The sequence below is a fragment of the Alosa pseudoharengus genome, unplaced genomic scaffold (assembly GCF_046254945.1).
Source record: "Alosa pseudoharengus isolate Yale_2024_CS ecotype anadromous, Long Island Sound unplaced genomic scaffold, YU_APseudo_1.1 YU_APseudo_1.1_scf_4, whole genome shotgun sequence".
Taxonomy (NCBI): domain Eukaryota; kingdom Metazoa; phylum Chordata; class Actinopteri; order Clupeiformes; family Clupeidae; genus Alosa; species Alosa pseudoharengus.
Window position 1 is genome coordinate 23,596,653 of NW_027468774.1, and position 72,089 is coordinate 23,668,741.

Below are 72,089 nucleotides of genomic sequence, written 5' to 3' on the forward strand. Positions count from 1 at the left end.
TAGGCAATGTGCTGCACCAGACTGGGAGCCATTTTAGAGGGCAGTTTTTATTGCGCTTACAGCTTACATGAAACCATCCATGCGCTTAAATTTCAGCCTTCTCATTAGCCATTTCATAGTGGAAGTCATGGTCATCCCAGAAATATGAGCCAAAATATGTATTTTAAATAACCCTGAAAGTACTGTTACCATGGAAACAAATGAAATCTGATAAATATATATATAGCAGTGGACATCATGGCAGGATTTGACAAAACTAAACTACTATTAGAAAAATAACTATAGTATAGTGCTTGTGTAACATTTAGAAACTTCAATAATTTTCTTGTTTGTACATTTAAGTCATCATGTGAATACACACTGTCCTGATGCAGGGGCGTGGCCCCAAAGTTAAAATATGTCATGTGTATAAGACTAAAGGCCAGAAATCTTCATGGAACCTTGCAGATTTGAGTTTTAGATCCTTGTCTTTGTTGAATAGGCTGCAGATGCTAAATCTAGGGAGCACTACTGCATTTCCGCATCAAGGATCCACAGAAATAAGTGGTAGAGCACCCATATGCTCTATCACATGACACCAACAGAAACAGAAGCTACTGTAACTGCAGATTTGAGATATAAGGGTTTCACATTGCATGCTGCCTCAAGTGCCCAACACTTTGGATGGGGTCTACTCAGCAGGTGAAGGGTTATTCTGAACAAGCTCTGATTTTTATACTGATTCTTACTCTACATGAACACAACTACACTACATCTAGCAAAAATGGATTTTGAGATGGTTCATTTCACCAGTGGGCCTCTCTTTTAAAAAAGCTGCTCTTAACATTGTCGAATTACTATTCTACTTAGGACTTTTGAGTGGTCATGAATCTAGGTGTCATTAATGATTTTTTTTTTTGACAAAATGTCTTATCACAAAACATATGATTTCTCAGTGGTAAAATAAAAACAGTGTCTGCAGCTGCTGCGGTGTGTTTTGGCTATTTTTGTGGAAAACCACTCCAACTGCCCTCTGGCTGCCCTGTGGTCGCGTTTTAAGGTAAGCACTTCTACCCTACACTTTCTCTCCTGGCGGAGTGTTGGGAAAACCCCACAGCACAGCCACAAAACAGAGTGAAAATACACAAAAACCTAATGCCAAAAGAGAAAATGAGTAGTTAAACAAATCTGACATCTGTATGAGAAATATTTATCTGTCTTGGCAAACAAAAGATGCAAATCTTTTAACGATTCAGACGTTTAAAGCCTCAGTTCGCATAATTATAATATTTGTACCTAAATGGCCACTGCCATTAGGTTGGCATTCCACAGCCCTGACTTAAGAAACAAAACTGCAGGATCAGTGTAGCAATGAAGAGTTTATGTCAGTATAAGGTAAACAAGTTGACACCAAAGAATTTCCTATATTTTCCCCCTGGAGTTTGATGACCTCATCACCTTTTGACACAATCTGTCTGAAATGTTTTTAGTCATTCATAAGCCCCTAAGCCCTTTCAAACGATTGTCCAAATGCCACACAAACAAATACAGTAAGTATAGTAGTGCATGTAAAAAGCAAACCATCTACACCTCCCTTTGATTCATGTTCTCCTTCTCCATTTACTTCTGATTGGACCACGCAGATATGATTGATGAGTTCATGAAGAATGTAGAGTAAGAGTCTTAACCTAGATCATGGAGGCATCAACTCAGTCAGTTAAGACCTTAAGTGACAGGTCAATCTTGGAGATTTAAAGGCTCCATGACTATGGATTAGCTGAAGCGGATTCTTGCAAAGCAATGTGTGCCATGCTGGGCCTTTCGAGTACTGCCGGATTGTACCAGCAATGAGACTAACCTGGAGACCCAGAAAGGGCTGGTCCGGGTTTAGGCCTAGTTGCTGAGATCGGCCCAAGAGCTGTGGCTTAGCTTGGCACTACAAACCCAGTTTTAAGATGAACAAGACATCATAAATCTCGCTCTAAATCCTTAAGTCAACATTCAGTGAACTGAATAGGCTCACCTCCCACTGCAGTGTATTTAGGTTGCTCAGTTATAGATCAGCTGGCACTAGGTGAGTCGCCGGAGGAGGATGTTTTATGTAGGTGACCGCAGCATGTACATGAAACAACACATATTATGCTCCGTTTGAAGTCATCCCATTTGTCTCTTATTTTCATTCCTTAAATGGAACGGTGACTTCACTTACAGTACTGAGCCTCTGCTTGTATTTCCGGAAACACTATTGCAACACAGCATTTTGAGGCAATTCAAGTAACATGGTATAGTAATTGGTATTTACCCCTTGCCATCTGTTTTCAAAGTTTAGGGTAGCCCATTAGCAACATTTCCATAGAAATGTAAAGCCAACTTGTAATCCTCCTTTTCCAGTGCCAGTAATTGTCATTTTTGGAGATCTATTAATATAAAGCTGCATCATATATTTTCTTTAATTCTTCTATGTAAATTGGATGATAGAGACGTTTGAGCAGTTAATCCATACTGCTCAACAGATCTAAGCAACTCAGCAGTTTCTTTCACTTTTTAAAACTGACGAGTGCGGCCTTCGGCAGATCTAATAAAACAACCATTTGATGCTGTCTGATGGTGGAAGCCATACCTAAAATTAACAGGGTGCTTCCTAACACAAGGAGTGTTTACATATCGTTGTAGACCCTGTCTAGACCAAATCACTGACAACTTTATGAATGCATCTCCTTCACATGCTTGTTGGCTTAGGAGTGCAACCACTGTCTCTTTGAGGTCTACATTTTAGGGGAAGAGAAACATATATGGAGCACATAAACATGTCTGAATGTATACATGCTTTATGTTCAGGCCAGGCATGGGCACAGGAGGTGCCATCCTCTCACTATATTGAGAAAGAAAAATACAGAGAAGTTCAGTGTAAACGTTCAAGCATCCTATTTCATGGTATAATTTAGATCAAAGTAAAGAGAGCAACTGCATGCTCTGTTACCAGCCATGGCTGTAAAATGGCTAGACCTGAGATTCACTGAATTCATGGTTACTAGCCAAACACTGTCGCATGCCCCCTTGCTTTCATCCATCACTACATAAACTGCAGGGTCAAAACAACTCATATTGAGAATAGGAAAGCAAATTAAAGACAACCCTTTTTAAACTGACATACAAATAAACACATTCTTTCTTTATTTTTTCTTTATTTCTTACAACACTATTTTGTAAAAACATGTATCTTACATTAAAACAGCTCTAATGTTCTAGAAAAATCTATTTGCAAGTCGTTCCAAAGTGGCCTGGCCTGACCTCACATGTCATTTGTGTATTTTGGAGCCACTGTACTGAATATCTTGCCAAACTTAAAAAAGACCTCCACCATATTGCAAAATAAGAAAAAAAAATGTCAGACAGTGGCCAGACGAATGTTTCTCAGACAAACCGGCAAGCTGTTGCTTCAGAGCGAGGACCTCATTCTTCACTCCATGTGTAATCCAATTTGGGACTTATGTCCACGAGCACGCAGACACAGAGGGGCAAGCAGAGCGGAGGAAGGGGAGGGGTCGGTGGTGTTCAGGTGCCTGACACGCTAACTCCACTCTGACCTCCTCATAGGTTTTGCTATGAGGTGACATCATTGGATGACAACATTTCCCCAGTACCTGCGGTAAACAGAAAGGCATTATTATGTAATCATCCCAGTCATGTACATTAAAGCAGCAAAATAAAGTGAGAACTTGCTTGGAGAGGAACATAATCATCATCATTATCTTTTTGTTTGCATTTTGAGTCTGGTAATGGTTTACTGCTTTATCCTCCTGAGACCCAACCCATAGACTTGTATCCTCTGTAGTGGACATAGGTTGTAGATGCATACCCCTTTACCCTTTTCAGTTATTCTTTTAATTATTGTGGTGTTTTAAAGAGGACATCCTTTCTAATGATATATCATGTGATTGGCTGGGTTGCTGGGAACCTCCTCTTTCTTTTTCTCAAAAATGTCTGACGTCAAAACAAGCACATTTTATGGAAGGAGGAGAGATAAGTCAAATATTGTCTATTTGTTATTCATTTATTATGATGGTGATATAAGTTCTTGTTAATGAAAATGTTAGGAATCATATTTAATTTCTTTGAAAGAAGTGAAGTTATTTACATTTTGAAATAATAGTGCCTTTAAGAATGTCCATTATAATAGGACCAAAATACTATGTTTTTTGGGGAAATTTAGGAGATAATTCTGTATGGGATGGATTGGGGGGGGGGCAGATTTGGAGCTCTCAGGTGATGAGTGACTACTGAAACAGAGATGAGGACTATGAACCTGTGCCTCAAGAAGATGGGGAAGAACAGTAGGACTAGGATGCGTAAACATTAGGACTCATTTTTAATAATGTCTTTCTATGGCATTCCTTATAGCATGCTTGCTGCCAAGTCTTTGAACCAGTTCAAGAAACAAAAACCAGGAGTCAGTGTTTTTCTAGGAACATGAAACAAGAGATTTACTAGAAAATGAAACCAGAAATGTTATGTTTTTTTTTTGTTCTGGAATAGACACATTGGTAATCAATTAATAGCCTTATTTTTCCATTGTTTGATTTATTACAACAAGTTAAAATGTATTCTGCTTGCAAGAAAGAAGCACTTTTTATGATTTATGGAAATCATAATTCTGTTTATCAGTTACATTTTCTAGTACTGGGCAGTAATTCACTTGAAATGCATTGCTGAACTGCATTAGAAATGCATTAGAATTCACTAGTGTAAAATGTCCTAAATACATCCTGGGTTCCTAATCCAGGCCAGCTCCCTTAATGTCCATTTCTGATCTGTTGATTTGGGTCACCTCATCCCTGCCTGGTCCGTGCTTAACGGGAACACACAATAATCAAATAATAGAATAGAATAGAATAGAAACACAAAGAATAGAATAGAATAGAATAGAATAGAATAGAATAGAATAGAATAGAATGGAATAGAATAGAATAGAATAGAATAGAATAGAAAACAGAACTATAAAGAGTTTGTGGCAAAACTAACATAAACCAACTATGTTCTTATCTGTACAACACTGTTCTTGATTTCATATTGACAAAGCAGCAAAAACCTAAAATAAAGTTTAAAAGTACTGAAATAGTGACTGTATAAGCACATACAAACACAATGTACAACCACAATGCAAATGTAGACAAACTGTTAAAATCTCTGTACACATTGGTAATTGAAAGATGTCTAAAGCAATAATAGGTCATTTTTATGGTTGGTATTTGACACTTTTGTCCAAAGCAGCTTACAGCATATGACCAATAGATTAGTTATAAATAATAGTTTCAAATAAAGTTGATAGGCCTACAATAAAGATAATAGTAATAATAATAATGACAATATCAGTAAGAATATCAAATATCAATAATGCAAACAAAATGTAAACCATAAACATACACACCACAACTCTGCAAGAGAATGAATTAATTAGGTGCAAAGTGAGTCTTTAAACACTTCTTAAAATCCTCAAAACTATCACAAGAATGCAGAACACTATAGGCAACTCATTCCACCAACGAGGAATGGATGGTCGACACATCAGACGCTCATCAGAAGACCGCAGTGGGCGAAACTCACTTGTTAGCCCTTTTTAAAGAGAACTGTTCCACCCAGGCTATTCACTTTAGCAAGCTAAGGAAAAGAAAAGCAGTTAACTAGTAGGCAAATAGACATTCATAAATCACAATTAATTTATAGAATAGAATAGGTGTTCTTGCACCATATGCCTTTATTAAAGTGTTCCTGCAGCAACCTCCCTCATACCTTAATCCTAAAAGAGACAGAGAAATTCAAGACAACATGCTGAACATGTTCTTTAACTCTGAGGAAGATGTCAAAACATTAGTCAAAACATTAGTCATTTGCACCTATCAAAGTCTCAAAAAGTTATTTGTGTGCGCCAGGACCTGCTGCTGATTCTGTGGACCTGTTCCATGAGCACTGAGGGGCTAGAGCGCAAGTGATACCCATTCCACAACATGTTCAAGGCCTGGTCCTTTTAAATTAGGCATTAACAATCAAGAACCTTCAACATGTAATGGCTCATTGGAAAATGCATCTAAAAAGTCACATACTGTATATCTGTCAGCAGAGAAAGTCGGGAAACAACAGGCAGAGGTGAAAACACGAGCACGTATACAGTGGAAAGGCAGACAGGGAGACAGCTCACATGGATGCGAAATTAGACCCTGCAGGCACACACGCGGCACCCCCATCAACCTCGGGCCAGCAACCTGCGGCTAACACAGCCTCACTAACAACTAAAGCAGCCTTAAGTTAATTAAAGACAGACTCCAGGGACATCTTCATGTGTCTGTACTTTTCTCTGCCTTCCAACCCCCCACCCCACCCCATCAATGGAGGATGCCAGGCAAGGCGTCCAGTTAGGGGATGGTGCTGACTTACCTTCAGCCGTCACATACTTAGAAAAGAGGAGATTGAGGGATTAGAAGGTTGAGTATAAAAGAGGAGGGCAGAGGATCCTTCAGCACTCGGATATCACCACAGCCACCAGCTCCCAAGAGACAGAGGGAGAGTGAGAGAGAGACACACACACAGAGAAGTCGCTGCTGACGCTAGCAGACACAGGTGAGCCCCAATTCTCTCCTTCATTTCTCTACAGTGATCACATAGAAATGGAATGTAGACAGAAGAGCTGTAGAATTAGAAAATGGTTTAATCTGAGTTTGTAAAACATTGCAATTGCACTTCACTTTTATGTGAGATTGAGAAAGACTTGTGCACCTGTGAACTGACTGTTAAGCTTGAGAACATTGCTAGTTGCATTGAATAGTGAAATAGTGAAATAAGTGATAGAAACTGGTGGAATAACAGGTAGGAGCAATGTAAACCTTTCAAACTGTGCAAGCATAGTCTATCAGCATCTGAGCTAAATGGCCTAGAAAGCACCTGAAAGTAATAGAAAATGCCAGTGTAGCCTGGCATAAAACAGACAGCAAACAGCAAACAGCAATGAGGTTCAGATCAATCAATCAAGCCAAACTACTGTGCAGGACAAACATTCACAGTGTGAGTAAGCCTCAAGTGGTCAGATGTCAAAGTGCAACCACGGCATATGTTCCAATCAGGTCACTTACAGGGCAGTACAGCGCTCTCCTCTAGGATCACTGCAAGCAACAGATGTCAAGCAGCCAAGCCGGCTTTAACCAGTCTAGCTTTATACTAGACAGATCACCCTGTTTATGCTGTTCATGCATGTCTCCAACAGCCAACTCTAATGTAGGCCCGATTAGGGAAGGGAGCAAAAACAAGTTTGAGTGTGAGGTTGCATAACAGGCCTGCTTTCTCTGATGCACCATTACTTTAATGAGATGACATATTCCAGGGAAGTGGGTGGGGGGAGAGGATTAGAAGACGTCAACATCTCAGGGAAATAGAGGAAGACAGAGACAGTGAGTACAGGCGCTTGTTTGGAAGTCTGGGAAGGGACTAATCGCATTAAGAGGCGTGCCCCTGCTGTTCTCAATACGCTAATTGACATCTGCCTCAATCCCTGAACTGTGCCAGAGGTCTTTGATTTGTGCTTGCCAACACTCGACAATGCCATGCTGTAAACAATCCTCTTACTGTACCCCTTTTTAGAACTTCGTGGAATAATCTAATAGGTATGAAGGGCTTGACGATTAAGGTGTGGTCAATTTGCTATTTCAGCCAAGGTCCAAGAGACTTATTAGGTGAATGGCAGTTTCTGAGAGAAATGATATGGAGGTGGATGGATGGAATAAGGGGAACATTTCTCTGAGGACTGTTTCTCCATTTGACATAAACCTGGAGAAAAAAACTCAAAGGAGAAAATACACAAGGACAACAGTGTCCCTCAGGAAGGACATAGAAGTGGTGCGCTGGCCAGTCCTGGCCGTGCAATCCCTGCTGACACACTGTCAATCTTTGGAATTCGAAAGGGCAATTAATCAAAGCGGCTACTGGATAAAATCAGCACTAATCTCTGTGATTAGCCAAAGCTGCCTTAATCCTGATTAGCGGAGAGGAAAGAAAGCCAACTGGCTTGGGATTAACACAAAGAGGACAACGCCGAGAGGACAGAGAGAAGGAGACACCGGATGGAAGGATCAAAGAAATAGGTAGACAGTGAGGGAATGATCAGAGGAGTGGCTATTCAGCTAAAAGGATAAGAGAGGGGGAGAGAGGAGAGGAGATCCCAATAAAGCACCAGAGACTGTAGCAGGAGTTTGTGTATCAGTGTATTCAGTGGTGTGCCTTTTGTCTGTCCCAGAAAACAACAGCAGAGATGAGTGCACCTGCAGGAAGCGCCCTGTCCACCCCTGCTGGAGCCAACGGCCCCACAACACCCAAGAAGGGACCACCCAAGTTCAAGCAGAGGGCAACCCGTACCTTCAAAAGCAAGGCCCCCAAGCCTGGACAGAAGGGGTACGGCTCTCAGACACACACTGACACACACACACACTCACACATACACACACACACACGCACACACACACACACACGCACACACACACACACACACACACACACACACACACACACACACACACACACACTCACACTCAACACACACACACACAAACACACATCCTTCAGTCACTCCGAGGGATAAACAGTAACAGCACAGATAAATAGTAACAGACAATGCTACACTCACAGAAGGCATGGAAATCATGTTGTTGTCTCCTCTTTAACAGATTTGGTGATGACATCCCCGGAATGGAGGGTCTTGGCACAGGTATGTACTCCCTAAAAGCTCCCTGAACCATTGAGAATGTAGTGAAAGCACTGTGTAGCCACTCACCCTTGCATGCACACACAGACCTGCATAAACAGAGTTGACATCAACCATACACACACAGTAGCCTGAAGTAGCGTTAGCGGTACACCAATGACTAATGCACATCTCACTCTTGCCCCTTCTCTCTTTATCTCTTGTACAGACTTCACAGTGGTCTGCCCATGGGAGGCTTTCGGGGACATGGAGCTCAGCGACTTGGCCAAATACGGCATCATCTAAACCTGCCTGCCCCGCCTTCCACCCGCTCTCCGCCTTTGACCACACCCCCATGTATAGCTTGGTCCTCTGCCCTCCCCTCCACCTCCCCTTCCCCTCCCCTCCACCTCCCCACACCCTTCTCTCTCGCGATCTTTGTATCATGTGTGCCGCTGCCGCAGTCATGCCTCCCAGCCTGAAGACCCGGGCCTGCTGAGCAGTGGCTTTTTAAGAGCACACACATATAAATGGCATTATTTTTTTTATTATTATTATATAATAATACTTTATATTTGATGGACTTGAGACATAATAACTATGTGATCACCCCCTCTCTCCGAAATCAGCACTCCATAAGATAGTCTACCTCGACTTCCACCCTCCACTCTCTCTAGACACAAAGCGATGTATATAAATATATTAGTCAAGTCTAAAACAAATATCTCATAACTGGGATGTATGTGCTTCTAGGAGTAGGAGGATGTAACCCATAAGTGTGACCCTTATACCAAAAGGCAATATGTCCTTCCCTCCCTCTTTCCCTCTCTCCTTCCCTCCCTTCCTCCTTCCCTCCTTCCCTCTCTCCTTCTCTCCCTCACTCACCTCTACCCCTTCCCTCTCCTCCCTCTGTGGTCCTGCTCTTTTCATACTTCATTATCTTGTAGCTTTTGCATTGTGTTTTGAACATAAGTGGTGTTTTTACAACGAGGGTCTGCAATGCTTTGGGAAAGAAAACTACAATGCAGATGCAGAACCCTTTGCAGTTTTTTTGTTTGCTCACCGCCCGCCCAACCACCCGACCGCCCGACTGCCCAGCACCTGTCCTGCCTCCCCCTCCCGTCAGTCGTTCATCCTACTCAGCTGGCAATGAAATGCGACACATTTATTTTGTTAAATGTGAAGGTCCATTGTATATGCGGTTAGAATCATTAAAACTTTATATTTTCAGTACACCCTGTCTTTGCTTGGTAATTTAGAATCACTGGGGGCACCTGACCAATGGGATATATCACATCAGATACACACCTTCACTAATGCCTCCCAACACTTCCACTTCATCAATGACAACTACTTATGGCAAGATTGCATTATTCAAAGTGAAGTTCCAACACCATCAAATTGCCAAAAAAGGGCTAAAATAAAACAAAAATCACAGTCCCTTAGAACTCTACATTTGAGTTTATGAGTTTAGTATCAGGTGCTCTTGAATCTACATTATTACATTCATAAATATGTTTTGGCTCCCCTACTCTAACTAAGTAGTTCACCTGTCTCCTCTAAGCCTCTTTTCTCCATTTTAGCATTGCGCTCTAAACCACTGTTACCATAGTGTTATAATCACAACAGAGCCAATGATCCTCTGATAGTGTAATGGATCTGTTATGTTTCCTGATGCGTAGAAAACTTTCCGTCACAGCATGACACCAGTGTGATGCATCACTTGGTTTCGCAACATCCCATTTTTCCCCATTACACACCATTAGGAGGATTGTGCAAGAATATACCCCAGAACCTATCCTATGCCCTAACCCACACGTACAAGTGTTACTACATTACATACCGTGTTGAATCTTCTAACATTTATTGTTCAGATATATGACCACTGTATGGTAATTGTTGCTTTTTGCCAAGCACAGGAATGTTTTTCATGGCTGTGGAGGAAAACATGGGGATATGTTTTATGGATTTGTACTCTACGGTTTTTTTAAATTGTTCAAAAATTGTTGAGAATTGCTTTAAAACTTAAACTGTTTACCATGTTGTTAGTCACTTTGGCTAAAAATGCGTCAGCCAAATGTAATGTAATGTAATGTAATGGATTTCACTTCTCCCTCCTTGCTAAATGCATGCAAACCTAGACCTGTAGGAACTTGTGCAAAGAATGTATGAAGCTGGCTTAAAAGCACACACACACACACACACACACACACACACACACACACACACACACACACACACACACACACACACACACACACACACACACACACACTCACAGACACTCACAGACACTGATCCTTCTGTTGTCAAGCACATAAACTGAATGTGTTGCATTGGTTACAATAAATCCAAGTGCAAATGAGTCAGCCAAATTACTCATAATAATCCACCCTAGCAACCATGTGTGTGATGCCCAACAATCACGCAATATTAAACCATTATACTAACAATAACAAATATACCATGATACCAAAATACATATAGAGATGACTAAACTTCAGCTACACAAATGGTTGTCTAAATAAATTTTCATTAAGGTATGAATATATATGTGTGTGAGTGTATGTGTGTGTGTGTGTGTGTGTGTGTGTGTGTGTGTGTGTGTGTGTGTGTGTGTGTATGTATGTGGGTTTTTTTAATCTGTTCCATAGCCCTTAGCTATTTTCATGCCACACCTACCCACCAAGCGTTCTCAGGCAAAGAGAGATTGAATCAAAGACAGGGAAGAGTGTGTGTGTGTGTATGTGTATGTGTGTGTGTGTGTGAGAGAGAGAGAGATAGAGAGAGAGAGAAAGAGTGTGTGTGCTGTGCAGGTGTGCATGGGCTACTCCCCTTCCACCTAGCATGCTGTCAATGTAAATTCTGTAAGAGTGAAAACAATCCACTTCTTTCCTTTTGACACCCCATGCACTCCTTCCCCCACACCCCTGTCTCTCTTCTCTCCCTTGTTCCTCTACTCCCTCGCTTCCTGTCGTTCACCACCTCACCCTGAGCTGTGAGAAAAGCTTCTCCCGAAACCAACAGACATGGACTCTTGAAAGACACTATGGAACAACTACTGCTATGAAGATAATCGCCCTTGTACACTCAACACGAACGACAACCTAAATCTTCCCAACTGGATTTAATGACGCTAATAAACACTGGATTTTAGGTATGTACAAACACTCTGACTTCTGTTCAGAACAAACCATGTAGGAAAATTATTTTAGATTTTTATATTATGCACTGTTTCATGGTTAGAATGTTTTGAGATGTTTTTAAATAGCCGAAATGGACAATGGACCAAGAACCAACATGCGAGTAGTTTGTCACTTTCTATGCTTTTCTTATTTGACCTCTTGCTATCTTTTGCTATAATTTTCTTACATTTCTCTCTTTCTTTCTCACATTTTAAAGAGGTAGTTGATTTTTTAATTTGGTTTCATCTCAACAGTTTGTTGGACCATTCTATGAGTTCCTATGACATATCTGACAGATCATAATTTCATCTCCTAAGGCCTACTTCATGTCAGCCAAAGCCCATCTATGCATCCACAATGGCCCAAGCAGCCCCATCTTAAATAATCTAAAACAATCTGAAGTGGGTAAATGTTGAGATAAGGTGTTTAGCCGTGTGAGTCAGTGAGACTTTCGAAAGGGCTGGGGCTCTCTATCTATCTGGCTGTGCAGCTTAATCTAGTCCAGTGGCAGGCAAAGATGGAGGGCCGCTTTTTACCCCCCTGTGGCGATAAGCTCAGTAAATGTCATCTTTGAATCAGTGACACTCCAACAAGGGCTCTTTTATGAGCTGCAGGAAGTGACCGGGCCTCTATCAGGACGGTATATCTCTGGACGCTCTCTCACGTCTGCACAATCTCTGTTGTTTCAAAAAGCTTCCCCCAATCAACTCTCTCTCTCTCTCTCTGCCACTCTCTTTCCTTGTTTCAGTTGGTTTTGGTTTTATCATCTCTCTGCTCTTCCTCTCCACTGTGGAGAGTGATCTGATGTCAAGGTCTTTCACTTCTCCCTCCTCTGCCCTGACCTGACTTGGCTGCTCTACAACCACCATGTTTTGACTTGTTTGCTCCACATCATCTCATTCTTCCAGTCAGCCTCTAGTTTAATGAACTACGTTTTTTTCCTCTAGTCCTTTTAATTTACAGGTATTTTTGTGCTCTTTTAAAAGTCCACTTCCTGCCGATAAAACTTCCCTTGTGATATAGCGACTGATATAAAGAGGAGATTCATGTCACTACATTAACATACATTCAGATGAATATGAAATGAATCAAACTGATGTGACACCATTTGACTTAATGCAGCTTTAGCATTTACTACAGGTTTGTGTGGGGATAGATCACTCAGGTCTATTTTCATAGATCACTGTGAGTGGGGATAGATCATTAAGGTCTACTTTCATGGATCACTGTGTGGGGAGATAAATCATTTAGGTCTTCTTTCATAGATAACTGTGAGGGGATAGATCACTCAGGTCTTCTTTTATCTATATTGTCTCCTTTTTAGGTAACTTATACCCAGCTCCCACAGAGGAACCATAAACAGCACAAGAGAAAAGTCTGGAAAAAAGAGCCGGCACTACGTAAAAGCCAACAACATGACTTTACTGGTTCAGACAATGGGTGCCATATCCCCACACCTCCCATTTCTCCTCCTGCTGTTTCTCACTTCCATACCATTCGCACGATGCCAAACCTCCACCGTAGCCTCCAACACTACTAATGTGGTAAGCACCAGCTCCACCCCCCTAAGTTCTCCAACCCCAACCATCACAGCCACCTTCACAACCACCAGGCCTGCCACAACCACCCTCCCTGGCCCAACCACCGGAGCCCCCTCCACCCCAACCAGAGCCGTCACCTTAACAGCCCCTCAACTGCGGACCTCGTCCACCTCCCCCTCTAACTCCAGCCTGGGCTCAGGCAGCACCCTGGCCCCAACAACCCCTGCGCTGACGGCCCCGGCACCGGGCTGCGAGCCGGGCCTGGACCCCATGTACTCATACCTGTGCGACATGCAGGCGGCATGGGGCATCGTGGTGGAGAGCCTGGCCTCGCTGGGCTTTGTGCTGAGCGCCGGCCTGCTGCTGGGACTGCTGCTCTGGAGTCTGTGGCGCTGCTGCTGCTGTGGTGGAGGAGGAGGGTGCTGCCGGCGGCGGAGCTCTCACTGCGGGGGTTCGGGTGGCAGCGTGGTCTCCCTGCTGCTTTTCCTGCTGGGCACGGCAGGGCTCTTCATACTGACCTTTGCCTTCGTGGTGCGCCTGACGCCACAGACATGCCCGACGCGCCTCTTCCTGTTCGGCGTGCTGTCGGCGCTGTGCTTCTCGGCACTGCTGGCACGCGGCCTGGCGCTGCTGGGCTTCGGGGTGGCGCGCGGCTGGGCCGAGCCCGTGGTTGTCCTGGCGCTGACCACCGTCCAGGTGATCATCGCTGCTGAGTGGCTGCTGATGGTGTTGGTGCGCCACGATCTGCCGTGCAGCTACAAGCAGGACGACTTCGCCATGCTGGTCATCTACGTTCTGTGTTTGCTGGCGGCAGCGATAGTGGTCGCCGGCCGACTGGTGTGGCGCACACGCCGCACCTACGGCTACAGCTACCGGCACACGACCACCTGGAGCCGCGCCGGTCACACGCAGGCAGTACTGCTGCTCCTCAGCGTGCTCCTGGCCGCGGCCATCTGGGTGGTGTGGATTGCCTTGCTGACTCGCGCCAACCCCGAGATGAACCGGCGGCCAAGCTGGGACGACCCGGTGCTGAGTGTGGCGCTGGTGTCCAGTGGCTGGGTGCTGCTGCTCGGCCACGGGCTCTGCCAGCTGGTCTTCCTGTGCCGCGGCGAGGCCCGGACCAAAGGCAGCCCGCTGGACTTCACCAGCTGGACCAGCCCCTCGCCCGGGATTGGCAGCCTGCCGAGCCCGAAGGGCGGGAGGGACAACGGAAGTTTTGAGAACGACGCTGATGACAGGAGAGGTGAGGGGCACATAAAGAAAAATAAAGAATGATGGAGATAGACATACAGTACAAAGACAAAGTAGATGGAATGACGCGGAAAATCTAAACTTATAAGAGAGGAGCATTAGGCTTAAAAAGTTATGAACTCAAGCTTATGTTGCAAATGGTCAAGCAATAACACAAGTTGTATTTGATTACTAAATCAAAATGCAAAGGGTGAAGCTAGCAAACCATTCTATAATTTATAACTAATTTCTGTTTGACTGTGGTTTGACCTTTTCAGGTAAGAGAAGTGAACCAGTGTTGAGATCTCCATATGAATCAGGATTTTCCATGACAGTAAGTGCACTTTGATAAATTCATTCAGACAACCTACTGAGCAATGTTTAAAACGATGTGAAAAAGAAATTCAATAGTGAGCTCAGTAGCAAAATCAATAGCCGGTTTATGCAATAACATTTTGTTACGATTATATAAAGCAAACCATCACAGCAGCTGACCTTTCTGCTCTTGCTTCCAGGAAATTGACCCAGATAAAGACTATTCCATTCCTAGGCCTCAGACCACAAACATAAATGAACCCTACGATGAATACTATGGACCCAGGCAGTCTTAATTGACATGCATACATTAGTCCTATCCTACACAAATAGAGTCAGTCAGTCATTCAGTCAGACTGCGACTTCTGCACTATCAGTCTACCATCAAGTTCATCACTTCATTACAGGAAGGATTTTATGACTCATCATACACTTCTGATTTTCTTACACACATTTCTCTGTGTAGCCTAAATACATACCGAACAGACACGACGGACCGACAGCGACACCTGCTCAGCAGCAACCTAACGTATTGACACCCTGATAGCCTTGAAAACTCAAATAAATAGCCTATGGACACTTTCTCCAAAGATTCGCTCGGACTGAACACGAACTCTGAGGATGATGTAGTTCTGTTTAATTACACGTTTATGTAGCAGATGTCTGTAGGTCTAGGCTATACTTTTCTGTTTAATGGAATACACGAGTCTTTCCCCAGGCCAACCATGACATGTTCGTGACCAGATCTGTTTGTATAGACTTGATTTCTGTTGATTATTATTTTGTACAGTTTGCACTTTGTTCGAAATTAAAATTGTATCTTATAAAACCGCCTCTAGGCCATATGTGAGTGAGTCTTTAACGTCAATGGCATTGTGGCTGTGGAAGGCTAAATAAGGCTTGTGTTCTGAAATTAGCCCACGAGGTGGCACTGTGGTAAGTGTACACAGAGCCATATACTGTAAGCTCTGTTAAAACCATTAGCCTACAACATTGCGTCCAGCGCATGAACATAGTACATTAAGGGCAAGAGAACATACGACGTATTGTTGTAAGAATTCGAATAATTTACCGCATTGAAGAAACACTCTAAACATGTCTCCTGTGTCTAAGGGATTATGTTAAAGGAAATTTAATCAGACAATATGATTAGGCTATAGGAATCAATAGGCTAGTATTCTGGGACATAGCCTACTGTGCTGTAGGCCTACACTAGAGAGTAAGGATATTAGAGGTAGCCTATTACAGAACATCATAGGAGTATTAGGCTATACACTATAGAACTACTATGCTATAGGCCTACACTACCATAGAAATACTAGGCTATACAAATGTTATTGTAGCCTAGGCCAGGGGTTCCTAAACTTTTCCACGACAAGGCCCCCCAAATACCACTAGGTTCTGGCCAAGGACCCCCTTGATGTGTTATTATACCCATCGACAATACTACGGCAAATGTAAAAATACATTAAGCTAATCCTAATAATTATTTTAGCCACAAGCACTTCGCAATGGAGCATACAGTGTGTAAAAATTGCATTTGGGGCTTTCTGCTATATGAGAGCTATCACTACTATTATTCCCTGTCATTATCATGGAAAATATGATGTCCAGATATGCAACAAATTATTATAATGGTATTGTAGAACAACCCTCATAGTAGGTATATTTTGCTTTTATTTTTCCTTCCAACAGCTGCGGCCAACCTGGCACCCCCTCGCGGCCCCCACTTTGAAAACCACTGCTATAGGCTAGTGATTATTCGTAGTGGGTGTCCAAAATCGCTGAAGTGAAGTTGACAGCACGTATTATCCGTAGAGCACTCCTGCAAGTGGATTCTGGATGTCATTCCTTCATAGTATTGAGATTGAGAAATTAAGATCATATTTCACATTAAACATGACCATGCGTGACATGGAGTAGGCCAGGCAGTGTCATGATTCATACTGACTTCAAAGGTTTCTGACTAAGTGTTCTAAGAAATTTGCCCAAAAGACGTGACTCAGAAATATGTGTCCTTTGTAAATATCTTCTGTGTTTTATCTCATGCAGTCCCAGACATGCCTAAGAACTGAACTGTGGGGGGCACTATTCATACAAATTGGCAAGCATTGTGGCCTATGAATCACCCGGGGCAATAATGCCTTGACCTATCTGTTTCTCACAGTTGACCTGCAAATGGAATACTTCTCCTCTGACACTTCATGTTCTATAAAGGCCAGGTGTTCCTCTTGGCCTCGCTGCTATCCATTCGGATATTTGCCTCCCACCATCTTCATACTTGCATGCTCAAAATCCATCATTTTTAATTAGTCTCCATCATTAAACCGCCCTGAATTTGACTTCTTCAATTAAGCTCCACTTCAATTTCAATATGATAGGGACACCACACCAGAGAGGCAGTTAACCTTGTGGCTTTTGGAAAGTCAGCCATGCAGTTTGGTTCCAACAGAATTCAACTAATTAAAGACCATTATTACAAATTACATTCATCAATTGAACCCTCTTGAAGAAAATGTAGAACCATATGAAAATGATCTGATATAGGACATGAGCTTTAACAGTTTAGAATAGATAGAGGTTTCTGCAAAGGGCTGAAAACTAGACAGGCCATCTGTCAGAAACACATTCGGGTGAAGGTGTTTGTTTTGGAGGCCTATTCATCTTACAAGTTCTTTCCTAGAATTATGAACATGGAGAAACTGTTCTGTTTACACTAATACTGATCATTTTATGTAATAATCTTCCAGGAACCCAGATCTGTTAATCATCAGCAGAGTACCTCAAGACGATTAAACAATGCAGTATGTAATAGCATGCTATTCTGTAATGAGGAATGTAGGCTAGCTATATATATAGTTTAGCTTTTTTTGTTGTTTAAAATCATACTGCAAAATATTTAGAGTGAATAAGAGGACATGACACCATTATAAAAACCAAACAAACTGTTTATATGTACATTCAAAAACAATAACAGAAAAAGGCAGGCATGAACGTGGTGTAAATCTTGAAAAACAAAAACAAAAATACACAAGTCACTTGTTTTAACCGTAAACTGAAAGGGACCATGGGAAGGGTGAGGAAGCTAAGGGAGGGAGGGAGGCAAGCAGGGATGGGGATGGGGCAAGGTCAAAGTTGAAACCCCACTGGTCATTTCCTGTGCATCCACAGCAGTGCTGCGCAGGCGTCAAGAGCACTGGTTCTGGCTGAGATGATGTCATCATCAGCCCCAGAGGTTGATGGGTTTCTCCAGATTCTACTTTAGGGGGATCTGGGTTCAGGGGGGAGAATGGTGACAAGAGTCTGCTAGAGGGGTGGTTTGGAGCGGGGGGGGGGGGCATCACAGCATTGAAAATCTGACCCTTTGACCCTCGCTCTCAGCAATTTGGTGCCATGTGCCTACAGAGCAGAACTGGACAGACACAGGCTCACAGGGGCTCTTTGGAGTAAAAATGAACATCCCAGACCAAGCATTCCACTACACTTAAAAAAAAAAAGGACTCTGAGAGAATTCCATGACAACACAAGAGGACAGAGTAACACAGCTGAGACAGCATTGACAATTACTAGTAAAAAAAGGACACCCCCCCCCCCCTCTATCCGGTTGCCAAATAATATACAGGTTTGGCTTGAACAAGTGTTTATCATTTTGAAATTTGTAGACCTTTTTTTCTGCTCCTCCTCTTGCACAGGCCAAACAAAGGAGAACGTGTGAAATGTTCACCAATTCGGTCCACCTCCCTCTCGAATCCCACTGGTGCTGTTTAACACTATAGAGTCTGAGTGGGTTCAAATAACATAGCATAACCCCTCAGCTCCAGCTGCCTATAGACATACATCTCCAGTCCTCCTCCTCCTCCTCAGCGGACTGTTCCCTCAGCCCACTGCATCCCCACAACGGGCTCATCATGGCTAGAGCAAAATTGTCCAACTCTATGGGGTACTCAGCTGTAGCCACAGCTTGGATTATAATCAGAAAAGTACGGCTTTGCACGTTCCTCTGACTGTCTACCCCCTTCTCGCTCTCCCTCCCCTCCCCTCGGCCTTGGTGACATTTACGAGGTTGGGGTCTTTAAAAATGTCACGCAGGTATCACGCTCCTTTGGCCCATCACACTGGCCTTTTCGATATGGTCTTCTGTGTGTCTGAGGGGAGATCTTACATTAAAACTGCTGCTATCGATCTTGCACCTTCCCTCGAGACTGCAGCTCACCACCTCCTAATTCGCCAACCCTCTTGTCACTTCGCATAATGACTCCGCGAGGTATTTTGCTTCTCAAAAAGGACGACCTCGTCTGTTTCTTTAACATTTTAACACTTGTTCTGTAGTGTGGGGTGGGGGGGGTCAGGCCTTGAGGGAGTGGTTGCTACGAATGATTAAAAACTGTCTAAATAAATTAACACCACCCTGTCTCAGCCTCCGGCTCTCTCTCTCTCTCTCTGAAGCTGTTGGGTGTCTCCCTCCAAGACAAGGTGCTTCTGAAGCACTCTGATGCAACAATGTCATTTTAATAGACATGCAAGACATGATTTTTTTTTTCTCTTAAAAAAAGCTAAAATAACTGCAACATCAACCATTAAAAGGATAATCATACGTGTATACAGTCAACAAAAAAAATGTGCTTTTAGAGAATCTTTGGAACCAAAAAAAGAAGAATCAATAGCAATAATATAATAACAATAATAGTAGCAACAATAATAACATAGTCTGAGTATATGGAGATATACAGAACAGGAGCGAGACAACGTTTATACAGGTTTGTCCCATCCTGCTTTCGGGAGCGGTGAGGCAGTAGCTCTGGTAAGTACTGGACTGGACTACAGCATTCCCAAACCGACCAACACACCAGAAAGGAAACATAGGAACATGATTCTCACGGTCCCAGTCTTCAGCAAAAAAGGGGTGCAGTTTGTAAAAGCTGATGGGTGGAATAATAATAATAATAAAAAAAATCTAATTTTCGTCGGCAGAAGAGCACCACTGGCTTAAAATTGTGGGGGCACGCGAAGTGTTCCCGCCGGGCTCCGCTGGTGTGTCCCCTGTCCCCAAGCCCTGAGAATTCCGTTCTCGTCCGTGAACCAGTCCGGCTCCTACTCACTGGGATGGGCTCTACACTGAATGGACTCTGGATGGCCAGTGACTCCAGATGTGAAAGGGTGGCGCTTATGGAATGCTGTGTAGTCTAGTAGTCTCACATGAGTCTCAGAACTGGTCAGTTTGCTTCTGAAGAATAAACCGTCTCTCTTACATGCCCTCTCCTTTTACATCTTTTTTTTTTTCTTTTCTTTGCTCCACGAGTCCTCCAAATATTGTAGACGTTATAGATAGATGAGATAATATGGATACATGATACAGACTGAAATGCTTGCAGGACTATAAATCACAGAAATGACAACTTTATAATAGTTATAATACTAGCAGACCTGAAATAAATCAAAACTAGAAAATATTGATAATAATAACAATAAATGTTGCTGAGTAGTTGAATTGCTGTTCTTTAGCATCACTTACATGATTATAAATCATCACCACCACCATCATTGTTATCATTAACATTTTCCAGAACCAAAGGAAACACATGAGGTAATGCAGAACAAAAACAAGAGGTTTTGTTTTCCTTTCCTTGTCATTCTTAAAAGTTCTTTTTCTCCTCCGCTTTTGAGTTGATTGTGAAATGATGGGTAATTTGGTTTCGCCCATGACGTTTATGTAATGATGCCGTTTTTGCTATAAATGTCCCACTGCTCTCATTTCTGTTGTGAGAGCTGATCCTCGACAACGCTCCTCTTTACAAAACGGCTGTGCCCTTTTAAATGTAGTTGAGGGAGATGCGCTCCCTTATAGTATTTAACATTTATCACAAATAGTGAGTTGATAGTACACGCTTGAAAGCCAAATAGTATGTGGAGCTGACACTCTGTGTGTGGGTACTGAACAGAATATAAAGACAAGGTTCATAATGACTCACTAAACATAATACTAGTGTCAGCTGTAATACAAAGGTTCTCCTGTAAAAATGATAATAGAGGGCGTAACCACAGACTGTTTTGACAAAATAAAAATAGTGATTGCAAAGCTGTAGTGTAAAAAAAAACCTAACAATAATCAAGCAGTGATTTCTCAGTCCTCCCTCTGTCTGTCTGTCTGTCTTCGTGTCCGTTGGTGTTCCACAGTCATTGCAAATGTTTCGGCCACTGTCCCTCACTGGTCCTGGTTGTCTCCTGTTGTGTTGCGGGGTGGACAGACAAACTGTGGTTGTGTTGTGAGGCTTCTGTACATGTCTTTTTAGCGGCTGCGGACCTTGGGAGCCCAACACAGGAGGGAAGCGAGAAAAAAAGAAAAGAAAAGGGGGCTCTGGAAAACGCAAGGGTGGAGGGAAATCCAGGGGGAGAGGGGTGGGGTGGGGGGGGCAATCTTCTTAGTATGGCGCAAACCTGCTGTATCCACCCCGGTATAAACTAGCCTGTGTGACAGCAGACAGAGAGGACGCGTGAGCAAGAGACTGAAAAAACCAGGGAGAGAAAGACAAAAAAAAAGAAATGAAAAAACATGAAAGACACTCAGTAGTAGCAGTGCTGTATAAACATGAAGGTCAAACATGAAAGTACAAAGAGCTGTTCTGTGATTACCACTGAAATACAGTAGCTAGTGTCTACCTATCTGGATCTGAAATCTAGACGTGCACTGGGACATTAATTTAATGGTCAGCTAAGCCCAGGGAGGACGACAGCAGCCGGCCCTCTGGGTGTGATTTGTTTGGGCTGAAGTGTGGTGAGGTGTAGTGTCTTACCATGGCACCGACTCCATAGGCAGCAGCAGCAGGGGCCAAGGCGTGGTAGGGGTCTGTGGTATATACCCGACCATAACTATGGAGAAAAAAACCAAACACAATCGTCTGTCAACAGCATGAACGGAGGTAAATATCCCACCCAAATATAAACTGCACCCAAATACTCATGAAAGCACACACAGGCAGTAATGCTTTAATAGAAAGAAAAAGCAGCCTGTGCTTCAGATATTCTTGAGATGTCAGCTTGAACATCCACTCTGATTGGCTGATTTTAAGTGGTTGCTGTTTAATGTGCAACTCTAGGGGTCATTAATCTTCTCTGGACCAGCGGGCTGGCCTTATATCCCCTTTCCACAAACGTCAACTAGACGGTACTTCTGGAATGGTAATAGCGCTGGTTTGATTCAACTTTCTAATTTTCTATAAACCAGTTTACTTTTCACGGGCTAGAATGCAACATTGCGCAACTATGTACCGTATGTATGTTTGTATACGTCTCTGCTTACTAAGCACAACAACAATAGCAGACTAGCAAAGAAACATATCTAGAAATGTTTCACCTCTAGCTAGCCAGTCGTCATTGAAGTGAGAAATTAGTAGTTTGCTAAACAGCTGAAAAAATGGCAAGACAGCATTTTTAGGATGGTTGGTCTCAACAAAAGTAAAGTGCTGGTGCCACTCTTGAACCAGTTTCCATGGCCAAGAGACGTTTCTTTGGCTGTCGAAATGCAAAGAACTGGTTTGAGATTAGGCACTAATCAAATGGGGCATCATACCCAAAGCAGCCACCGAGGCAGTTCTGTCGCTGGTTCAGAGATTACAGTGCCTTATCTAGAACTAGTTCTTTGTGTTCCACAGCTAAAGACCTGACCCTTGGCCAACAGAAGTGATTCCAACTCGTCTAGACACAAGAAAAAAGAAGAGTGTTTCTGAGTCAGTTGTCACGCAGCGTCACCACCTGAACCTCACCTGTCACTGTAGGCAGCTGCAGCCGCAGCAGCAGTTGCCCCGGTTACAGCAGCAGGCTGAGCGTAGCGATAGGCTGCATAGCCTCCCTGTTGGAGAGACGCGGAGAAAGAGGGAGGTCAGAGACAGCATGACTAAGGGGATTACAGAGAGGAGGGGAGAGGGAGAGAGATGGTGTGAGGGAGAAAGAGAAAGGCAGTGAGAGAGAAAAAGAAAGACACAGAGAGGGAGCAAGAGAGAGAAAGAGAAAGAGTGAAGAGCAAGAGCAAGAGAGAAAGATAAAGACAGAGAGAGAAAGAGAGTGAAGAGCAAGAGGAGAGAGAGAGAGAGAGAGAGAGAGAGAGAGAGAGAGAGAGAGAGAGAGAGAGAGAGAGAGAGAAAGAAAAAGAGAGAGAGAGAGAAAGAGCGAGAAGGAAATGAGACGAATATTTTTGAGGCCAATCCACGTCACATAAAAATGACCAAAAAGAGGCAATATGTTAAAGTATTTAGCTGTCTGAAGCGGTCCATTTCAGAGGGGAATAGATCTGCTTGAAAAATTAAGCTAGTATGCATCGTTAAGATGACAAAATTCACAGGCAAATAGGATCTAATTATATATATATATATATATATATATATATATAAATAAATAATAGGGCTGTCAATCGATTAAAAAAATGAATCTAATTAATTATACTCTGTGATTAATTAATCTAAATTAATCGCATATATGATTTTTGCTGTGAAAGTATTTTAAAGATTTAAATTCAAATCAATCATTGAATAATTAGCATTAGTGACATCATTTCAAAAACTCTTATTATTATTTTAATGGCCATAATAATCTATGATATGACCTAATATGCTGAAGAAATAAATTCAAAAGTGCTTCGGGAAGAAGGTGTTTTATCACATACATTGCAGAGGACTTTATTTTAATCAACACTTTATTTTTACCAATACCATCAAGCCGTTTTTGAAAAGTAAATGTTCCAATCAATGATCTGGGGCAGCACATTTTCTTCTCTCTCCTTCATTTTACAGTCTAATGGTTACTGACTACAACGGCTCGGGGTCAAAGGTCATAGAGAATTGATTAATCTGCGTTATTTTTTTTAATCAGTTATTTTTTCTCAAATTAATGAATCGAAATGAATCAGTAATTTTGACAGCCCTAATATATAATAAATAAAATATAAATATGTAGTGTACAGCATTACATCTTAATGAAAAATGACAATGGTTTGTCCATAGTATGAATGGATTAGGTAGCTGTCCCCGATTTCTAACTAAGTATACTACTAAATTGCAGTCATTAATCTAAGCAGACTAATGACACAGAATAATGTGTTTAACGGCCTGGACATGGTTTGACCTCAGAGACAAAACAAGGGTATAAACCCACAATAGGACAGACCATAGTACAGATATACAATATATAGAGTGAGGTGTAAAGAACAGAGGAAGGTGACAAGCGTTCACACACAGAGGCTCACACGCACACACGCGCGCACACACACACACACACACACACACACACACACACACACACACACACACACACACACACACACACACACACACACACACACACACATACAAAAAACTGCCTTGATTAAATACACTGCATGCATCCCCTTTTTAAATGCATCGCTGACCCCAGCACCCAGTTTCATTTAGTGCCCTGATAAACTACATCTCCCATCATTCAGATGAAGAGGAGAAGAAGAAAGACACTAGTGTGCATGTAAAGTGGAGTGAACGAGTCAGTAAAGGGTTTCGGTAACAACAGCAGATATGGGAAATGAAGGCCAGATTGGTGGAGAGATACAGAAACAAAGATGGAAGAGAGTGGGAGAGGGAGAGAGAGAGAGAGAGAGAAAGAGGCTGATCATCAGAGCAGGGTGTTTTAAGTGCATGCATGTATTGACTGGCATGCTGTAAGAGGATTGCATACAGAGTGAGGAAAGGCTGGGGGATGGGTCCACTATTGTCCTTCTCTGGCTGCATCTTTCAAAGCATATGACTGGATAACTAGAGGTATGATGACACCCGGGGTTAACCTCATCGTTGCCACTTTAAAAAGGTTTGTATGAAATGTTATTCATTTAAAAGTCCAGCTTTAGTTTTTTCTACTCCTTATTGTTATTTGCTTAACATAGAATTGAGGTGTAATATTTGAAATGGAGGCTTAAAGGAGAGTGCATTAGACATTAGGGAGACAAGCCTCTAGGCCCCTCCAGTAACAGACAAGGCCATCGTGGCAGATAAGGGAGTGAACAAGAACTAGATGGAGCGTAGTAAGTGAATGTAGGTTGCTAAAGACTTGGCCCATGTATAAAATAGCAAGTAACTAACTCTATTTGAGACTGGACATCAGAGCCTTTACCTCAACAGTGTATTACTGAACACCAACAAGTTATAAGATACATCGTTCAAGATCAGCTCTACTATATTAAAAGGTGCCCTTAACACTGCATGCCAAACACAAACGTGAAGGTAAAAGCTGATTAGTACAGCCTTTCCCCCTGATCAGAGTGAGGAGATTCAAGTGAGTTTGTTAAAAGGCAAGAGCAAACAGAGAACAAAGAAAAACAAAGACTAAAAAAACAAATTTCACAGCAAAGATCAGCTAAGAGGAGAGAAATGCACACTTGGGTTTGTTTTGACCCTACCTGAGGCAATCTGCTACTAATGACTGAGTCCTGAAACACTATTCTATAGAGAGAACAACAACAAAAGACAGCTGGTGTCAACCTTGACACACACATTCACACATCCTGACCAACTCATATACACACACATACACACACACACACACGTATGGATACAGAGCGGCCCGTATCTGAGCATTACACAATGTGCTGCAACAGCCAGGCAAGACTCAAGGTATTTGAGAAGGCTTTGCCCTTTTGGTGGCATGGTTTTAGTGTGTGGAAACATTTAACATGCAACACAATTTTGTGATTTTCATTGCGTGTCTGTGTGCAATTGTTTTTTTTTTTTTTTTTTTTTTTCTCCTTCAGATTTGGGCAGCACTCTGCAAGCACCAACACACACCCATGCAGGGACGCAGAGAAAAAGAGAAAGAACGAGCCAAAAGAGAAGGCAATGGACGTAGAAGTGAGGGGTGGGGAGGGGGGGTGGAGGAGGGACAGGTTACTTACGTATAAGTCAGCAGCTCCATAAAACCCATCCTGATACACCACACTAAGAGAGACGGCAGGACAGCAGCAGGAGGTGGATGAGGAGACAAGAGGGGTGGGTGTGGGTGGAGGAGTGAAAGCCGTGTCCAGGAACCATCGGAGGAAGAGGGGATGGAAGAAAGGGAGGAGTAGGAGAGATGCACAGACAAGGGAGAAGCGGAGAGAGAGGAGGGTGGGGTAGGGTGGGGTGGGGGGGGGGGGGGGGTCACACAGCGAGAGGCAGGGAAGGAGAAGACGACAGTGACAAGGAGGGGGTGTGGAGGGGTGGGGAGTGTGAACGCACCAGAGAGAGAGAGATAGACAAGTTATTTCACACGCATGCAGCATGCGGCACTAATACGGATTCCATCCCTGTGGGCTGTTACGCTGCTCTGGGTGCAACATGCCCTCTGTAGCCTATCAGACTTAGCACTCCAAAAGAAAGAAAGAAAGATTGAGAACTTGATGGAGGGAGACAGAGAGAAACAGAGAACGAGATTTTGGGAAGTTGCTGAAGAGAGAGATATACTTTGAGTAGTTGAGAGAGAGAGAGAGAGAGAGCGAGAGAGCGAGAGAGAGAGAGAGAGAGGGAGGGAGAGGGAGAGAGAGAGAGAGAGAGGGAGAGAGAGAGAGAGAGAGAGAGATGGAGAGCACTGAATGGGCATTACTGCAGCAGGAGGGCCGTCTGACACACACAGAGGGCTTTTTGTTCCCCGCTCTTCCGCAGCGGCACACAGGTATGGAAGACGCATTACCTGCGGTCACCATTTCCGTTTCCATTCAGTATTAACACCACAGCAACCCAGTGCCAACCCCACACACAGCAACAGTAATGCGCACAACAAAAACACACGTCCTGATCTCCATTAGAGCTAATGGTGCATAGCTGGAGCACTCGCTCTCGGCCCGGCTTAGGTGGCCACCTGCTTGTGTTCAAGCGCTCCAGTTGTGTCTGCATGCTAATGCCCACACTTGAGCACTTTTAGGGACTATTACAGAGTTCAATGGGAGTGTTTTAAGGTTGCCTTAAGGCTGGTACACTCAGTACAGTTAACAGTGTGTGTGTGTGTGTGTGTGTGTGTGTGTGTGTGTGTGTGTGTCTATACATGGTGAACGAGCCAATGATGAACAATTTATCCAAGTCTTAAAGGTTAAAGCGCCTGCTGCACAAAGTAAGAACTTTAAACTAAGACAGAATCAGCCGTGTAGACTAGCAGAAGTTTCAGTTATTATACAGACCGCAAAGCACCTCGCCGCGCGCATATAAATGACTGTGACCGGTGTTGTGGGTGGTGCAGGGGCTTACCCAGGGTAGGCGGGGATGGCTGGCTGGGGGACAGCGGCACGGACGGCACTATAGACCGGTCGACCACGTCCCCTCAGGTGAGCTCCCCGGAACGCTGCGGCCGTGGTGGCGGCCGCAGCTGCTGAGGAGTATGGGAAACCAGGCATCGAGATGGAGCCAGTGGGGGGGGACAAAGAGTCAGGGTAAATAACAGGACAAGAACAACAGTGGGGATGCGGACGATTAGGACATCACAACCAAAACTGGAGCATCCAGAGATCAGACGCACACTTTATTATTATTATCATTATTATTAATAAATTAATAAATAATCTTTATTTTCATCACCACCATCATAGTCATTAAAATGAAAAGAAGCAGCATCAGGGATGATAGGTACCTGCATAGAGCTCTGGTCCGTAGATTCCCCCTGCTACCATGGGGCTCAGCTTCCAGCCAGCAGCTAAAAAAGAGAAACAAAACAGGCACACGTGACCTTCACGCCAGCACTTGTGACCTTCACGCCAGTCCCCCAACCTCAGCGTCAGTCAGCCTCCACCATGTTCATGTCACACCAGGAAAGAACACGCTGGGCTTGGAGGTATCCAGGCACAGGCAGCGGGGGCGCGCTACTCGGAGGGCAGTATATGTGCGTGTTGTGTGGGTGGTGCTGATGATGGCAGGGCGCTGTGTGGTATTAGGCTGCTGGTGTCATACTGTAGCTTGCAAGGGGCCTGTCTCTAGCGAGGCAAATTAGGGCTTTGAGAACTAAGCTGGGAGGAGTGAGGCATCACTTGTGTCAAGATGCATGGTGGAAGCAGTGAGAGTGCTAGTGTTGTCTTCAAAGGTTGCAATGTGTACAAATGGCACCGTGTAGTCTTTACACTTACATCTAGTCATTTAGCTGATGCTTTCATCCAAAGCAACTTACAAAAAAAGGTAACAATCAAGGTACAGTGCAACTACATTGTTACATGTGGACATGTTAATGGAGCAATAAGTACTACTCACAATGTCTTATCTCCAAGCACAACAAAAATCCTATTCACAAATATCTTTGGTAACTGAAGTGCGTGCAGACAGAAAGTGGTTAAATGAATGTAAGTGTGAGTGAGAGTGTTTGGGGTGGAGTTGCCATTGGCTTGGGTGGTTACCATAGGGCAGCGTTGCGAGTGCCTCTCCGTTGGGGTAAGGGGTGACAACCTTTTTGTTGGTCATCACCCTGGCTGTGGCATTGTTAACCTGTGTGGAGAAAGGGGAGAGAAGAGAGTGAGAACACCAAGGGTGCTAGGCCAAGACCACGGGGGGCAAAAAAAAAACAACAGGCAACAATCAGACCATAATATATACGCCAGAAAAGTCATTCTTAGATCTCTGCTGTTTCAAAATGGGGGATGGTGCGGTAGTGTGTGCTGCTGGTCTCTGGGCTCCAAGCCCACCCTGCAGAGCCACTGAGAGTGAAGCCCAGAGATGGATAACCTGCTGCTGGACACGGGAGTCCGGGAGATTAAGCACAGCGAGTGGGGGGAGCACTAAAAACTGCTCTTATTCATTCTTTTGTCAGGCTCGATCCATCAGATCGCGCCAGTGGGTGTTTAGATGCAGCCCATCCACTACCACTGCATTCCTCTATAGTCCAACCAATAGGGACGACACACTGCTCTCCCTGACCATGGAGTTGTGTGTGTGTGTGTGTGTGTGTGTGTGTGTGGACCGTTAGTGGGGCATCTTAGTCATGCAACTTGAACAGAGATGGCCACTTGAAAGGATTGATGATTAATATATCCAAGATGACTACTCTTCATGCCACTGTGTGTGCCTTGCAGACAAAGGGGTCGGACAGGGGGAGGGGGAAATGCGTGAGAGAAATAGAAGGGGGGGGGGGGGGGGGGCTTTGATATTAACATTGAGGCAAAGCAGGCGTAAGAGCAAGCCAATCTAAACTGGAAGAGAAGGCATCATGCATGCCTGGGTTGACATGGCTATTTGTCATTGCACAAGCTTGATAATCAAACAGAATGCTCATTTAAATCTGAGAGTGGGCCTCCATATCAGCTGCTACTTTAGAGGGATGGCATTCATTACGGCTGTGCCACACAACTCCCTGGGGTAACGTCAGCCAGAGCTTCGCAGACGTCATCGCACTTGCATGAGAAGCTAAATGAGCTCCAACCCCCGCCATACACACACACCACCCCACCTCGCCAATAAGATTGCTTATGACAAGGTTAGCCCCGCATGATTCAATTAGCTGATGCCATAGTCCTGCTGAGTGCGTTGGAGAGGATAGAGGAGGGGGTGAAGGGGCTGTAAAGCATAAAAAGAGGAGTTTAAATAAATTGGGCCTAATGGACTCGATCAATCCCCATGTCCTTTTTATATCCCCTAGCTATCCTCGTTTGCATGTTGCCGCGTCTCCACAGGCCGGTCTCAGCCGCTTAATGGCCGGCTTCCTGTGGCTCTCTGCTACCCTTTATAAGAAGCGGCCCGTCTCAGCTGAGACTTGGCTAGGAGTGTGTGTGTGTGTGTGTGTGTGTGTGTGCCAGGGGTCTGGGGCTGGTTTTAATGTGATTGGGTCGATAGCTCTGAGGGAGAGGACATGCAAATCAGAAGATCAGACAAGAGCAAAAAAAGAGTGTGTGTGTGTATGTGTGTCTGTTGGGGGTGGGGGGTTTAAATAAGGGAGGAAAAATAAAATAAAAGTCTGTGGACAGTTTAAGGGAAATGAACAAGTTCTGCTCTCCCACCCGACCTTCTCCCAGCAGTGAGACTGCCTACCCATACAGATCAGGGAAGCAAAGAGACAAAAAAAAAAAAACACCATCCTGTTAGGCTCTGTCATGTTAACAAATAAACCATTGAATACAGTAGAGGGGAGAGAAAGAGGGGTGCAAAAACATTTGTTTCAACAAAATTAACAAGTTTAATAACATAAAATTACACACAGCCAAATATGGGCGCATCACATGACCAACAGTGCCAGTACAGGACCAACAAAAAAAGAGGATATGAAAGAAAAAAAATAAATATTCAGCCAATCAGCAAGCTTTGGATGCAGCATAGAGACCAATCAAAACAATCGCAGCACTCCCATATCAACACATACAGACAGAAAGAGACAGAGACAGGAGGTGTGATCGTAAGGAAGACAGGAAACAGACAGTGACAGACCGAGAAGAGTGATGTCAAAGGCAGAGAGAGAGGGATGCAGGTGGGGGGAGGGAGGAGGACAGAAACAGGAGGATTCAGAGCCAGTCCACAGAAAGAACAGGAAGGAGAACACAAAAGATGATGATTGGATGAGACAGAAACAGGAACACCTTCTCTAGAAGCAACACCAAAAATCAAAGAAAACAAAAAAAACGTTTTTTTTATTTTTCAAAAACTAAATAAAATTTAATACCATGGTGCATCATTCAAAGAATCAGTGACCATTCGCCTACAGATTTCACTACATGTGGGGAACAGAGAGACAGGGTACCAGAGCATGGAGGAAGAAAAGAGAGCAATCTTCATTTCCAAAACAAGAGAAAGAGAAACAACAGCAACCAAACTATATATGATATATGCTAAAAACACTGCCAGGCAATACTGCTCTGTGTCACAAACTGAAACTGAAACCAGAAACACACTACACACACAGTAGAAAAGAAATAAAGAGAGATCGAGATAGACCAAAGGAAATATCAAAGAGAAGATGGGGGGGGGGGGGAAATCCCCCCAAAAAACAGTCCAACCAGTCACAAGAATTCCAAAATCCAATGGGAAGTCTGGGAAATCAAATCTACTTAAAAAAAACACAGTATTTTGTTGGTGGTGTTGTGACCACTAATGTCGACATCTAAAATTGTTTTGAAAAACAGGAAAGTTTTTCCGTTTCTACTGATTAGCTAGCTCTCGTATGTTATGGCTGTGCAGTCTTAACAGAGCAAAATATACTGCCGACTAGATTAAATTAACCTCAGATAAAGGACTCTTAAATTAATCTCAACCTCAGATAAAGGGATTTTAAATGAATCTCTGAACCTCCGATAAAGGAACCTTTTCTTTCCTCCCCTTTCCTCTCTGAAGACTTGTGACTCTTGTGTTTTGGGCCTGGGTCAGGTCTCTCTCTGGACCAGTGGGAAGCCAGCCATGAGGTCGGCTCTCTATTGAACCAAAACCCACATACAGAATAGGCTAGATATCATGGGAGGTGGGTGGAGGGGCCTCAGTTAATCCTATTCCACTCATCCTGCATGAGTCACAAAACAACCAAAAAAGTCCCCCACCACCAATTTCCCCTCTCAATTTGTTAGCTTGCATTCATAAATGCAATTTTTGTTTACAAAAATATATATTCTTTCTTTATACATTCTTTAGTAATTTTCTCAATTTATAGTAACAATTAATTGAGTGAGGGGAGGATGAAATTAAATGAAGACAATGAGGAATTAATTGAATGGCTTTGGGTCAGCTCAGCTATGTAATTTCTGGGGAGGATTGAGTGATTACAGACATTCTGCAAGAGGAAATAAATAAGAGAGAGTGGGTGGAGGGAGGGAGGAGGTTGTGAACGGTGGGTGGAGAGGTGAATGGAGGGGTGCAGTAACCATTAGCACCACACTGATGCCCTCAGTTAAACTAGTGCATGTTCCTGTCTCCATCTCACATTACAGCTGAGGCGGCTGCTGCTGCCACTACTCCCAACCCATCTCCCCACCCTGAGCCGACTTCTCTATTAGAGAAAAAGACTAGGACGTTGAGGCTAGCATACACACAAACAAACATATCATGCTGTCCATCGTTAGATTGTTAATTATTGATCTGTAAGTACTGTATAACAGCCAACAAATGCTGCACATCCGCTGTACGCTCTCTCAAAAATGACAAAGGATTTGGCATTCAGTGATCGAACGATTACAAATATATATATATTTTTTTTAATTTTTGTGAGTACAATAATCATTTCCTTTAGATTAATCCAAATGAGAGCAAATTAGTGAATTACAAAATTAACGGTTTACTTATGTATATTACAATTTTAATCTGTTAAAGCGTTTCATCTTATTTTAGGAGGGTGGGGAGGGGTCAGTCAGTGATGATGTCATATGTACACAACTTACCGTTGCCGAAGAAACAGCGTGAGGACACGCGAGTGGTTACCGTGGAGACTGACAACAACACACATAGAAGTCATCAGGGAAACAGAAAAATATAATAAACAAATAAACCAACAAACAGTCGACAAAGGAAAATCAAAACCACCCCCCAAAATAAAATAAAATGAGGCTTAAAGTCTGAATACATGTTAAAAAGGTCCTCCTTTTCACAACAGATAGTAGGATGACACAAAAAAGGGAGGAGACTCAGACATACAGGAGAAGGGGGAGAGGAGATAAATATAGATGGAGAGGAGTGATATATAGATATATATAGACAGGCAGAGAGTGATGCTGACCCTACAATGAGATGGCCACTCGTACAGCTCAAACAGTAGCTAACTGAATTAGCAGCTATACAGGTGCCTTATGACTATAAGCAGACCTCCCTCTCATCACACAAACTCAATGAGACCCTTGCTGGCCTATTACTGTGGGAGGCTTTAACCAGCATAGCAGGAGATTTTAAGCATAAAAAATAGCACTGATCGGTGATGGCTGGTTGATTGGTTTCTTAATGGCAAATTATGAGACATAAATGGGAATTCATTGGAGTGTCTTTTTTCTTTCATTATCAATTTGGTCATTTAAAACAATTAATAACTAATGGACTACTAACAGACCTTTTTTTCTAGTGAAACAAATAAAAAAAAACAGGACAGCAAAAAAAGACACACAGAAACAGTCATGGTGAGGGGGTGGGGGTCAACCAGAGATACCCATCCACCAGACGGGACACATGGGGAGAGGAAGAGAGATGAAACACTCGACTGAGGAGGGAAGAAGGGACGAGTGCCAGAGTAGAGAGACAGAAAGAGAAAACAAGACAAAAGAAAATGGGGAGGGAGAGAGAGAGAGAGAGAGAGAGAGAGAGAGAGAGAGAGAGAGAGAGAGAGAGAGAGAGAGAATGGAAAGGAACAGTACACAAACAGTCAACACATGAACACACGCGCACACACACACACACACACACACACACACACACACACCTTCCCACGTCCACATCCACCAAAGCCAACCACATAATTCAACCCCCTCACCATTGGGCATGCAAACTGGCTTTTTGACAACACTCTGACCAAAGACAAAGCCAATTCTAAAGCTAAGCCCAGATTAGTACCAACAGCCCAGGAAGTGAGAAACTGTGCCCATAAGGTAATAGGAACATGCAGCCTTCATTTCACAGCCTTTCATCATTCCACGGCCCATCATTTTATTTTACTAAATTTTTCACTGAGGTCTAATAACCAAATCTGGACCAAAATAGTGTCCTTTTGTGATCAGCGTGAATGACGTCTATGGTTAAATGCATTAGAAATAAAGGCTGCTGGACCTACCTTGGAACACAGGCAGAATGGTTCTCAAACCTCTGCCACACTGATCAGCCATGCACAAAACCAGAGACATACAAGAACGAGGAGGTCAGTGTCGCAGAACACCGCAGCTCTTTGTAGAAATAAATAAACAACAGGACTGGAGAGACAGCCATGCAGTGAGAGGTCTACACTAGGGGTGTTCCTTGCCAGAGTCTCCCCTCCTCCTCCCGCCAACCACCCCAAAGTAAACATCTCAAAACAAAGGAAGACACCACTGGGGCGCATGCTGAGCCCCCCCCCTGGCCAGCCTGTCAGACAATGCCTGCCGGCTCAGCCTCATCCAGCTCACCCCCGCCCCTGTCCTGGCTAAAACTCTGCGCCATGGAGCCATCACTTCCCACCACGTAGAGCGTGCATGCCTTCAAATGACAAACGTCAACAATAAACAACAAGAACAACAATAACAACGCACGCAGGAACACACACCAGACTCGAGACTGTGGGATGATGAAGGGGAGTTGCTATGGAATATGATGGTTGGGAGGGTGGGGGGGTGGGGAGGGTGTTGATGACACTTCTGGACTCATAGCTTTACGCATGTCATATAGAGTTTATACAGGGTATTCCACAGAGCGTTGCACCTAGGCAGTGACAGATTGGGGCATGGAGGTTGACATTCAGAACTATGGATTTTGAGAGTTTGTTGTGTTTGTGGTGGCGGACGAGGGCAGGGAGGAAGGGGAACAGGGTGGCACAGGTTTTTACAGTGGAATACCCCTTGGGTGACAGAGGAACATGCACCCACACACCAAACACCTAAAGGCCTGAAAGTATATGATGCAAACTGGCTGCAAACGCATCAAACACATACAGTGAGGGGGGGCGGGGTCACAAGGAGGAGGAGGAGGATCAAGAGGACTAACGAAGTTGACCACTTACATGAACACATTTGAGGCGCACAGGAAACTGACCTCTTCACAACGCAGAGTTTTTTTGGCTCCCAGACATTAAGGAGTCAGCTTAGATGTAACAGAATAAGTCACATACTATGGAGTATCTCTATTCTATGCATACACACACACACACACACGCACACGCGCACACACACACACACACACACACCAACATTAACAACATAAATGTCCCCATGCATTCGCTGTTTGTCTGGAAGATTACAAGGGCACAATACAACCCATCTAGATAAATGATCATCGACATGCAAATTTTTCACCTATGTCAAAAGTGAAGAGAACAGCGAATAATATCAATAAAGATTATTTGTAAGCATTGGACCAGTTACATTTGCAAAACAACTGCATAATCTAATCAAAGGTCACAATAGTTTTGTAAAAACTAACTGCAAGCAATTTAAAATCAACAAATAATTCATAATTATGACAAGAAATAGTTGTCTAGAATTACATTTTTACTAAAATATCTAAATGTATGAATATTCTCTTTATGTACATATAAATATATCAATATATCTTTACTTCATTTTCTTCTACTCATAATGTATATAGGACATAAAAGTAACACATGCATTTTCGAAACACTATCCACACTACTCAACACTGCTTGCACCGGAGCGCCACAATCGCATGCATTATCAGTGACAGAACTCCATGCAAAAGGACAGCAAAGCTTTAAGAAATATGTGCTCTTGGGATCAAATCTGTGTGCAACAAGGCACTATTTATGGGGCCATTAATAAATCATAAATATCACTCCCAGCACCAGCAGTACTAATTCATGGCTGTCAAAGAATGACAACGTTGTTAAGAATGGAAAATATCTCTATTTTCAGAGTTTGTGAAAGATGTGACTTAGGGAACTACACAGTAAAACCTCTACAAAATGCAGAGTATGACCATCAACTGAAACAAATGGCTTTCAACAATTAGGCTCACTTGAACCATGCAAATATTAAATGGACCATAAACCTTTTTATAACGTGATGGGGCATGATTCACAAAACTCTGAAATAGCAGAACCACAACACGGCTAAATTAAAAACGACAGACAACTTAACCTCTCGAAAAGACATGGACCTTCCCAAGAGTCCATTCGTAACCCATGCACAACTGACCACAAAGCCCTGACGTTCCTACCCATGCAATACAGATACACAGCACATGTACAGTGCTAGAGCTACTGAAGTCTCACATGCGGCAGGGCTACAGAGTTAGTATGGAATGGAGGAGGGGCCTCCAAGTGGTACAACCATGCAAAAAAAAAAAAAAAAAAAAGTAAAAGAAATCAAACATCTGAAATTAAAGACAGGAGGCTACAGAGACACAAATGACAGAACCCTTTAGGGCAGTACAGGTTGCCGGATTGTAATGCCAGTCCTATGAGAATGCCATTCAACTACAGCCAGGTTCTGTTGGCCTCTAACTCATGCTTCGTCAGTATCCATTCCACTTGCTGATTGACTGAACAGTGTTAAAGGACATAAAAGCAGGAAATAAGACAAAATAAATCACATAAAAGAAACATACAGCAGTAGCCACATCCATGCAACAACAGGGTCTCTTTCGCTCTCTTTCTCTCTCGGTCTCACACTCACTCACACTCTCTCTCTCTCTCTCACACACACACACGTGCATCATATTCACCATGATAAAAATCAATATTGGTAAGCCCATGCACAACTGTCATTTGCAATGCATCTTGATTTGAAATGAGATGGGCCAGGTCTAAACCCAGTGCTTTACTGGGCTTCTCTAAACACCCCGAGAGACAAACAAAACCAACAACATTCTGATGAGCATGCATGCTTCCCAGTCTCTTCCACCCGTCCAGAATCTAGTCAGGAGCTAGCCAGTCACGAGCTGAAGCTCAGAGGGGGTGGGTGTGTTAAGAGTAGGACTGACTGACCCCATGCATATTGCAGATCTGTTGAAGCATGCTGTGGCCACAAGACTACAAGCATATCCACCATTCAGCCATAGGTCAAAAGAAGACGGCCAAAAGAGTTTGGCTCTACAAAACACAAAAAGATCAAGAAAAAGGAAAATAAAATAAAAATCAGGAAATTTGAATGGAATTTGGCCATGCATCGCTGTGTCATTGTTTCAGTGGTCATGCTCCAGACTAGATGTAATTACCAGGAATACAAAGGAAACACATAGGGTGGATTTGTGTGTGTTTTAAAGACATTTCAGAAATGTATACAACCAATGCAAGAAGGAGAAAAGAAAACAAAAATTTGCTAAGGTAGTCATGCCATTTTTTTTGTCTTTGCACCCAAATTTTCTGCCCCTGGATAGGAAACAAGAATCCAAGACCAACTGAAAAAAAGGGAACAGACCTAACAAACACAAACAAACACAAAAGGAAAACAAAAATGGCCGCAGACCAACTGGTACACCAGCAAAGGCACTTACAGGGGACATGTCAGTGTGTAAAAGGGGATGGTGGCAGGGGACATATCAAAAATCAGTGGACAAGCAGAGGAGCCATGGCAGCAGAGAGGAACTGGCGCAAAACAGAAATGAAAAAAAGGAAAAATACAGAAATAAATAAAATAAAAAATTGTGGGAGAAAAATTTACCTCGATCTTGCGGCCTTCCACTAGTGTGCCGTGAAGCTTTTCACGAGCCTTTTCAGCATCTGCGCTCGTCTCGAATGTCACAAACCCAAAGCCCTGAGAGCAAGAGAGAAAGAAAGAAAGCAAGAGAGAAAGAAAGAGAGAAAGAAAGAGATGAAAAATGTCAAAATGTAAGACCGTGCATAATTAAATGGGTAGGACAGATTATAATTATTTAACAAGAGGGAGTGTGTATAACCCAATGACAATTCCTGAATTTGTGTGTGTGTGTGTGTGTGTGTGTGTGTGTGTATGTATGCATGCATGTATGTATGTATGTATGTGTCAATAAGAGAGATGTCTGGCTTCAGATGACAAAACACAATATATTGATTTACAAAAGCAAGTGTTGATTTACAAAAGCAAGTGTTGATTTAAGCAAGTGTTTATTTACAAAAGCATGTATCAAGCCTTTACATGCGTGTTGGACCGTTTGTTTCATCAGATGCAAACTTTGTAGAGGTCCATGTCAAGAACACTTCCATAACACAAATTTGAAATGAATCGAGGGTACAGTAACAGCACTTACCTTTGAGCCTCTCTCGTTGAAAATGATCTCAACGTCAAGGATCTTCCCAAATTGCTGCATGGAAAAAAAAAAAAGAATGATGAAATCCTTAGCACAGCACAGCACAGCACACGTGTGACCCTTATATAAAACCCTCAACATGTACTAGAATCGCACACAAGGGGGCAGTGTTTGCCAAGTGAACATACCCCCATATATTGCCCTCTGCTTGGCTTTGTGCTACTACTAGGCCTGTCTCTCTCTTTCCTTTCTTCCCCTGCCTTACAGACTATTGCCTCTTAGTTAAATCATGCAACACAGAATAAGATAAAAAGGGACAGGCCCTGGGTGTGCTGCTGCCTACTAAAGAGAAAGAGAGAGAGTGAGGGGCCCAAGAGAGAACGTAAGGGCAGTCAAGGTACTCGGAGACAGATAAAGGGAGATATGAGCAGAAAGAAGAGAGGGTCTGTTCTCACCCCAAACATCTGCCTGAGGTCGGGGTCGCGGAAGCGGAAGGGGATGTTGGAGACGTGGAGGCGCTTCGGGGTTCCCTTGGCCTCGGACGAGTCGGCCCCTGACACGCCGGCCACCACACCAGGTCCACTCGCCGCTCCACACTGGCCCACCCCCTCTACCTGAGAAGAGCCCTCTGTCTGCTGCAAAGAGCAAGAGCGTGCGTGCGTGCGCGCGAGAGAGAGAGAGAGAATAAGGTTCAACACTCTCATTGAACCAGTATTCAAATCTTTATATTACCACAAACCTGTAACATTCACATGTATTAAATCCTCAAAACAGAATTCCAAAGACACATGGAGGAATACAGACAAAAAAAGAAAGTGAAGACAAAAAGTGTGAGGATGGGATACTCCATAAAAGATGAGCTTAGCCCACTGCACCACTAGTTTAAGGCACCAGTCAATACTCACTGGAACGCTCACATTGTTGGGTGCCGAGGCAGGGCCGTTGGTGCCGGCTACGGGCTCGGAGGGCCCCTGGGGTCCGGCGGTGTACAGGGCCCCTCCAAACTCTGGGGCCAGGCCATTCTGAGGCGGGGGAGGTGGGGGGAAAGCAGTAAAGGGTGGGGGCACAAGACCCTCCTGGCCTACTGTAGACTCTGGAGCTCCCTGTGGAAGGAACAGAAAAAAAGAGAGAGAAAGAGATAAAGAGGGAGGGAGATGGGTTAATATGATTCACATATAAGCTACCAAGCTGACAGGGGGTTAAAACACATAGCTATTTAATTTCACTCTCCCTCCTCCCCAATGCTGTTTCTTTTTTTTCCATCCTTCGCTCACCACGGCACACACTGCCAGTGGGTTTCAGTCAGTCTACCATGAAATATTCACTGCCACCACATCTATTATTGAGGGTCTGAAAATTTGATACACACACACACACGGCTACACAACGATGCACTACACCTGCAGAGACTGCGGCACTGGCCCGTAAACATTTAACGCCATCGCAGCACTGCCGTCTGGCTGCTTCCAAATCCACTTTAATTACCGGTCCACTCTCTCAGAGGACAGTATGACAAGACCAGTCGTTGTGAGGAGCTGCCGGCACAGCCCGAGCTAGAAGCAAGCGAACCCTTGGGTTTGAACTCTTTGCCCCCTTCACGAAGGAAGATGGAGCGTAGTGCCACCTAATTACATTTTTAAAAGGTGTCACCGCACACCCTGGTCTCATCTCCCTGCACAGGGGACACCAGTATAAGTTTGCCATCTTCTTCCTAGCTTAAAATGCAGAATTATCTGGTAAGACACTGAAACAGGGAGGATGGGCACCGCTGCTTGTTAAATTAAACACCAAAAAAAAAAAAAAAAAAAACACAGCACCCTGTGGGTAGAGCGGCACGCCATTTTAGTTCAAGGAGGGGTGGCAGTACCCACAATGCCATGCAGTGCAGGCAAGTGGGCAGGCAGCGGCGAACGTGGCGTCTGGACGTCTCCACGCTGAGATTTTAATTGTTGCCCCGACGGAGGTTTCAAGACACGGTAGGGCAACCTCCATCTCAGAGCAAACCTGCAATTTGGGGAGAGCTCACACTAAACATAACTACACTGATCAGTATTCAGTGACAGCAGAACCACTGTGGTGGGGTGGGGGGGGTGGGGGTGGACTAGTGTGCAGTAATGTGAAGAAAAAAAAAAAGAAAAAAAGCTAAAGGAAAAATAAATAAAAAATGAAAAAAGGGTAACTCTTAACGGCTCACTTGGGAGGGCTCTGGTGACGTCCCATGGAAAAATGAGTCCCGTTATATAATGAGACATGCAGGCTATGACAGCTCTAGCACACACTTAGCAACGCAACACCCAAAATACATCATCCTCATCACAATCATCATGCAACAGCCTAGTGTGAGGGAGATGCTTGCACTGAGCGATGGACTCTGGCAGTTGCGGCGATTTCTGTGGCTCCGGGAGGTTTTTTTGCATCCTGACACCCACTACACACACAGAGGGGAACACCACACACACACACACACACACACACACACACGATCACATGTGGCCAGCTACTAAAGGGTGCATCCCATGTCCAGTGAGTCACTCTGACTCATAAAATGTGTGTGTACCAGCGTGTGTGTGTGTGTGTGTGTGTGTGTGTGTGAGAGAGAGACAGAGAGAAATAAATGGAGGGGGATGGGACAGCTAACGATCTTCACAGCTCATGGGTTGGACATGATCTAGCTGTACCCATCTGCCATTCCACTGAGGGGACAGAGCGGGTTCAGGTGCTGTGTGTGTGTGTGTGTGTGTTTGTGTACGCAAGAAACCAGAGGGAAGCAGTCAGCTGCCAGGCATGCCTCACACGGTGACTGAGTGGGGAAAGAGTCCTAAAATGGTAGTACCTCAGTCACAGAGGCAAGCTGAGTGTGTGTGTGTGTGTATCTGTGTGTGAGTGCGTGGGTGTGCATGAGAGAGGGTAAGGGGCATTTAAACAACCAAAAGCAACGAGTTTGCATAAACAGCACATCTCTATGTGCAACATCATTATGATGTAATTTGTGCTATTCACATTGCACATTTTTAATATACATAAAAATACATCATAGCAAAATTACTAAAAGAAAAAAAGAAGACAAAAGCCATCAGAGAGGCTCTTCTAGTTTAAACATTAATCATGGTATGTAGGCCCACATCCCACCTCAAGTGACAAACACAGGCCACATGACACCAACACTCAGAAGTGCAGTATGCTCAGTGTAGTGTCAAATTTCATGTTCACACTAACAAAAGGATATCTTAAACAAAATACAGGCAGCATAGTAGTATTTTAGTTTCAGTCAGCATTAAAGTAGAAACCTAATACATGTAAAGCTAGCCGTCAACAGTTACACCTGCAACTGTATTACCTCCATGCCCACATATGGAGGGTACATAATGACCTGACAACGTTCTTCTAATTCTACACACGAAAAAAAACAGACGCAAGAAATTAGGACGATTACCTGGGACACCATATGTTTTTCCATGCACCAGGAGAGTGAAGAAAATATATGCGGGACCGTCAGAACCCGCTGCAAGCTTTCCTCCAACGCCCGCGTGCCGAGAAGCCCCGCACGTGTAGCGTTCACTAGATGAACAAGCTTTGTTTTTGTTTGCATCCGGAGATGACGCTTGCACGTTGTGCGCACTTCACCGGCTGATGGAGCCTCAGTCACCGATACTGGAGGCTACAGTAAATTATCACACTATCATGACAAAAACATAATTTCGTTTTAAAAAGGTCTGGTTACAACTACGCTAATAATTATACAGGAATGGCCAAACCTTTTCGGTTCGTTCTCTAGTGCAGTTGTATAGTGCACTCGTTTGCTTTCCTCTTCTTGTGGACGTCCTGTGTTCCTTACAATTCTCCGCCCTCCCCCTTTTCTCCCTTCCTTCCTCGCCTTGTTGCTTGATAGAATCCAGACGAATATTCACATTTACCCCGCCCCCTACGCCAATCAAAGTGGCCGCCGCTAGGAAACGTGAACCCTAACTGCCAGTCAAGCGTAATGATATCACCGCCTCCGATCCCCTTGTAAGGTCTCCCAGGCGCTCCAGCACCGATTCCACGCCACTCCTCTTAAGACAACCAACCAATCAGACTCTCGACAGGATACTCTTAACCCCGTACATCAGAGTAAAGAACTACGGGAATTGGTTAATTCTCAAAAGGCATGCTCTGTCATTGCTATTTGAAACAAGCATGCATTGCCCCTCTTCAAAGAGCTGCATACAAGAGTATGTTATTCTTAGGACATTTTCTGTATTCAAGAGTGTTAACTGTAAAGAGTTTTTAACATCAGCAACAAACACCATAGGCAATGGTAGACAGAATTGCATTATGAATAATTCAAAAAGAAGAAAAAGGGAAAATGTTGACTGAGATATTGAAATGGGCACAGATACAGATGCATTCAGGCCAACAAACTCAAATAAAAGTTCATCTCGTTGTGCACGTTAATGCATCACACTGACCAGTGACCTGTGCATTTTAACTTTGTGGGTAGAGGGGAAAATCTGAATAAGTGCACACTGGCTCAGAAAACACTCACAGGCAGCCCCACCTGAGCCTACAGCAGACAAACTCTTCTATCTCTTTGTGTGTGTGTGTGTGTGTGTGTGTGCATGCATGTGTGTGTGTTCTGGCCTGCTGAAAATGCAGCTAGTAGTCGCTCCCACACCTGAAGGCATGCACTTGGGTGGGGCTGTGCCACGAATGTACGACCAGAGCTCAGTTAAGCCTCTACTTGGGTTTCTTTAAGAGGACACGTATGGAAAATTCACCTAGGTTTCTCATCTTGTGGTTGATTATTAACAACTGTTATGATATAACATTGTTTTCCCCCCTAGAGTCTTCTTTTGACCGCTAAATACATAGACATATACATATCTTGCAACCCTTAAACCCCTCCACACACACAGATAAGGAGGGGGTGACACACCCCTTCTGGACCCTCCCTGAACCCTTCCCCCTTTGCACTTTCTATCTCACACTCAGGTAATGGGGTATGTGTGTGTGTGTGTTTGTGTGTGTGTGTGGCAGTGAGTATGTATGGGTGGGGTGATGGGGAGGGGTCACCTTTAAAATACATTCACGCTTTCCAATCTCTCCTCTCTTTTCAACCCCCACAGCCATTTGCTGCTGCACTTTAAAAAAAAAAAGAGGGGGCTTACAGAGACAAACACACACACACACTCGTTTAGATAACAGCTGCTTGAGGAAGGGGAGAGTGGAGAGGCAACTGACGCAGGGGCACAGACAGAGCAGGAAGGCTTCATAGTCAGAGTGCCCCATCTCCTCAGAAGAGAATACAAATAAAAGCTGAACAAAAACACAACAGTACTGCCATTCAACGGCAAAAATATTGCAGACTGCAAAAATAAAATAGGCTGAATGTCTAAAATCACATTATTGACTTGTCCTCCTCACCCTTACAAACCCGCCCACCCACCATTTCCCATGGGTCAATTCACCAGCGTGTGAGGTGGGGGGGAAAGATGAACAACTGTTTCTGGGCACCTGTCCCTCTCATTCAGGGGCAGAAAGGAGGGGCAACAGACTGCTAAAAGACAGCTGGGGCAACAACAAAGAATATCTTTACGTACCAGCCACCCCCACCACACACACACACACACAAACACACACACACACACACACACTGCAGCCAACACAGACTGTCCACGTGGGGACCAACAGCACTTTCAGAGAATATAAAGGGAGGGAAAAGGACAGAAGAAATCGAGGGCAATGGTGGGCCCTTCAGGGCTCCAAAAGCTTTTTTGTGGCCTTCAGAACAAGTCAGGACATGGATGGTTATTACAGACCATCGTCTCCCCATCGCTGGAGGTGCACGCATTTAGCTTCTACACTCCACAAGCTGCAGCTAAAGGAAAACAAATAGTGCACAAGTAGATAGCGTAATGATTAAAGCAGGGTTTCAGACGCAAAAGACCAATGAGGCTATGTTCATGTTTTCATAAGAAGAAAGCAATCAAGGCCAACTGAAACACAGCTTCAGAGCTAAAGGCCTGGTGCACGAAATGCAGCTGGCTTGTGTCTTGTACAGCTTAATTTGCATACAACACTACCATCTCTACATCAAAGCTAGATTGTGCAATCTTGAAAAAACTATTTTTGGTGCAACTGATTATTTTTGCTAATGACATCATGTCTTCCAGACTCACAATAATAATCCAGCCTAATTGTGAGGTGGCAGATATATGGTGGTCTCAAATAAACCTAAAAATAGACAATGTCAAATTATGGAAAAACTTGTGTGGTCTGGAAGCAGTTTAACAAAAATGGCTCCCGTCATTGGTCATCATCAAATTGAGATGGAAACCTAAGCGTTGTGCTCACATGGGAAAAAGATTCAAACTCACCGACAACAGTGAAGGATAGTACAGTCCCATCATTGTCTACCATAAGCCAGAGGTCCACACAATATTGCCCTCGTCTTCTCCCCTGCAAGTTGGATGTGCTTGTGTTCAATGGAGTCCACCTTCTAGTGGTGGCAAATTTAAACTCAAGCTCCTTCTTTCACTCCCCTTCCCTCAAATTTGCCCTGTCAAGCTGGGGTTCCCCTCATTTCCCTCAGAGAGTACACTTGTTTAGATGGCAGTCACCCTAGACTTCCCCTCCCTCCCTTCCACATTCTGTGTCCTTGTCCCTCTTTCTTCCAGACTCAGTCAACTCCTCGGTTTCTGTACAACTCCAGTCCTGCTGCCTTTTTTCCCCCTTTGCTCTGCGTTTCTCTCCCCACCTCCAAATTTGCCGGCCCACCTTTAATCCTTCCTCCCTCCGCTTCACCACACCTCTCTTCCTCCCTCAGTGAGCCGCCATGGTCTACCCTTCTCTCTCCCCTTTTCTTGTTTTCCCTCTCTCCGCCTCTGTTTCTCTCTCAACAGAACAACTTCTTGATTTGCTGTACTAAACACAGTTTCTCCCCATTTCGATCACTCTCTCCTTTCCTCTCTCTTCACAACATATTCTCTCTGCATACCTCTCTCCATAACACTCTCTCTCTCTCGCTCTGTATGTGTGTGAGGGAGAGAAAGAGGATTGAGGGGCTGTGCAGTAGTCTTGGGAGAGAGGATGCTTGGCTCGCTGCTGGCGGTAACACAACCCTCTGCATTGCAGCTTTTTTTGATCATTTATTTATTGGATGGCAGCAGCTCATCGGGGCCCTGCTCACTCTGAAAGCCCCTCAGCTCCCCACCACACACACACTTTCACTATCTTTCTCTCTCCACCCATTTTTATTCTCTCTCCCTCCATCTCTCTCTCGCTCGCTCCTCATCTCTCTCTCTCTCTCACACTTATCACTCCATCTCTCCCCCTCATAAACCATCTCTCTGCATGTTCTCTGTTCTTACGCTTCACATCTTTCCCACTGTCACACAGTCAGGCCCTCTTTCAAAAGGTGCAACTTTACATGCTTGCTGCTTTGCAATGCACCTTCAGAACTCTCTGTAATAAACCAGAGCCACAGGGGGGGGGGGGTAGAGAGAGAGAGATAGAGATAGAGATAGAGATAGAGATAGAGAGAGAGAGAGAGAGAGAGAGAGAGAGAGAGAGAGAGAGAGAGAGAGAGAGAGAGAGAGAGAGAGAGAGAGAGGTGAGTATGAGTGGCAAAGAGAGGTGAGTATGAGTGGCAAAGACAGGCAAGAATATGAAAAGCCATCACATCAGGATGTGACAGGCGCGAGGTAGGATAGAGAGAGAGAGAGAGGGAGAGAGATGAGATATTGTGACAGAGTTGGGGCGGTGTGCACAGGGAGAGAGAGAGAGAGATATGAAGCTAGACAGAGGAGAGTGAGCCAAAGGCCCAACGTTATGCAGAGAGAAGAGGAGATTAGGACTGCAGCGCTGCTTCACCCAGCCCTATGTTTCACCCACAGTGGTAACTAAGAGCCCCCCTCTACAACGGCAGAGGGATGAACTGACCAGTCAACCCCCAGCATGGATGCAGCCCAGAGATAACGGGTATGGAGATAAAGGGATAAAGGGTGGGGGGGGGATTAGTATGTAAGCAAGGAGGGATGAGTGGATGAATAGAGGATGATCTGTGGATTATCAACACGAGCTGAAGATAGATACACACACACACACACACATTTACTGTCCTGCCATTAAAACACATATGCTCATGCTAAACAAAGACCCATGTGCGCACACAGACACACACACACACACACACACACACATAAAAACAAGGGTCAAACTCTAAACTCTGCTTTTTACCCAGTAGCACTGATTAACACAAGCCACTTGCACAGTTAGGCGCTCTCAACCAGCCCCAGGGACGCACACCCACATGTCCACCTCACATACCTTTGAACGCAACCTAGTTTGCAATTGTATTAACTGGTTTCTGTGAGACATAAGGAATGTGTGGCAGCTGTCCAAAAATGGGAAATACTAAACTAGTTGGATAAAAATCAACCCTAAAAAAAACATATTATTCTCACTTTGCAAGCTATGCAATATGATATACGTACGTAGACATTTGCGAGGGATACTTATATACGATATACGTACATACACATTGCAAAGGAAGGCTGTATTGTCAATCTACAGAGTTGATTTCTAACTTACCTACAGACACATCTATTTGGTTTTAGAGGAATAAATCTATGGTGAAATGTGTCTGCAGCAAGCTGCAACTTGGAATATTTTAGCCCCGAAGGCTTGCGAGCGCTGTGCAGATTAGTGCAGGCAGGCAAGCACACGCGCGCGCACACAGAGAAACACGCACACAAATGATGACCCTGTTAGTTAGACAAACACACAGACTCCACATGAGCCATTGTGATTGGTCACCCATTACAGCAAAACACTGAGTAACACTCCACTCACACTTAAAATATTGGAATTAAACTGCTAGCACCCATAACAACAAAAAAAAGCTTTTGATGCATAATGTGTTAAGAGATACAATTGTGCATGAACACGGAGTCATACATGGTACTGGTAATAGATTGTATTTTTGCAAACAACCACAGTGACTGTCAGTATGTACACTTTCTGTGAAGTATTTCCCTACCGGATACGTCTAATTTTTTTCCCTTTTTCCTTCCCTCTTCCTCAGCTTCTCTTTCCTCTTATCCTCCCACCCACCCCTCCCCCTCTCGCCTCATCCCTTCTCCCCCCTTTCTCTGCAGCGAGTTACATTCCCAAGAAAGGAGATGGAAGAGTGTAGGGGCGGGAGAGAGGGGGGGTAGACGAGGGGGGGGGGGGGGTGGTGGGCAGGCGGGGGGTTGAGGACGGAGATAAAGTTCTTGAAATCAATCATGTCGAAGAGTGAGAGCGGGCGTCTGCGGTCCAACACCCCCCTCCTGTGGCACTCCTGCACTGCTGCACACGCCGAGCCTCCACGTGGAGATAACACCACACACACGCACACACTTGCACAGTGTGCATGTATGTGTGTATGTGTGTGAGAGAGAGAGAGAGAGAGAAAGCGAGTATGTGTCTGCTTCAGAAAAGAGAGAGAGAGAGAGAGTGTGTGTGTGTGTTTGTGTGTGCAGAGCTAGAGATAAGACTGACAGTAGCTGTGCCTTCTCTCATCCCCTGAGCGCTTATTACAAAAGACATTCTGTGGAGAAGCAGGGAGAGGAGTCTGGGTTGGGGGGGGGGGGGGGTGCAGAGGCAAGCAGAGGGGGGTCTGGGGATCTGGAGAGTTATGATTTAAGCTCAGTGCCTGGACTGGCGGAGAGGCGAAGGGAAAGGGATAAAGACGGAAGCGGCGGGGGGGGGGGGGGGGTGATGGGGGCGTGATGGGGGCGGGGGGTGCTAGGGTGGTTGATGATCTCTAAAGCATATCAGGAGGTACAGAACACCTCTGGTGGAAAAGAGCTCCTAGTCAGCACTCTGCTGTCCCCGAGTACGAGCGACGAGATCTGTGTGTAACACACGCACGTCAGCCTACCTGGACCAGAGGGGGGGGGGGGGTAATCATGGAAACCATAGGTCAAATTCTAATAATGAGAATAATGCACAGAGAGCAGGAGTGTGTGTGTGTGTCTGTGTGTGTGTGTGTGTGTTGGGGGGGTTATAGGGATAGTGGTGTGTTTAAATGATGCTTGTGATAAATGATGTTTGTTTTGCCGATAACAACCACCTTGAAATCGCTTGCCACCTCCTCAACCCTCCCCCTTGACATTGCCTCAAATGTCTTGGGGAAGAAGAAGAAAAAAAAGGAAAAAAAAAACTCGTCCCCCCCCTTGCCCCAGCGCGAGCATCAGAGCACATCAAAGGACTGGGCCATGAAGGGAAGCAAAAACTTTCCAACACACCAGAGACTCCCAGTGAGCTAGACAGGGGGCTTTCACACAAGCAGGAGTTGGTGTGTGGCACACACGAGCACCTCCACCACCAAGCCCAAGTGTGGGTTAACAGAAACTGTGCCCTCTCCCTCATTCTGGTTCAGGCACACCGAGTAGCTGGTAAAATAGGTCATTGGCAGAGCAAAAGATAACCGCTCTCTCAAGCCCACCAGCTGAGGTGAAAGGGAAACGGTGCTGTTCTGTGGCCGGGAAATTGTGTTGGTAATTGGTCTGTAATTACTTTAAATTAAATTATCATCACCCCCTATCATTTCTCCAGGCTTTGTGCTGGGTGCAAAAAGAACACAAGGACACGTTAAGCAGAGTGGGGGTGATGCACACATTTGCCCCCACAACGCTGGTGTTATGATACAAAGAAAGCAATCGATCCACAACCTATCCACTGCCAACACATGGACCCTTTGTAGAGTCTGTTGGCAAAAAAGAATTTAAAATTAAAACTGGGCTCACAAATGAAGCTCAGGCCTTTCCAATCAAAATGAAAAACAGCACTCCCTAAGGCTCAGGAGACAGCACGATTACAAGGCAGGGCGGCTAAACTTTGCCTCCATTTTACTTCTGCATGAGAGACAGAGAAGGATAGATACAGGGAGACAGAGTGAGAGGGAGAGTGAGAGGGAGAGAGAGAGATGGAGAGAGAGAAAAAGAAAGAAAGAAAGAAAAAAAAAAGAAAGAAAGAGAGAAAGAAAGAAAAGAGAGAGAGGCAGAAAGAAAGAGAGGCAGAAAAACCTCTGCTAGAATCATTCCAAACTCAATGCAGGAAAATAAATGAAATGTACAGATGTTGCGGAGCAGCCAGATCCCCCCACCCTCCCTCCCCCAACTGCCTCTGCGTCTCTCTTCACTAGGTGGAGAAGTCAAAGCGGAAAAAGAACCAGCCATATTTGGGAGGGGATTACAACAGCCCTTTTTTTCCTCTTCTTCTGGCAGCATACCCGTCTCCAGCTCATGAGCAGAGCGGTCATTAGGACAACATCAGGAGAACTCGGGAGAGAAAAGCTGCCCGACTACTCGCTTTCCCTTAATCATACCTCAGGCTTACATTACTACTAAAGCCAACATAATTCTGTGTATACGGTAGGCTTTATAATAACACAATGAAAAGGTATGCAGACTATGTAACACTTTATTACATATTTTTGGAATGCATGTGAAAACATAACTGCCTTTTCATCTCAATCTTGAAGAGATTTGACTCCACCAACATGGCTGCTGTAAGAGGCACATTCCATATGACACAGGCCTCTCCACTTATTTGATTTGGACTGGCATACAGCCTAGTCGCGCAATATTTTTTTCCACCAGCCAATCATGACGGCTATGAGACGGCTGCCATGGCGACAAGCAGTGTAGAGCCGCAGCGGCTGCAGGCAGTCTGCCGGAGAGGCAAAACTGCTGCACTAACCGTATGAAATGGACACGCTGCATCCTCCCCGGACTGACCGACCGCATGATCCAGAGCTGAAGAGAGAGACAGCCTCAAGGGGGAGGGGTGGCGAGAGAGAGAGAGAGAGAGAGAGAAATGGATTCCAAGGCTCAGTAGAAGGGAGATGAAGGAGAGAGGGAGGGAATGAGATCACTGAGAGCAGGAGGCATCAGAAGAGTAATGGTGGGTTTATGCTTCATCAGAATCTGCCTTGCAATGGCGCTCAATTGACCCGGCTCTCCCAGGCTCTACAGAAGTTGCGCATTCATGCCTTATCAGAACATGAGCTTAAGAAGTCATCTAGGACCTTCGGATATTACTTTCCAAAGTGACACTGCAGCCCACATCAAAAGGGCCTCTCTGATGGTAAAATTGCAAACGAGGTCCTTTTAAAATCGGTTTTATGGAGCACAGTTTCACAGACACTGGTCCTTGGAAATAACAACCACCAGGACTTAGAGAGTGTGGAAAACGTCATTCATCATTCTCAGGCAATGTGCTCAGCGTTTTACTGGCCAGTGTTGTGCAACTAAGACACACAAGCTTGCTGCTTTCCAATTCACAACCCTCTTGCACCTCAACCCAATGGCTGCAGAGACCCGTTGAGGTTTGGGACTGGTTCTGGTTCTGAGGGTGAAGGAGTCCGCGCTCTCTCTCTGAGAGGACGGCAGTGGAGGCAATTGGACGCCCGGCGCATGTCTGAGGCGAGTGTTTTAAATCAGCCCAGAGAGTGGGGCTGATGACCGCAAGAGGGGAAAAGAGACGGAGAGACACTGCACTCCACTCTATATCCATTACTTACCCTCAGCTCCCTCTGCTCGACTCTGCTCTGCTCTCCTCTCCTTCTCTCTCAATCACTTTCTCTCTCTCTCTCTCTCTCTCTCTCCTCCAGTCCCAAACAGCCCTCTCTTTGTCTCCCCCTCCACACTTCCTGTTTCATCTGGAACCAATTTCCCCCCTCGTGCCTCGTCCCCTGGGGGGAACGCTCTCCTCGGAGCGCCCCATGAAAAGCAGCGAAGCCGGCGAGTAGACCCTGAAAAAAAATTCAGCAACCAGCAGGACACAAGCTACACTCCTTCACTCACACACAGGCCAGTTAATGGGCGCCCTATGCAGGAGATGAGACACACTGTATCCATGCTGAAAAGGAGGCCGTAACTCCATAAAAAGCCTCAAGGCCAAATCGCATGGCAGCAGAACATCAATAACCTCTCCAATGAATGCTGCATGAGTGGGACCGTTCTAAACTAAGCCTAGTACATAGGGAACAAAATAATGTCAGCTCTGCTGTAGACGAAAGAGAAGAAGCATAAATGAAGAAGGCGAAAAAGAAAGAGAAAAGACTAAGAAACAGGTACAGACAAAGAAAAAAAAAACAGGCAAAGAGGAGAGCGGGAAGAGAGTGGAGGATTCTGTGCGTCTGAGACCAGGAGGCCAACTGAAAGAATTTGGGAACATCTGGAATCAATCTGTCAAGGGGAGGGGGGGGGGGGTTGGGTGAGGGAATGGGGGATGGAAGCAGAAGAAAGAAAAACAGAGCGAGACAACGAAAAGAAAAAGGAGGTGTGACAGGGGAAGGGTGAGAGAGAAAAGGATAGAGAGAAGACAAAGCAGAGAAGTTAACTTACAGTTTTAGGAGGAGGAAGGGAGAGAAAAAACGAGACTTAGAAATGGAGACAATGAGTCACTCTCGAAGAATGTCATGTGACTTATATTTCCTTAAGGGGTGGGCTAATCGGGGTCTGAACCTGACACCCTGTCTGCAAACACATAGGCGCACACAGGCAACCCCTCCAACAAACAGAAGACACACCAACCCCTTGAAGACGCACACTCTGAAGCATGCAGTTACAAAAACACATTAGCATTACAGACATTTACACAGCACACCAGTACAGAAGTACAGTACAGAGTTAACATGTACTTACACATCCAGACAGATACAACCCCTGCACCCCCCCCCCCCCTCCACACACACATGGCTGCTGACCATATGGCTCCCTTGGATCAGGTATACATTACTTGGGGTTCTCCTGCTGTCCCTCCCCCCACAAATTCATTTTCAACAGCAGAAAAAAGCATGGCTTCTCTCCTTACACACGCGCGCGCGCACACACACACACACACACACACACACACACACACACACACACACACACACACACACACACACACACACACACACACACACACACACACACACACACACACACACACACACACACACACACACACACACACACACACACACACACACACACACACACAGCCAAGAGAATGCTGAGAACTCAAGCAGCTGGATAATAGGGTGTCAACCTTATTGCCATCAGGGCCACACGCAGTAACTCAGCCCCTGGGCAGAGGCGGCTGACTCTCAACTACAAACATACACAGGGTTACTCTGAGCGCTCGGCAAAAAAAGGGCGTTGCTCTGTTTATTTTTTTCCCCTCTCCCCCACTTTCTATTTCAGGAAAAGTAAAGAAGAGCGTGAGCACAGAACGAACACATGAATGAAATGAGAGAGAGAGAGAGAGAGAGAGAGAGAGAGAGAGAGAGGGGGTAGGGAGAAGAGAGAGGGAGAGATAGATAAAATAGGGGCAGAAGGGAAGCAAAAATGACATGAGGTCAACAGATGGTGAGTGAAAGGGGGGGATGGGAAAGAGGGCAAGAATGAATGGATGTACAGACGGATGTAAGGATGGGGGTAGGAGGGGGCAGGGGAAGCAAAAGTCAGAGGGAATAGACTAGACTGGACGATCCAGCGGAAGTTGACTCGGAGGGACATCCAGAGGAGGAGATGGGAGTGCAAATGACAGTTTGGGGGCAGAGAGGGGAGTGTGTTTGTATGTTTATGAATGTGTGTGTGTGTTTGATTAAAAGTGGGGGTGGGGCTGGGGCTGGGGCTGGACAGTGACACCCCTATGGTGTAGCTTTGTATGTTGGTGTGAGGAGAGGGGCGACAAGAACAAATATTGAGCAACACTTAGGTGGGGACCTCAATCTTATCAAGAGAAGTTGAAGGGCTAGGGTGAATGCGCTGCCTTGCACTCCAAAGTTCAGTGACAATCATTAAACCAGAGAGAGAGAGAGGGAGAGAGGGAGAGAGAGAGCTGACAGAGTTTAAACAAGATACTAGACAGACAGCTAGTTGTTGTCAAGAGATAGTGTCATGGTTTGAAAGTCAGAGTTTATCGTGTACTAAGAGCAGGTTAACCCGGCAAGCTATATAGTAGGCCTACCCGTGTCAAAATCCAGAGTGCCCATTTGATTGGCTCCACTTACTCTAAGCCACACACACACACACACACAACTACTTTCCTGCCTTAAAGCGATCAGTCAGCCTAATGCCCTCTTTTAAATGAGCTTTGATCTCGTTAGCACAACACAAAGCCTCTTTGCTGCCAATGATAGGACAAATCGGCTCTCCAGGACTGAGAGGGACAGCAATATCACAAACAGCACTTCAGTGACTCCCAATGCCCTTACAGCAATGCACACCCAGAGCATCAACAACATACAACAGCACAGTGAAAAAGTGAAAGGGCCAAGAGAAACTGTAAGCCTCTATGTGTGTGTGTGTGTGTGTGTGTGTGTGCGTGTAAGAGAGATGTCACCGGGGGTCTGAAAGGGAGGGGGGGGGTCCTATTTGTCACTTGTACATGAAAAAGAATTTGTGATACAGGAGTCAATCAACAATCAGTATATGTGCCCCTGGGCAAGAGGGGGAGTGAAGGGGGGGGATTCAAAGGAGGTAGGCCCGGGGGGAGGGGGCAATAGAAAAGGCAAGCAGAGAACAAAGGACAAGACTATTGGGGCTGTGTGGAGAGGGATGGGGACTGTCCCAGCTCCCCTTAACTGTCACCAAATATCTCTTTCCAATCCATTAGCATCACTGTCTGAGGTTCTTTGATGAGGCCTTTTGGCTAGCTTGGGTTTGTTTCATTATACAATATTATTTGTGTTGATTTGCCTTTGTCTTTGCCAATGTAACGGTGAATTAAGGTAAAAAAAAATGAAAATATGAGTTCCTTCCGGGTGACATTGACTCTCTAAAGTGCGGCCACAGCATTTCCCACAAACACCCTCTATTTATCTCCCATGCGTCCTTTCCTCTGTCCTCAAGTCCCCTCCCTCTTGTTCTCTCCCACACATGCCTCGAGGCGAATTTCCAGCGTGACCTCTTGTGCGAGAGGTGATCGATAATGCTGATTGGCAGAAAGCTTCTGATATGAACCTCCTCGTGTGCGCGTAACCTCCAGCCGTGACCCTTCTCCATCACACCTCGCGCCCCGTGCCTACTCTCCTCCCTCACTGGTTTAGTTCGAACAGAGACAGAATTTGGTTATGAGCAGTAGCCTAGTATGTAACACAATTATGTTTTATTTACCGCATGCGTTACAGTTTTAACCATTGCTTGCATCTCGCTACTCGTCTAATAATTTGGTGTGGGTAAACAATGCTATAGCCAAGACAGGGGATGGTGAAGAGAGTACTAAGGACACGCCAAACCGACCCGTGGCCAATTTGGCCCCGAAGGAGTGTTATACGGGCCTGTTCTTTGTGTCTATGTAACGACCCTCCCCCCTTAAATGAATTAGCCAGCTACCAGGCTCGCACACCCCAGAACTCCACCACCGACAACATCGACACCAATGCTGCTTGCATGCGGGCGTTGTTGACAAGGTCTGTGTCGCACGCAATTCTCCAAAAAACAGACGGGGTTTATGCACCAAACATAATTGCCAAAGAGGTCTACTGATGTCCACGAATTAAACTGGAGCCCTAGAACGATGCAAAAACGAATTGCTTACCATGTATGTTATTAACGAAGGCAGGAAAAGGACATCCTCGTTATATCTCCTCCAGCTACCGTTAGCATACTGCAGCGAGGCTTTATGATAACCATTGTCTGGCTATGACAACATCGCAAACAACATTAATTTAGAAAGACAAAACTACGTCTACCTGCAGCGATTCACTCGGTGGTAGCATAGTTTCACTTATCTTTATCTATATTAATGATGAATATTCTTTGTTCCAACGCAAACAACGTTTAATGTGAAATAAGCAATGAGCTGAAAGAACCCACATTTATGAGATACCTCTTGCGCAAGAAGGTGCAATACTGAAGGTCTTATTCCTTACCTGCCCAATGTCACCGACACCCCCGGTCCCGTCTATCCTCGGCCGCTTGCATTCCGCCCCGGCCAGTTCGGTCAAAGCTGCAGCTGTCTGTGCGTCGGGCTCTGGATCTCCACGTTTCATTCCTCGGACCACTGCTGAAGCTCCGGCAGAGTTTGCGAGGGGTCCAGTCGTGGAGTCAATGTCCCTCTCTCGGTCCATCATTCCCCGATTAACGGGTAACATTATTGATGCTACGTCAGTCGACATTAACATTGAACAGCTCTGTCTCCGTTAGCTATCTATTTATACCTTTTCCTCCTTCCCTTGGTTGTCCCCTGTTCTAGGATAGGGTATCGCGCTATGCCTAGAATGTGAGTAACCTTAGCCGGTTTCCTCTGCTCAGAAAGATCAAAACTCCTGTTTTACGGAGCCTGGTTAAATTTAGTGACTGCTCTCCAAACGTGCACTATTGGCTAAATAGGGAGCTAAAGATTGGTTACACTTTACTGTCAGGCAAACAATGATGTCATATAAATGTACATTTTAGATGGTTAAGAACGTAAATCTGTGCCGCCTGACAATACCAAGACACGGACAAAATCAAGAAAAAATATATAAGCCAACTGGTAAAAATAATAGAGGGGGTCAGAGATTGCACTAATGTTGATGGTTGACAGTATCACAGATTGGTTTTAGGCCTGGTAAATTAGCGATATAGTTAGCTAGGCCCTGGCGTAATCAAGGTGGGACTTGCAATAAAAACAACGTGCAAGGAATGCTGCAATTGTCTGAAGGCGTTGTTAAAGGAATCTGAACGTAACCTTAAATAGCGTTATGTCCGTGGGTAGTCCAAACGTTGCTGTATTTCTGAGCCAAAGCTCAAGTAAAAGTGGGGAGATATTAAGTGACTGACCTTTCTTTTGCCTCAGCTAGCTATCCATTTGGGTAACGTTAATGTTAAGTCTTTGATCTATAAAATAATTGTTTATGCTAGCTAAGCTAGTGTTATTGTTTAATCATGGAAAGAGCAGCATGGTCAGGAACATCATATAAAAACCTCACCACCAACAGCTGACGTTACGTGCGCTATCATATGCTGAAGAACAAGATTGTAAGTGCATATAACGTGTTTCAGCCAGATAACAAACCCGCACAAAGTCCTGAATTCTAAGCTAGCTAATTAGCTATCGCTAGCGTACACATTCCGCTACCTCACAAGGGTTATATTACAATACCTTGTCCAGAAGAAAATGGCTAACGTTAGTCTTTAAAATGCACGTGAATAACAAAATGACGTTAGTCCTTTCTTCGTGATAATCAGTGTCTGTATCCCAACCTGTGTAAATCCCTCGTTAGAATTTCACCTTCTCTCCTTTCTTATCGCCTCCTTTCTCCCCAATCTGTTCGATGTGTTCTGGCGGCGTGTGTCGGCTAGTAAGGAGCACGATTTCCTCTCTACAGTGTCTCCAATTCTCCTCCTTCTTTTCCCCTCCGTGTGGTTGCTCCCTCCTCGTTTCCCCTCCTTCTATCAAGCACAAAAATGTAAGCGGTCTTTGTATTATAGACACACATTAATTGGGCTATGCTTTAGAATATGGACACGTAGAGAGAATCGTAGGCTATAACGTCTCATCTCCGATGCACTAGTTTAGCTATATCGCTTAATTTAAAATCAGAGGACATTTGTCTTGAATATTCATCGTCGTTCATCACAGCTCAATCTGAAACGAAATGTATTTTCAAACTGCTCGTGCTCGCCTTTGAGTGCGATATCTTCGCTGTTCCTTTCCTTGCTTTGAATCGCTTTATAAACAAAGCACAGATTAACTTTCTAGAGTCAGATGGCGGAAAATGTGGATATGGCTAATAATGGGAATGATGGGAGGGGTTAAAAATCACTGCGTAAAATCACTGAAGAGTTGCGAATTTCTCCGCCTTGGCATAACTGATAAAACACCACATATCTAGAGATGCATGGATGAAAAAGTTCGGTGCTACGTAATTGGAATAAACGATGCACCAGACAGCCCGATCAGTTTAGGTATTATAAATATGGTAACATTGTGGCATTATACTCCGATTGGAATGACTTGATATATTTGGTGTTTAAGCGACCCCTGGTGTAGGGATGCGGTAAAACAGGGCATTCTTTTAATAAATCAAGTGTGTCAATCATCTGAAAGAATATATTTTTTTGTGTAGAGCAACAAGTTGCCTCCAGCACCCATTGAACGAGTTTTGTCCGTAGGCCTATATGTAAAAAAAGCACGCTTTGAAAAAAAAATCATGGTCTATCTGATCATTATTTATAGGCTACTACCTAGGCATTCAAAGCTTACATCAATGTCTGCACTAAATGCTTCAGAAACATGTCCTGTATGATAAAACAAAGGTCTCAAGTTTCTCATATTAACATTAAGCTATTTAGGCTACTCTGGACATGAAAGTCCCTATAGTCCTATAACCTTTAGCTAGGGTATCCTCTAGCCTGTTTTGTGATATTTAGACACATTGGTAGGCAGATAGATAGATAGATAGATAGATAGATAGATAGATAGATAGATACTTTATTCATCCAGAGAGAAATTTTAGGCGTCCAGTAGCTTACAACCATAACACAACAAACACACATACACACATATATCTCATATGCATAAAAAATCACTCACATAAATGTTAATTAAAGAGCATGTGAAGTGAATACAAAGGTCTGATATGGACTGATCATGTGATGCATTGACCATGATAAGGTGCTATGGTAGAGTGTGTGCAATGGTGGTAGTGCAAAAGTGAACAGTGCAGTGATTGAACAGTTGTTATTAAATATTAACTATGACTATGAAAAGACAAGAATGTAAATATAATATAATTGATTAACAAACAAAAAATAACAAACTTTAAGAACAATATATAACAGGGAATAAGTTATAAGGACAGCAGACAAGTGATTTGATGGTAGGGCAGAGAGAGGCAGGCTCATGTTGAAAAGTCTATTTCTCTCCTCCCCTTTTGTCTGGCATTGAAAAGTTGGATTGCCCTGGGGACAAAGGACCTCCTCAACCTGCCACTGAACATGCTCCTCTGTTTATTGAGCGTGCTGTGTAGTGGGTGGCGGTCATTGTCTATGATCGCCAGCATCCTACTCATGGTCCGTTTCTCTGCAGTTGTTGTGAGTGACTCCAGCTCAATGCCAACAACAGAGCCAGCTTTCCTTACCAGCCTGTTCAATCGCCCAGCGTCCCTCTTCTTAATGCTGCCTCCCCAGCACACCACAGCATAAAAGAGGACACTGGCAATGACAGACTGGTAAAACATTCAGAGGAGCTTACTGCAGACATTGAATGACCGCAGCCTCCTCAGGAAGTAACGTGACTCATAGTTGTAGCTGAAGTCAGAAGTGTACAGGGTGAACAGGAACGGTGAAAGCGCAGTCCACTGACGCACTCCGGAGCTGCTGATTACAGTCTCTGAGAAGCAGTCCTTCAGCCCGACGAACTGTGGTCTCTCTGTCAGGTTGTCTGTGATCCCGGATACCAGGTGAGCATCAACCCCCATCTGCACAAGCTTATCTCTCAATCTGACAGGCTGAACTGTGTTAAAGGCGCTGGAGAAATCAAAGAACATGATTCTCACAGCACTTTTCCCCTTGTCCAGATGAGATTGTGCACTGTGCAGTAGGTATATGAAGGCATCCTCCACACCCACCTTCTCCTGGTATGCAAACTGGAGCAGGTCGAGTGAGTGACGGACCTGGGGTCTGAGGATGTAAAGTAGCAGTCGCTCCATCGTCTTCACCATGTGATGTTAGAGCGACTGGCCTAAAGTCATTTAGCTCACTGGGATGTGGCTTCTTTGGAACTGGAATGAGACATGATGTCTTCCACAGTGCTGGTACTTTTCCTAGTCGGAGGCTCAGGTTGAAGATATGCTGCAGAGGCTCCCCCAGTTCCACAGCACAGGCGTTAAGCAGTCCAGGACACACTCGATCTGGGCCAGCTGTTTTCCTGGGCGAAGTCTCCTCAACTCTCCTCTGACCTGATTCACTGTGATGATGGGAGGAAGGGGGATCCCTCTGTTGTCTGTGAATGGTGGCTGAAAGCTGAAGTGCATGGAGCCACACTGTCTGTTTGGAAACAAAAAAAAAAATTATGAAGCAAAAAAAGTGTATATAGGCTATAATAGCCTATGTGTGCCCTAACCACCCTAACCCTTAGGGCCCTATTTTGCACCCTGGCGCATGGCGTAAAACTCATTTTCCACCCGGCGCAAAGTTTTCCTATTTTGCACGTTTATTTTTTAAACAATGCGCCCAGGGGTGTGGCCTAGCACATTGTCTAAAAATTGCTATTGTACACCACCTAAAACACATTACGCCACTGACCAAGAGAAACCTGGTCAGAAGTCTATGGCGAGTTATTTATATGTTATTTTAAGAGCGCATTGTCAACAGTCATATTGGCGGGTGCATAAACGCACCATCCTTCTATCCTCCATGAACGCGCACCAGCGCAAATCCATGCAAAACATTAGACATTACACGATTAGGATACAATGGGAAACATAATTAGAATAAAGATATTACGAAATATCTCACAATGCATTTGCAAACTGGTAACTATGACACTATTGGCACTATCACGAGACATAAGCAGCTCCTCTGCAGGATAAACATTTATTTATTCAGTCATTTGAAAAATATTAGGGTAAGTGTTGCTTTTTCCAGCCTATTCTTTCACACAAACTCGCGTCACAGACCTACGTCACAGACCACTTGGAGGTGCAAACAATCGGAGTTTTGGTTGATTTGACCATCAATTAACTTCGAAACAGGTATTTTACTTTGGATAGACAATAGCAATACATCATAGGAGTGATTAACGTCAAAAAATCTAGACTGGAGAAACTCAACATTTGACACCTCCACCTGTTTAGTGTTCTAAAGATGTCAAATAGTCCGCTATAGTTACCAAATTCATAGCCAAAGAGCCAGAAGCAAAGACGCATTGATGGCTATAAAAGCTGAGCTTTCATTATACAACTAAACACGACAAAATACATTTATAACCCTTGAGCCAGCTCCTTACTATGTGATCTCAATAGCAATGCAGCGTTTGTTTGCACCTCCAAAAACATGGCATACCTGGTTACCTTGCAAAAACGCCCACAAATACCTGTATGTTTGTGTGAAAGAATGTTTTCGAGGGTAACCAATTGTCAGTCAATAGTGAAAGTAACTTGCTGCGTATAACTGCCTTGTCTCATCACTTTGCCAATGAGTTCAAATAATAGACGAGTGCAAATGCGTAAAGGCTATGCTAGGTTTTAGTAAAGCATGATTTAGTGGAATGACTGTTCCATACGGTCTCGTAAGCAGACTCCTTCAAATGCGCCATTGACAAAATACTGATGCATTCTTTGACATTGCGCTTTGCACCGTTAAAAGGAATGACAGATGTCATTCTCATTGGTTTAAATGATGTTACGCCCCAAACACACCCATGATTGATTAAGAAACCTAGGAACACCTTGTTGCGCCATGCGCTCAACGTTTGATAACGAAAACACTCCCAATGGACTGGACATCCTACTAAATTTGAATAAGCTTTTGACTAGTGACGATGCACTTTAGACTGTCATGATAGGGCCCCTGAAGTTAAAGGCTTCCCTGTGCTATATTAGATCTTCATGGCCCAACTGTGTCCGCTCTCACAATATCAGAGCCTTGTCTCATGTCTTCACATCATTGCTCAGTGAACCCAAAATGAATCGACTTACTGAAGTAGTCCATTCCAATTTCACCTCATGCTCTGACCTGAAGTAAATGCTCGTTCCTTTACTCCTACCTTCTGATATCTTTTTATAGAAGCAATGGAGAAGCATTAAGGTTAAAATAGTTTTTTTTTTTAAATGTATTCATTTTGGAGAACTAGGCCTAGTTGTGTTCTTAAACTAATTTCCATTTCAGCAAAGAGGTTTATCTTTATGCTTTAATCTTTGATTCTCAAAGACTTAATAATCTAATTAGGTACACCATGCAAAATACTTGTTTATTTCTATTAAATCTATATGTATTATTATGACCGCCGCTATGGAGAGTAGGGCGGACCGCTGAATGGAGGATGGAGGGTAGGGCGGACAGATTTATGGGAATATCTCAAGAACTGTAGGGCCTAGGATGACCAATTTGTTTTTGTATGTTGGCCTCCAGGGGCCAGGTCAACCCATCCCATATCCACTCATTTCATGTATAGCGCCATCTAGTTCAAAAATGAAGGCATTGTAATCAAAGGTATGTTTGGCTGACATGTTCAAAACTGCACAAAAATTGAATTGTAGGATGACACCATTTACCATTATGACACCATTTGAATGCATTGGAATTCCGTTCATGGAGGACCATACAATAAATTAATATATTTGTACATTTACTGACTATACACTACGCACACACAAATAAATTCACACACATAAAGATACACACACACACACACACACACACACACACACACACACACAGGTACGCACATACACACACGCATAAACACACACACACACAGGACCCTGTCGGGTCTGCACTCTGCACCAGCCCCGCCCCTTTTCTACCGCTGTCTGTCTGTGTTGCAGCTGGGTGGCTGGAGATGCCCAGGTGTGTGGAGTTGGGACTTGATTGCCCTGGACATAAGAAGGCCTGGCTCCATGGGGCAGGCGGGCTCCCTCTCCGCTCCTCTGTCCTCGTTTATGTTTCTTTGACTCATTTACCCCTAGACATACATTTTGCTTTATACTAATTATACTCACATTATGGTAATATGGTGGCAACATGGGGGCGTAAGCTAACTGGCTAATTTGTTTTGTGTTTGTGATGGGCTGTGCCTAGGTTGATGGTGGTTGGCTAGGGTTTTTATGGTTATGGTTCAGTCCACATAAACGGGACAGACCAACCTAGACCATGCCTAGGCTGGTTAAGAGTATTTTGGGTATTGGATATTTCAATGTGGTAATATGGTGGCAGCATGGAGTGGAGTGTCTCCAGGACGCTGGTTTCACTGTTAAGCCTTCATGAGGTGTCGTGGGCCTAACTTAACGAAACATCGGTGAATGAGGGTGCCCACTTGATAGCCCCAATGACATGCCGCATACTATATACTGCTGTTGGATGGGCCATTTGTCTTTTGTCAGTTATACCTGCCCTTAAAATCTGATAACTCCATTCAGCCTCTTCTGGATTGTCTCCAGGATATTAAGTGCTGGATGAATAATAACTTCCTTCAGCTAAATGATTATGAGGTCATCATTTTTGGTCCTTCTAAAGCTAGACCCCTGATTGAAGGAAAATTAGCCCACCTCTCCTCTTATGTCAAGCCAAAAATCTAGGTGTCATCCTTGATTCAGAGTTCTCTGTTTTAAAAGGCAGATTAGCTCTGTTATCAAGAGTAGCTTCCATCAGCTGAGAATTATTTCCCATCTCAAACCCTCTTTGTCTCCCAAGGACTTAGAAACAGTAATTCATGCATTTGTTACATCCCGGTTAGATTATTGCAACTCCCTCTATCTTGGTCTCCCCCAGTCCCAACTTTCTCGTCTGCAATAAGTACAAAATGCAGCTGCTAGGTTGCTTACTGGCACCAAGAAATACCAACACATCACCCCTGTACTGGCCTCCTTATACTGGCTCCCCATTAGTTTTAGGGTCCACTTCAAAGTCCTTCTGATTGTTTATAAGGCACTGCATGGGTTGGCTCCCTCATATATTTCAAACCTCTTCCATCCCCTCTCAGCTTCCAGGTCCCTTAGATCTGCCGACAAGGGTCTTCTCTCTGTGGCCCGCACCCGCCTCAAGCAAAGAGGCGATAGAGCTTTTGCGGTAGCAGCCCCACGTCTGTGGAATTGTCTGCCCCCAGATGTTAGACTGTCTCCCTCCATCACTACTTTTAAATCAAGACTAAAGACCCACCTTTACTCCTTGGCCTTCCCTGCTTCCTAGCTGTCCATCTCTCTCCTCTCTTCTTCATATTCAAGTGTCTTCTGTACTGTTGCTATTTATTTGTTTAGGGCTGTCCAGGGGCGGAGCTACGTGGTGGCCAGGGGGGGCCACGGCCACCACTGGTCAAAGCTTGGCCACCCTGCTGGCCCCCCCAGCTCCGTTCAGTGAAAAGTAAAAAAAAAAGAATCGCTGCCATTTTCGACAACACTTTGCAAAGCAGGGACTGAACCAGTTACTGCACTCTATCTACGACCATTGGCCCAGTCAGGAAGTGTAGCCTACGGTTCTGATCACATCGTGAGTAGGCTAGGCCTAGTGCAGCAGCAGCAGCAGCGGGACAATTTAAGTCATCTGTTAAAAACACTTGACAATAGACTAGGCTAGCCTACTACTTAACCTCAGTAACAGGTGAGTTGATGAGTTGGAACATTAATGCTAATATGATGTTAGAATGTGTCACGAATCATAGCCAAGTGAGCTGCGTTTGGCTGTCCTTGTTAGGTAGCCTAGGCTCTGACATTGATGTGTGGTGCTGATCAAAAATAATCGGATGCCCGCGGGAACGCTGTTACAAGAATATTTTGATAAAATTCGGGTGAAATGTAAGCATATTAGGCACATATCTCCAGATGGCTCCAGGTAGGCTAATAGGGCCTCGCCTAGGCTACTTTATAAATACATAATTTGCTGACCGCGTGTGGTTCTTGCCATAGCTGGTCAGGCAGAGGCAGGCTGCTTTGCCTGAATTCTTTGTTACATTGCTCCGGAACTGTTCATCGCAGCGAGATGAAACCTTAATTGCGTGACAGAGCAGAAGTGGGGCTTTCCAACGAGACTAAACACTTGCCTTAGTGCGATCAAGTATGAAAATAAAAATCATGTAATTAAATAAAATTGATTCATATTTACAGTTCACCTGCGCACCCATTACTCTCGTTTGAATTACTCGCGAACCCGTGATCGCATAGATATGTTTTTTGACTTTACGCACGCACTTGGGTTAATTCCCCGCTTAGTGTTTTGTTGTGCCTATACAGTGTTGGGAGTAATGCGTTATAAAAATGGCATAATGGGCCTAATTTGCTGTAACTGGTAGGCTAATGTAAGGCATTACAAAAAAAATGGTACATATTAAGTCGGGACAAACTTCAGTAACGCGCATTAATGCATTTTAACCCGAAATTAAGTGGTATTTTGTTTTTATAAGCATATACAAATTAGCCAACAACGTCGCAAGATCAACAGAGGAGAAAAAATCCGTGTAAATTGTAGAATGTTATCTCCTGTCAGGCCTAGGCTAGGCTACTTTCAAGATGATTGTGGCTGCAGCAAGTCGGACATTTGCGACATGGACATAAAGGCCTGCTTGAGCATATGAAGGCAGAACATTCATTCATATCACAGAGGGTAGGCCTCTGACTCTGGGTGGACTGGGTGGAATGCCGCATAGATTAAAAAAAGTTAAAGCAGATAGGCTACACACCTTCCAAAATCGCCTGTTTTCCATTGTTGCACAGCTGCTGGACTGGACGGTGGAAGAATAACGATTTCTTATAACTCTCAATTACTGTAACTGTGTGTCACCCTGGCGTTCGTTGGGACCGTACCACTGGAGGAGGGACCGCTCATAAACTCCCCTTAATTGTTGCAAATATAAACTAGGTATAGTTGCGACTTCCGAACAGTTTTTGTGAGTGCTGCTTTGTTAATATTTGGGGAAACTGCGAGTAAGGGGCTGCGACCGTTCTACATGTAGGCTGCTGAAGTGCCGCGAGGGTGCAGCAAATGAACTTCAGAAACAATATATTTAAGAACACGACATTCAGACTGGCATAAAAAGTTAACGGCCCACCGGGAATCCTCCCGAAGCTCCTGATAGCCACTCCGGGGTTGCAAAGCATTAAATAACTTAATTTAACAGATATTGCAACTGCATGGTTAACTAGGCTATACCATGAGGTTAATAAAGCTGGTTCCGAATTAGTCATTGAATTAATAGCTTTATTTCGTTATATAGAAGTATCTAAATAACCTGTTAAAATGTACCAGAATTCAGGAAATTGCATCTAGTCCAAAAAAAATGTTCTGGGGGAGGACCCCCATACCCCCCGCTGAAATGTCCCACCCACTTTCAGAATGCCTCCGACGCCCCTATTTTTGTCTATTGTATTTCTGTATTTGTCTTGCTTACTTTCTCTGTGCTTGCCTTTTAGATTTTGCTTGTTCTGATTTGCTTTTATTTTCTATTTTTAGCCATATTCTCTGTACAGCACTTTGGTCAGTGGAAACTGTTTTAAATGTGCTCTATAAATTACATTTACTTACTTACTTACTTACTTTACTTACCATTTGTTGGGTATTTGTGGGTAGCGTGCTTTTTAAAGTTAATTTGAGTAGGGGCTTCTGAATGTTTTTACCTTGGATTTTGGCACAAGGGATTTTAACATCTAATCATTTGCATTACATTTAACTTTTTATTCATTATACTGACATTTATCTAATAATTTAATAAACATTATTTATTCATTGTTACCTACGTGTGGACCTCCCTTATGTTCTCATGCTTTGAGCCAAGCATTTATAACATGTGGGGGCTCATCCGGGATTCGAATGGGAAATCGTGGCAATTTTTGGTAGGGAAGGGTCATTTTTATTTTTTCCCTTTAAACACACGGCAAGTGTTTTTGTAAATTTGGATGCTGTGGTGTAGGCCACAGGTTCAGTAGTTCAGTGGCGTTTTACGCACAATGAGTTAATTGAAGGGGAGTCTCAACCCAGTATGGTTAATTGGTTTGACTAGATAGATAGATAGATACTTTATTGATCCCCAAGGGGAAATTCAAGAAAAAGACACGGAGCTACATTGACAGGCTGCCTCTCTCGTCGGCGCCGGAACCGGTTTTGACTAATTGAATCACGTTTCCATTTTTTGCCTGTTGCAATGGTGAGGGAGTTCCAGCGTCTTGTGCTTAGTTGCAGGACTAAACATTTTCGTGTGTGTTCTTTGTCAGGTGTTTCTCAGCATCAGTGGCCAGTGGAGACAAATAGGGTGAGTACTTTGGAGCTACATGCACCCCCAGTCTTAGGTGGGACCACCTTAACTTTGCTTAGTAGTGGCGTGTCAAACATGGGGGGACTGATTAGCGTAGGGGTCTCAAACTCAAATAAACTGGGGGCCATTTATGCCAATGTCATCTGATTGGAGGGCCGGCTATTTCTGAAAATGCAATGTTTTATTTTCTCAAATATCACACAAAACTGCAAACAGAAAGTGCAAGTGTTTTTATCTCTTTTTAGACACCTGTGCTAGCAATCTTAGCTTATGAATAAAATAATGATAAAATAAATATTAATACAAATTATAAAACAAACAAAAAGCATAAAAACAGGTATGTGTGTGTTTCACACCAAATAAAAATATTTTCCTCTCATAACTTATTTAAACCTGCATGGCAAACTTTAGGCGCCAGGGCAATGGGACAACACCATTGGATTTTGACATCAAAATTTCAAAAGGTTTGAAAGTGGTCAGAGATAAAGTCCTACTGTAAATATAAAAATCTATATAAACAAAAGTTTATAAAGGGGGTAAATTTACCCATCTAATTTGCCACTGGATAGCCAACACCTCAAATGATGCACCTTTCAGTAAATGGATGTTGAACATATTTGAGCAGGTTTACTTTCTTTTTTGTCATATTATCCATATAACAAATTAACAGAAAAACAGTAGGCCTAAGATGTAAACCAACCATAGTAAACTATTACTAGCCTATATAACCACTATAACCGTTAAAGGCCTACAATAATGTACTTTGGTCAAATCAGTTCCTATCGTGGGTGACTGTAGTTCTTCAGAACCCTATTTTTACTACCCCTGCTGTCTGTACCACGTCCATTACAGACACTATCATCACGATTACCACTGCCACCTCCAGCTATGTTGAGTAGAGAGTCGAAATAAGCATGGTATGCTTAGTGGACACAGTCGTATACACGCAAAGACGCACCTCCATTCACAGACGCACCGTGACTATTACTGTCAATAGTCTATCATAATCTCCAAAAGGCAGATATTCTCCTTCAGAATCAGAATAGGTGAATAACATAGCCTACCCAAGACTTCATCACACATGAACGTTTTTTCAACATTTGGTGTCGGCCTATTTCTGCTTCAATGTGTGCAAAATTACGGCCTGCATTGCTTTCGCGTCATTACAAACAAATGCACGTCTTCGTGTTTCTTGCGTGTAATACAAAATTTCCTGAAAACTTTGTGCAGCGAATTTGGGCTTGAATCGAAGCTCTTGATGTCTAGCAACTAGTGGAGGAGAGTACAAATGGGATTTGTCACTGTCTTGGATCTATCGTCTATTTTAACCAGTGTTGTTGTTTGTCACAATCAAAAATACCCTCAAGGGTCGAATTACATATTATTTTGACATTAGGTCGCGGGCAGCCGTTTGAACACCTGATCTTTGATTGTGTTGGTCCACTGCCACCATCTAAATCTGGATGTGCATATTTATTGACTGTCATGTGTCAGGCAACACGTTATCCCGCGGCATATCCATTATGTACCACTCATACAAACAGCTGCATGTTAAGCAATAGTTGAGTAGCGCATATCATAAACAAAGTCAAGGCGCGCTTGAGCGTTTTCATGCGACTTTGAAATCTCTTCTGCGTGCTTACTGTGTAGAATTAAAGAGGGACTGGGAAGATGGGCTCCCGTGGTTACTTTTAGCAACACAGGAAGTGGTACAGGACAGCACAGGATTTAGTCTTAATGATCTGGTGTTTGCTCATAAGGTTCGTGGCACTTTATCTATTTTAAAAGACGGATTAGAGTCCTTTGCCTCCTAATGTTATTGATTAACGTACTGGGTTTTCGGCGCAGGCTGTTCCTTGCCTGGAAGATGGCAAGTCAGAATCTGGTAAATGCCCAAGGTAAAATGAGGAAGAATTTTGATCGCAGGGCTGTTGAGAGAACTTTCAGTGCAGGTGACCAGGTGTTATCTTTGCTACCACTGCCCGGGTCACCGTTTTGTGCAAAATGTGTTGGTCCGTACTCTATTGTGCGTCAGGTGACTGAGCGTGACTTTCTGTTGTCCACCCCAGATCATAAAAGATCTACACAGTTGTGTCACATTAATCTACTTAAGCCGTACTATGCTCCATCTTTCAGTGCTGGCCTGACCACTAAGCAAGTTAAGTCTGCTGCATTAGCTGCAGTTGAGGATTATTACCATTACTGCTCAGATGGTGGCAGCAGATGAGGAGGTAATGGGTCCAGATGATGCAGTGTTGCAGCCATGGCTTAAAAATTCTGAGACACTTGAACATTTGGATGGTATTTTAGGTCACCTTTCTCCACAGTGTAGAGAGGAACTTAGGTCTTTTGATGTCCTGTTTTCATATACACCCGGGTGCACTGATGTCATTTAGCACGATATTGATGTTGGTGAGGCACAATCTATTTGGCAGCCCTGGCGCTGGCACCGCAAAAACAAGTTTTTAGAGGCGGAACTTCAGTATTTATTAAATCATGGTTTTGCTCAGCCATCGTACTCTAGTTCGGCATCACCTTGTTTATTGGTTGGGAAGCCAGATGGCACATATAGATTTTGCACTGATTACCGTAAGGTAAATAGAGTGACGAAGCTTGATTCATTCCCACTCCCCCGGATCAATGATTGTGTAGACCGAGTAGGCTCTGCACAGTTTGTTAAGTAAGTAAGTAAGTATATACTCTTTTGATCCCGTGAGGGAAATTTGGTCTCTGCATTTATCCCAATCCGTTAATTAGTGAAACACACTCAGCACACAGTGAACACATAGTGAGGTGAAGATCACACTAATCCCGGCGCAGTGAGCTGCCTGCAACAACAGCGGCGCTCGGGGAGCAGTGAGGGGTTAGGTGCCTTGCTCAAGGGCACTTCAGCCATGCCTACTGGTCAGGGTTCGAACCGGCAACCCTCCGGTTTACATTTGACTTGCTAAAGGGTATTATCAAGTCGCATTGACCCCAAGAGCACAGGAAATATCAGCCTTTGTAACATCTTCTGGTTTGTATCAGGGCTTTGAACCGATTTTTTTCCCCAATCGGTTCGTTCCGAACAGAAATGGAATTATAACGTTTACGGTTATGAGTTCCACCAATAAATTGACGTTCCCGAACCGGTTAGAACAAAAAAATACTGTTCCCGGAACGGTTAATTTCGTTCCTGTCAGCTGTTTAATGCTATAGAATTATGTCACATCTTTCTCATCCAGCTTAAACCAAATGTAATAATATTACAACCATTATTAAATAATAATAATTATATTATTAATAATAATAATAATAATAATAAAATAGGCCTACAATTATTTAAAATGTGTAGTTTATTGTTAAAAGAGAAAATTTCCACACAAACGTAACGACATTATTAAGACACGTGGTTATGCCACTCGGGCAACAACAAATTCCAACTGTCGGGGGGAAAGGCCATCCAGTAGGCCTACTCATACCGTAACAAACCATCTGTGCATTAGGCAAACAGAGGTGTTGGCGCCATTTAGCCAAATGTTCGCTAGTCCATCATTAACGTGGAGTTGACAAATATAGCTATTGTTATTGTGTTTGGAATGAGCGTTTTAATTAACGATGGATCGTAATTTACCTCTTATTTAAGATGTGGAGTGGAGACTTTGTAATCCACCGCTCTCTCTCCATTCAGTCAGCGAATGTCTGATGTGATGTCACACAGGAAGTGAACCTCAGCCGTCATGGTAATGTGCGCAGGAAAATAATTACTTTTTTTTTTTAGTTAATTAGGCAGCGAAAACTTTGAGGAACGAAATAAAACCGGTATTAACCGGTTACCATTATTATGACCGCCGCTAGCGAAGCTAGCGAAGCGGTCATATAGGGATTGTCAAAGTTTTTTTTTTTTTTTTTTTTTTTCCCGTCATCTACTTCCTGAAATTTTGGTCAACGATACCCGGGGCACCGAAACACCAGGGCACATGAAATTTGGTGGGTATGTAGCCCCACTAGACTTTTACGGAAAAATTTCGTTTGGTCCCCGGGGGCCACTCCCCCTCCGCTGAAAAAATTCAGTTTTTCCTCAATAACTACCTGAACCGTGGCACCGAGGATGAAGACATTTTTATGGTATGTTGGTCTCAAGGGCCCACATCAACTTAGCCCATAATCACTCATTTGTGATTTGCACCCCCCCGGTAAAAAATGAAAATGCAATATCATTCTGCTTTAATCGCCCCTCTCTTCAGTAAAGACGTTCAGAACTGCACCAAATTTTATGTGTATGATTAACCTGACATTCTCTGGGGGTATGCCAAGTTTCGTAGAATTTCATCCATGGGGGGGTCTAAAAAATTAAGTTATGTGTACATTTAGTGACTCTACACTCATTGGCCTGTAGATGGTGGTGCACACATATACACATGCACACACACACACAGGCACCCACATACTATCGGTATTAGAACGGCCGATACATAATTACAAATTCAGTAGGATTAAAAGAAAGCCAAAATAAATATTCATCATCATCATCATGGCTGCATTTCCAGTATTGGCGATAAGTAGTCGTTTGTCCACTAGATGGCGCATCGTTGCAGTGAGACGTAATTTTGTTGGAAGTTAATCTTAAATGGGTTGGAAAGACACTATGCTTCCTACAAGGACAAGACTGTAGGCTACAGTAGTTTACCGCAGAGAACGTCTAAGGGTAGGATGATTTCTGCATGACATGTAATTCCCATTTCCTCTTGAAGCCGAAATAAATCTGAGAATGTTTATCGGACATGCTTGTTTTTTACTGCAGGTAGGCTACGTTAATCCTATCAATAGCAGAACGTAAGTAAAATAATGTTACCGTTAGCATGGTTGAGTGATGGAGGCCAATTTGATTATTGATGTATTTGTAGAAAACCATAAATGCGTTTATAAGCTACCAAGCAAATCGATAACAGCACTAATTGTATCTTTCGACTGTCATCTCATTTGCTTATGACCATAACCTAGGCTACTAACAGGAGCTGAGTTAGCCACAACACGTTCGCTATGTGATGGTTTTTTAATGGAAAATATATAGGCTACCTGAAAGATAACCTGTCTATGATCCCGTGATGATCTACAATCTCCATTTAAACCAGATGTTTTAGAGCGCACGTTGAGATGTATTCAGGGCAGGGCTGTACCTACACATATTTGTTGCACGTGCTACAAAAATCATTCTTTGCGATGAATGATTTAGTACCAACGTTACAAGGGTCAGATACAGTTTTGCCTATGGCTATTCCGTGAGACTGAGGCGCTTTTTGTTTGTTCGAAGTGCGTGTTTAGGGTGTGAGAGGGGAGTCGATGTGCTTTGATTCCAGCTTGGTAGTTGTAGTCTATGCGATTAAAAAACACGTGTGTGTGAAGTATCCAAACAATGATAACGCTTTCATTATGGCTGCTTTAGCCACAGACCTTGAGCTACTGTACAGTGGGTTGGGTTCCGTTTAGAAGTGTCCACTTCATTCGCCCTTTCCGTGATTCACAGCTACGTGAAATGTATTACTACTGATATGCAAAACTATTAACTTTTTCGCCAAGAGGTGGCAGCTTGATACTGTAAGGTGTAAGCCATTGGTTCCAACGGAGATTTTATTTGGGTCGCCAGCATAGCCTAGCGACAATTTGTGTTGTGTAATAGGCCTAGCATAGGGCCTACCTTATATAGCTTATAGTTTGTTAACAGTCACGGTTTTGTCATAACTCCCTCTATGCATTTTTGCATTTAGAATAGCTCTAAAACCGGGGGGCGAACACGTCGCAGGGGGGGCGCCAGTGCGTGGATATCTCAATCGCAAAATTAAACAATATTTCTATCGGGCGCCTACCATGGACTAGGCTGGGTGAAAATCAAAAGATTGCGTCAAAAGATTGAGCTTAACCATTGACCTCATGGTTGCAAAATGCAAGGGAACATGAATCAGCATATTATTTGCACAAACAATAACGGAGAGTAGCTCTTCAACTTTGCCCGTTAAAATGTGTATGAACAGTCTCGCAACGCATTTCATGAAGGCCCTTTGGACATGTCAGTTATTTGCACCACTGGGAAAAACGGCATTTTGTTTTAGACTACTGGTATTTCATTTGTGCATTGACAATAAAGCTGAATATCATTTGAACTAGATGACTAAACTTATGCATATGTAGAAGAAGAAACATTCACAAAAATCCATGACATGACCTCTCTTCTTGATAGCTGTTGAAAACTGCATGGAACTGACAGGGATTGTTTTGTTTAATAATAAATAAATAAATACATTATGCTGCTACCTTCTGCTTTTCCCAAATACAATGTAGCCTACAGGTGTACCTTTCATCAGTCCAGTTGCAATGGATGGACTGTGATGAACTGCCCTACTTGTGATTGTTTAGAGATTTTAAAGGTTTTATAACAATG

General features: G+C 44.0%; 3 protein-coding genes across 11 annotated transcripts; 2 read left to right on the forward strand and 1 right to left on the reverse strand.

Annotated features, from left to right (window-relative positions):
- Positions 1-6,396: 6,396 nt before the first annotated feature.
- pde6hb (phosphodiesterase 6H, cGMP-specific, cone, gamma, paralog b) lies at positions 6,397-9,937 on the forward strand. Its single transcript, XM_076265396.1, has 4 exons — positions 6,397-6,594; positions 8,261-8,415; positions 8,688-8,728; positions 8,934-9,937. Exons 2-4 carry the CDS (start codon positions 8,276-8,278, stop codon positions 9,008-9,010), a joined length of 258 nt encoding a protein of 85 aa, XP_076121511.1. The 5' UTR covers positions 6,397-6,594; positions 8,261-8,275; the 3' UTR covers positions 9,011-9,937.
- Positions 9,938-11,542: 1,605 nt separating this feature from the next.
- Positions 11,543-15,808, forward strand: LOC143102041 (G-protein coupled receptor family C group 5 member D). The gene is made up of 4 exons (XM_076265398.1): positions 11,543-11,861; positions 13,214-14,673; positions 14,939-14,994; positions 15,176-15,808. The coding sequence occupies exons 2-4, from the start codon at positions 13,305-13,307 to the stop codon at positions 15,269-15,271; spliced, it is 1,521 nt and encodes a 506-aa protein (XP_076121513.1). The 5' UTR covers positions 11,543-11,861; positions 13,214-13,304; the 3' UTR covers positions 15,272-15,808.
- Positions 15,809-17,902: 2,094 nt separating this feature from the next.
- Positions 17,903-56,082, reverse strand: LOC143102042 (RNA binding protein fox-1 homolog 2-like). 9 transcript variants are annotated; one of them, XM_076265402.1, is made up of 12 exons: positions 54,657-56,082; positions 38,680-38,865; positions 38,218-38,397; positions 37,763-37,816; positions 37,198-37,290; positions 28,339-28,426; positions 27,584-27,647; positions 27,206-27,361; positions 25,882-25,924; positions 22,736-22,821; positions 21,767-21,842; positions 17,903-21,478 (listed from the first exon to the last, which is right to left on the reverse strand). In XM_076265402.1, the coding sequence occupies exons 1-12, from the start codon at positions 54,906-54,908 to the stop codon at positions 21,395-21,397; spliced, it is 1,362 nt and encodes a 453-aa protein (XP_076121517.1). In that variant the 5' UTR covers positions 54,909-56,082; the 3' UTR covers positions 17,903-21,394. The 9 variants fall into 9 exon arrangements, 7 of the variants coding, with proteins under 7 accessions (XP_076121517.1, XP_076121516.1, XP_076121519.1 ...); XM_076265401.1 differs by having other exon boundaries at positions 38,218-38,394; positions 38,668-38,865; XM_076265404.1 differs by lacking the exon at positions 25,882-25,924 and adding an exon at positions 25,390-25,432 and having other exon boundaries at positions 17,903-21,439; positions 38,668-38,865.
- Positions 56,083-72,089: the final 16,007 nt, after the last annotated feature.

What these genes read in the sequence shown, in the direction of transcription:
- LOC143102041 (XM_076265398.1), top strand. Translation starts at nt 13,305, where the DNA reads ATGACTTTACTGGTTCAGACAATGGGTGCCATATCCCCACACCTCCCA. An exon ending in CGACGCTGATGACAGGAGAG is followed by an intron (nt 14,674 to 14,938) that starts GTGAGGGGCACA and finishes TGACCTTTTCAG; the next exon opens with GTAAGAGAAGTGAACCAGTG. An exon ending in AATCAGGATTTTCCATGACA is followed by an intron (nt 14,995 to 15,175) that starts GTAAGTGCACTT and finishes TCTTGCTTCCAG; the next exon opens with GAAATTGACCCAGATAAAGA.
- LOC143102042 (XM_076265400.1), bottom strand. Translation starts at nt 54,908, where the DNA reads ATGTTAATGTCGACTGACGTAGCATCAATAATGTTACCCGTTAATCGG. An exon ending in ACTCGCAACGCTGCCCTATG is followed by an intron (nt 27,648 to 28,338) that starts GTAACCACCCAA and finishes TCTCTTTTTTAG; the next exon opens with CTGCTGGCTGGAAGCTGAGC. An exon ending in GCAGCTGCCTACAGTGACAG is followed by an intron (nt 21,843 to 22,735) that starts GTGAGGTTCAGG and finishes TTTTCTCCATAG; the next exon opens with TTATGGTCGGGTATATACCA.
- pde6hb (XM_076265396.1), top strand. Translation starts at nt 8,276, where the DNA reads ATGAGTGCACCTGCAGGAAGCGCCCTGTCCACCCCTGCTGGAGCCAAC. An exon ending in CCCAAGCCTGGACAGAAGGG is followed by an intron (nt 8,416 to 8,687) that starts GTACGGCTCTCA and finishes CCTCTTTAACAG; the next exon opens with ATTTGGTGATGACATCCCCG. An exon ending in AATGGAGGGTCTTGGCACAG is followed by an intron (nt 8,729 to 8,933) that starts GTATGTACTCCC and finishes TCTCTTGTACAG; the next exon opens with ACTTCACAGTGGTCTGCCCA.